Source organism: Caloenas nicobarica, chromosome 18 (genome assembly GCF_036013445.1).
Source record: "Caloenas nicobarica isolate bCalNic1 chromosome 18, bCalNic1.hap1, whole genome shotgun sequence".
Lineage (NCBI taxonomy): Eukaryota > Metazoa > Chordata > Aves > Columbiformes > Columbidae > Caloenas > Caloenas nicobarica.
Genome location: NC_088262.1, coordinates 4,781,211 through 4,841,408, shown reverse-complemented (window position 1 = coordinate 4,841,408; position 60,198 = coordinate 4,781,211). Strand labels below are relative to the sequence as shown.

Genomic DNA, 60,198 nt, shown 5'->3' with positions numbered 1-60,198 from the left:
TCAGGCAGTCCAAGAGGCAGAGGAACCACCTCTCACTTTGCTGGAGGTGATCCCAAAACGGGCACGGGGCATTGCCGAGGAAAGGTGGCACAGTCCTGCAGAGCTGGAGGAAGCCAGAATACAGTAAAGCACCTCTCAACACTAACAACACTTGTAGCCTCATAGGTGAAATTCAATTTGCCAGAGGAGCTGGGATTTATTACAATGATCAAAGGACTAGGAACAAATGCAAACACTGTCGGATGGAAGCTGCGAACACTTCAGCATTATAAGCACATATCCAGGACTCGAGTTAAGAGAAGCAGCCGAACCAGGCTGCAATCTACATCCAGGGTCAGGACCTTGATTAGACCCAGCAGGAGACGTGGATCCTTCTCTAATTCACAGCCACCTCCTTCACCACAGGCTGCCCACAGGGTTGCTCAGCAACACAAGGACTGATATTGCCAATTTATCCAGAGCAAGACCTCGGGCTCCCAAGAGGAGATGCTCTTACCTGACACTGTGCAAGTCGCATTTGCACTCAGCCATGGTGAGCTGCTGGGGAAAACCAGGAGCCCCCAGCACCCCCATCACTCAGAGGACTGGGACCCTGCCTGCATTGGATGCACCAAGCAAAAAGTAGCACACATACATTACATAAATATATACATATTTACATGGTGTAGCTGCCTGCAGCCCCCCACTAACACATCCCAGCAAACGGGACCCTGACACCAGCTCCAGTTGCTGAACTGAACGTTGCAATAGGGCTAGATCCATCCAATGTTGATGTTCTGTCTGTTTTTTCTCAGTAAATTCCTGACACGAGGCGGACCTTGCACACAAGCAGAGGAAGCACAAATCTGGGCCCATTTCTGCCAGCAGTTTCGCAAACACAGAAATGCAACAGGATCCTTCTCCAGGATGAAAATAGGTCACCACTGAAGTCCTGCAACCATTGCAGCCCACAACTGCATTGTGCTCCTTCCCTTTAACTCCAAAACACAGCTTTTTCAGCAGCAGCAGGCTCCCTGATGCACAGGACACTCTTGGAACAGGGTTTGCTGCATCCATGGCCCCTACACCAAAGCATCAGGATTTGTCCAGAGCCCAGTGGCACTGCCTGACATCATCTAGGATCTCAACTTCTTAACCCAAAGGGCCCTTTCCCAGCAAAAGCCCTAGCTGCAGCCCCTATCTACTTCCCAAGACTATATATAAAAAAAAAATATGGAAAGCCTAAGTTAATATTTATGACTACTGATTATTTGCATTATCAGGAAATTAGCAATGCTGCTAAAAAGAGCTGAGATAAACTGTTCCTCCAGCCCCCAGAGAGCCCCACAAGCCATGCCTGGAAGGACAGAAGGCAGCAGGAAAAAGAATTCATTCTTCACTAGGAAAGAAAAGTTTCCTGAGGAATGAAAAGCTGACAAAAGCTGCTTTGCTGTTGCAGAGCTCCCAGGGAAATGGGGCCAATTACAAAACCTGCCTGGGATTTAGCAGACAGCTGCTGGGAAACATGTCGATTTGAATGGAGAAAGAAATTAGGTTGGAGAATTACTAGCAGTACAAGAGAAGAGCTTTCCATGCTCTGCACCCTGAGTGTCTGTAGCACTTAATCCTTATCAACCTCTGGTTGCACAGCTGGAGCTGTGGGTCCATCAGCCTGGGGATGACAGCGATTGCCCAGGGCTCAAGCCCAACTCTCTGTCCTGCTCTGGGTAGTTTCAGCCTTATCTTGCAACAGTGGAGCCTTTGCCTCTTCCACCAGCGACTCCACCCAAGCTCCCTTGTTCTTTAACACCACAGGTAGTGGAGAAGTACATTTTGGTTTTCAGTTGTATGCATGTTTTGACATCTAGGATTGAGATGATCAGTCAACAGATCTTATTGTGTGCAACAGCAAAGGCGCAGCTCTGCTGCACCAGTAACCAGCACCTTCCAATGCTGAACCCATGAAGGGGCCCTGGTCCTGCAGCCCTGCCCCTGGACCCCCAACACCTCTCAGAGCTGTCTCCATTTGCCCCTAGGAAGTATTCAGTGTTTGGGCTGACACATCCGGTTTATTTACTTGTTTGCCTGTTAGATAGTTCCCCACAAAAAGCAAATAGTGATCTTTGGTGTCCCTAAGAAGCAAGGGCATCTCCAGGAGGTCTGGGTCTTCATTAGTCTCCAGACAGTTTTCCATCCACAGCAGAAGGGAGAGGTTTCATTAAGAACAAGGTGAGCCATTCCCCACGCAAGACAGCAGCTAACAAAGGAAATCACTCAAAGTCACCTCAGACACATACAACTTAACTAAACAAGGTTTCTTCCTCAAAGGCACCATCAGATTTCTGGAGCCATGGCAGAGCCGAGAGAAGAACCAAGCTGCCTGCAGCCCCCGGGGCTGTGTTAGCAGGTTACGTTTCCAGTGCCAGAGAAAGACACCTCATTTTCTTGCAAATAGAGCTCATCAAGAGCAACTCTTCCCTGAAGGTTTCCCATCCCTAAAGTGGTGCCATATCCCAATGCTACATCATCCTGTTTGCACCCCTAGATACAGGGCTCAGACCTGGACTCCCTCCAGCCTTAGGGCTCCCTGTGTCCTCCCTTGGAGACCCATTGACTCCTTGCAGCTTGCAACAGATCTGCTTGACCCACACAGCTTTCATCTCCAATTCATAAAAGAAAATAGAAAAAACCCCAAACTTATTTTGTCAGGTGCTCTAAACCCGGTGCTCCATTTCTCTCTACACCACCAGACAGACCCATTGGCAGGTTTTCAATCTGCAGATATGTCATTTAAATGGAATTATGCCAGTAGCAGGGATCATGCTGTTCCTGTTCTGTAGTCATGCTTTGGAAATGGATGCAAACTTATTTAATATCAAATTCTTACTTTCCTCAGATCTGTCAGTACAGCTCCCTTGGCTTCAGTGCAGCTGAAGTGCTGGGTGCAGCTGAAAGCAGGATCTAGCATACAGCACTCTGGAGTTATTAGCAGTGCATGAATAATTCGGATACAATGCCCTTTTAATGCCAACAGCAGTGATAAAAGTGCAAGAACAGAGCTAGTAGAAGCATTTTTTCTGCTCACGTATGAGTACAGTCTGGTTTCCACCTGCTGCCTCCAGCTAGCTCAGCACGGGGGAAGACCACGGCTGCCGCTGGTTCATCAAACACACTCTGGACACTGGAATTTGTGGATGCTGCAGCCAAGGCAGGACCGAGACCCCACCTCACCACACGGCTGGCTTGTCACAGCCAGTACCAAGAGGATTGCCAGATGTCCAGTGGTGACCAGGAGCCCCAGACGTCGGACTCTGCAGCATGGCAGTGCTGACAAGGGAGCTCACTGCCCACATCCCAGGGTGGGAAATACCTCCTCTTCCCATCTGAGCACTGAACGTCACCTGCTCAGCCAAGCAAAGTGCTTGGTTTAGTCAGGACACAAGATGAGCCTGGCCAATTCATGCCATTCCATCAGGAGACAAAATTCCCCCCTTAGGGTAGAAGTCATTAGCAGACTGTGCAGTATTTCTAGCTTCAATTGGCCTGTTTTTATCCTTCAGACACAAGGTCTCACTCTGCCTTTTTTTTCCCCCCCTCAAAATAAGCATTCTTTGCCATCTGGGAAAGCACTTACAGTGTAACCAAGTCACCCAGTCCTTCGTTTGATGAGGACTAAGCAGATTGGGCTCTCGCATTCACTCTCTCCAAGGGATTTCCTTCTACATGCCTTCCAAGCTTTCAGTATCCTTTTAAAAACCCTGATACCAAAGCCATATGGGCAATTTAAGAAGCTCTGGCCTTGCCACTGCCCAAAGGGGCAAGATGTCACCTCCCTGCCCTTGCCCCCCACCCTGTAGCCATTCCTCCTTCCTACCCAGCAGCAAGAACCAGTGAGACAACCTGCCCCATCCTCCACCCCCTTAGAGGCTCCTACATTTCACTCATTTGATAACTGTGCTGCACACCAGTAATACCAGCTGGCTGCAGGTGTCCTGTTCCAGCATCACACGGTGATAACAGAAGGGTTTCTATATCCAGGGTTACCTTGGGATGCGTAGGTATAGTCAGGGGACTATACCTTGCCTGTTCTCACCCCAGACCCCGCTAGGCTCGCAGGATTATTGCTAACCCACATTGCAGATGGTTTCCAACAAAGCTCATTCTCTCCTAATGCTGGCTTCTGCATGCAGGGCAGCTTGCTAGCAGGTATTTCAGAGACAGCTCAGGAAGAGGCATGAATTTCATCCCATTTCAGGAGTGCACCAAGGGTGGGGGGAAAAGGTAGTTCCTTTAGATGCATTAAGATAAAGTTACACCTGGCTCAGGTTGATTCTGTGCAGCCATTTCTGCTGGAAGAGCTTCTTGCTTAAATCTACACATCCCTACAGCTGCTGACAACTCTCAGCAACAGCTGGAACACTTGAAAGAAGCGAACCAGGCTTTCAGGAAAGAGAAGAACAAAAGCCACCTCACATTGCCTTTCACTTCCATGGCATTGTCCTCTCTTTTCCAAGTATCTTGTTCAGAGCACTATGCACAAAGATTACATCCCAGCCTGCCCCCCAAGTTCAGCCCAAGCACACCTTTTAGCTTTTAAAGCCTCATGGATGGACGGGGAAAGATTCATAATGCCAGCATTCCCAACTAAAATGAATGAAAGCATTAATGTAGCTGCACTCTGACGGAAACCATCCTGAAGCCACATCTGCGGCAGAGCACAGCCAGGGTGTCTGGAAGTTTGCAGCAAGAGGCACAGCCTTGGCATCACCTGGTGCTTTCTGATGCACAGCAGCACACAAGCAAGGAAGCAACTGCTGTAGGAGCCAAGAAGGAACTCCAGGATCGAATGAGGCTGCAGAGGGTCAATTCCCATTGTGTCCTCTATTCCCCATTGCAGATATACCCCAAACTCTTCACTCCAATTAAAGACAAATACATAGGTAACTTTTCCTCCTGTGAGATATCTTACAGCTGCACCTTTCATGCTGAACTCTCAGCTCTGGTGATTGAGGGGAGCTGAAGCACCTCTTACAAGAGGTTTGGTAGACTGCAATAAATAACCCCTGTGGAAAAATTGCTGCTCTTGCAGCTCAAATCACCAGGCAACTGCTATTTTGAAGTTCAGTGACCCCAAGATGACTGACAGCAGCAGCTTCAGGACGAACTACTGCCCCAAAGCAGGCAGGAGCTCCCCAGCTGCCCCCCTGGCAAGCAGAGGCAGTGTGGGAGCAGGCTACCAACTTATTTCAATTTTTAGCAACAAGTTTATGGGGGGGGAGAGTGGGACAGTAGCTTTGTTATTCAGAACAGATTTATGGGACAGTCTCTGCATGTGTGGCAGGAGCTGCCACATGCAATTCTCTTTGGGATGCCCCAGGGCTACTGCACACGCAGGGGGGTTCCACCTCCCCCAAGTGCTCCGTCTAGCACATCTGCTGCCAATGTGGTTTTAAGTGACTAAAAAACACCTTTGCTAAGATGAAAATTACTCTATCCTTCAGCATAAAACCTTGAAGAGTAAAAGCACGTAACTGGCTTTACAAGCTGGCCCCAGACTCATAAGTGCCTGTCAGAAAGATAACAGCCCTCAGGTACTGAGTGTTTTTCTACTTACGCAGCCCTTTAAGTGCAGAAATGTACCACTTCGAAAAATCTGCCTTTTTAGTGCAAATGGAATCCAATCACATAAAATACCACACGCACATTTGAAAGAAAGTTCTCAGGTTATAAGTCTGAAACAAAAGGGAGTTGCAACCTTGATGTGGGCTCTGAAAGTTGTGTACAACTTTGAATGCAAGAACCACTACTCAGTTGGGAAACGGCCTTAAGTCAAAGTCAGACCTGTGTGCAATACTGGTGAGAAGTCAGACCAAGTCTTTGACATCTGCTGAAGGTCCCCAAGGGACAGGGCTCATCCTGCAGGTTCCCACAAGCAGCAGCGCAGCTGAGATCAAAGACCCTCTGGGCATCCTGTCAACCCCTCCAGGCTCTCAGCTTGGCCCCTGAAGCCACACAATCAGGAAAGAGGGACCCTCAAAGGAGATAGATATTAAGGGGGGGGTCACAAGTGTCACACTGCTGCAAACCTCCTCCCGACACTCAGGAGATGCTCAGGAGTGAGAGCTGGGTACAGCAGCATGGAGCAGTGCAGAAACACAGGGGCTGGCAAGAAGATTGGCCTCAGACAAAGCAGTCAACGATGCAAAGAGGATGCTATTTGTTTGGAGACTCCTAGCACCTTCCTCCTCAAAACAGAGCATTCCAGCCTCTCCTACCCACCTCACAGGCGCTTTGCCAGCTGCCATGGGCCAGCTTTCAAGCAGCAGCCCAGTTTTCAAATAGCCCAAAGCATAATCACAACCAACCGTACTTCCCACTCCTCCCCTCAGTGCCTGCCTTGTGCCAGCTGCTGACTGGAGACTCATCCCTTCCCACCCCATCCTGTAACCGTATTGGCAATTAGCTTTCCTCAAGCTAAGAAGAAAGAAACATCCCTTTCAGCCTCGCATACAAAGAACAAACCACATACTGTAGTGCTGTAAGTGAAGGTGTCTCGACCTGTCGCCATCAAGGTGCTGTAGACAGGATTTAGTGTTCACAGGGCTGATTCGTTTGCGGAGCTGTTGAAATATCTTCATTATTTTTGTTTCTTGCTGCATCGCCTGAATCAAAATTAAGAGCCCAGAGCAGCACACATTGTTAATACTCCAACTAATCAACACAGACCTTCAAAATGCAAGCAGCAAGACAGAAAAAAAGCTTAGTGGTCTCGGGGTTGCTGGTGCAGACGCTGAGCAGCTCTTCATCTTTCCTTAGCACCTTAATCACCAAGCGCTCCCAGCCCCATTGCAGTTATGGACTCAGCCTCTCAAGCAACGCAGCACAAATGTTCACTCCATTTGGTTTAAAGCCTTGGGTGTGCAGAGCAGCTACAGAACAGTCTGGAGCTTCGTGAGCTAAAGAGACACTGTGGAGCAGACCATTCATCTCCCAGTTCCTTGCCTTAAACTGTATTTTCTCCTTTCCAGCCCCCAGCACAAGCCAAAGACACCCTGGGAGTCCTGACTCAGTCGCTTGTCTCTGACATGTCTCTACCAGCCATCTCCTTTCATGGGAAGCCCAGCAACAAGCAACAGGTTTTTGAGCACTTCTCCAGACCAAAGCCCAGGAAAGACGCTTCAAAGTACCCAGTGAGTGCAAACACATTGCAGGAAAAGTTATGCTACTTGCTCGAGTTCCATAATCTATAGCCTTGAACTCTAAACAGCGAGGCTCCTTTACCCTAAGCCAGGCGTCGCAGCATAAACCTTCAATCTGCTCAAGTGAACCGCGAGCAGGATGCCAAAGCAAATTGGGAAATGAGAAACGCTTCAGCCGTTCTCTCCAGACGGAAATAATTCAGCATTTCTCTCAGCCTAAAGCAGTGCATCATTGAGGTAAGAAAGGCTCCTGGCTACTTTAATCATTCTTGCTGGATTTAGTCCATGTTTCCTTGGCTTTTCACATGTAATTAACAATGTGCAGGTTCCAGTAAATGATCTCAGATAAATCCATATATGAGTAACAGACAGCAGCTCTAGAAATTCACATAGTGGCAACTGAAAGCCTGAATTCAGATCATTACTTGGGGGCTTAGCTAGCTCATTATGTACCACAAGCCTGCATTGCGATCATCAGTTTTCCTGCTGCTGAGCAAATCCCCAGGAATCATGCTGTAGTCTGTAGATGGTCACACCAAGGCGATTTCTACAACAAACTTATTGGAAGAGAGAATGCAAAACTTAAGCTTCTCCATTTCTCAGTCACCGGAAAGCAGCAGATGCCAATGAACCACAGCGTGCACACACACACAGGTTATGTGGAAGTATTAACTGCTTAATCCCCCAAATCCTGTTTTCAAGGACAGGGTTTTTTTCTTGAAAACCTTGTCCTTACACCTCGCAATGCCAGCCCTGACAAGTGATAAAGTTTTAGCCCAGAAACTTTCATGAGTAATCTCCTTTTTTAGCAAAAGTCTCTTCCTAATGCCCTGCCCAAACTCCCAGCTGTAACACGCTGCAGGATCACAGGCATCACAAGCATCCTACAGCAGCAAGGAATTTGCCAAAAACTCCCAGGTGAGGCTAGAAAACAGATGGGTCCCACACCTCCCAGACAAGCTGTAACACCTGACACCATTATCTGCTTTTCATCCAAAACCAAGCACTTCAGCACAAATTTAAGTTCTGCCAAACCTTGTTGAAATTAATTGCCAGATGTTCCTTTCTTATGCTCTACTGTAAGAAGTTGTCTATATGATGCTTGAGAAGCTCCGAGTTGAGGTATTTTCCACTAGAATATAATAATAATAATAATAATGCAATTGTATGCTGAACTACTGCTAGCCTGTGATAACAGGGTTGTTGCACAGTGATGATATGAGCATAGCTCAGAACTAAGCAATTGTCAGAACTTCACACATATTGTAACACACACAAGATTTTAAGCACTTGCCAGTCTTAGGTAGTTTGTAACATCCTTTTCTGTCCCAAATCACACAGAACATCCACACACAAAAGCTCTTGAAATCAGGACATGCTTCATGGGTTGCAACAAAGTCAAAGCAGATGGGCCATGTTACCCCTCTCAGACATTGTCTTCCAAGTGGTACCATTTGTTGGAAAATAGATAAAGTCAGAGCCACAAACAGCTGAGGCACAGCTGGTTTCTGCAGCTACTAAAATATTTCCAAACACCATGCCAGGAACTGCAGGAGCTGTTAACGCAGGCATTAAAGCAGGTAGCCGTACCTGGCAGAGCTGCTTAGCTCAAGCACAGGCTGTGCCTTGCATGCTACAAGAAACTAGAAAAACAATCTCAAGGCCACGCTTTCTCCTATTTTCTCAAAAAACGCTGTGAGTCCATTTACACCAAGTTCATCCAGGAGTTAACCACAAGGATCTTATGGTTACAGAGACCGCAAAAAACATTACTTGGATGCAACAGAAAAGGGCTGAAAGAGCTCAAACCTGTCCCCTTGCTCTGCTCCCTCTTGGAGTGCCAGGATCAGCAGCAGGAGGTCGAGCCAGGAGCAGGATGCCCCATTAGAAGAGGCAGCCAGCCCACATTTTCAATCCTGAGAGTCTTTTTACACTTTACCAATATTTTTCTATCGCCAACAGAAAAAAAAAAAAGGAAAAAAAAAAATAAAGAAGTGAGCAAAATCACTACGCTTATCTGCTGAGATCCCATGGTCCTGGTGCACAGCGCTAGTGCATGCAGTGCTGTTTCTCCAGTCACGTCGGTCCCGTTTTCCTTTGGGATGAGGGCAGTGTCCCACAGGAGAGCCGGGAGCAGCCGCAGCCTCCACCATCAGTTTCCTCCATAGCTTCTCATACCACCCAGATGAGAAGGGCTGGATTCTGCTCTTCTACTCATTGCCACACACTTGTACTCTTCTTCCCTGGCAGCCTCCTGGCTCACAGTCCCACATCCACCCTTATTTCAGCTCACAGGAGCCCCTGAGCAGATCGTTCACTTACAAAGCCATGTTCTGCCACCGCTCAGCTTGATGACCATTGTTTGAACTCCAAGAGAAACACCTTACAGCTGTCCACCTTCTCACAGCCCTGCCACAAAGTCTCACTGCAGAGAGCCCAGGACAGTCCCCATCAACTGCTTTTTAGGTTTCTTGCCACACACAGCTGCTCTGCCAGAGATGCACCAGAGTCCCACTCAGAGCAAAGGGAAAAAACACCCCAAACTTAAGAAAAAGACCTCACCAACATCACCATGAACAGCACAATAAAGGCCCCAAGGCAGCCACACAGAAACTTAATGCTAAAAAATCCTAACATAAACCTAGAAAAATATCTAAAAAGAAAAAACAAACTCACCCCACCCTCTATTTGTAAGCAGAGGAAAAGAAAGTGCAGCCCCGCAGGACCACCCACAGCCAGCTGATGAGACTCAGTTCGTTAGGGCTGATTAAGAGGCTTCAGCTGGGGAGAAGTGTGAGTCCCACCAGGGACAAGGCTCTGCTGGTGCCCCTGTGAGGAACAGGACCCTCCCCAACCTCTGTGACAGCTAAAATCCCAGGATTGAAAAGACGTGAACTGAGATTAGTCTTGACGTTTCTGGGTCTTGCAATCACAGTGGGTGACAAAAGCAAGTTCTGGATCAGAGCCTTTCCCGGAACAACTTAAACATGTCTATTTTAAGGAAAGAGTGAGTTAAACAAAAGGGTGACAGGCCAGAAGTTGAAAGCACAAGATGTGGTGTCCTGGGATTATGTTAAAATCGGGCCATCTGAGTAGCCTCCAAAATACATATTTTGTTGAAATTGGGGAGAAAAAGTGCTGCAACTGCACAGCCCACTGCCCTTCGTGCCATTTGCAAGTCCTCGTTCCCTTGCATGCTGTGGAGAGGCACTGCTGCCCAGAATCGCTTGGCCCCCTTGCAGGATGAAGGCTCAATTTAGAAGGAGGAAATAATCAGGCAGGAAGTGAAAATTAAACCATTCAGTGGAAAACGGAGTGGAATGGTTTTTTCATTCATCTGCCTATGCTGGCATCTTGTCAAAGGACTATTATTGGGAAACCGCAGTGGGAACCGGGGACTTTGGTAGGGGTAAAGCTGTATTTTTCCTACTTGAGGCTCAGTGACTCCTGCAAGCTATCCCACAGCAACAAGAGACGGGCTTGAGGTGAAACTTGAACTTTTGGTGCATTTCTCTGTCAGGTCCATTCGTGCCTCCCCCAGGCAGCAAATCCAGTGGTGTCAGCAGAGACACGAGGCTGTGGTGCAAGGAGGTTTAGTGTTTTCCAGCCCAGCCGGAACACTGCATGCTCTGCACAGCCCGACGTGCCTGAGCGTGCACAGCACCCGCCGTGGGGGCTGTGTGAGGAGGGGATGGGGCTGCCCTGTGCTGGATGCAGCCACTTCCAGATGGTTCTGGTGGGTTCCAGATGGCTCCAACAGCCCCAGCACAGGGCACAGCTGAGCCCATCAGCAATGCTGGTGGTGCTCTTGGGGAAATGTATTTAAGACACGGCAAAATGCAGTGTGGCAGTGGAGAGGAGAAAGTGTGGGAAATGGCATTGCAAGCGGTGTAGTCAGGGAAGAAGGGATGAAGAGGTGCTGCAGGTGTTCCCCAGAAGCCCCTGGAGGAGTCCTTGCTAGCAGAGATATCAATGCCTGAGACTAATATTAATTGACAGTAAATTAATTTTCACTGAGTTGAGTCTGTTTTATCTGTGATAGTAGCTGGCGAGTGATTTCTCTGTCTTTATCTCAACCTATGAGCTGTTTCACTTTACCTTCTGCCCAGTTCTTAGGAGGGGGAGTGAGAGCGGATGGGTGGGCAGCTGGCAGCAGCCAAGGCCAGCTCACCCTGATGGCTCTGGGACACAGACCTGAGCAAAACTCTGCGCACAGCCCTGGCACATGCTCTAGCGCACGTCCCCAGTGCATGGTCACAGTGCATAGCCTCAGTGCACGGCTCAATGCACGGCCCTGCTGCACGGCTGCAGTGCACCCCTCAATGCATGGCCCTGGTGCATGGCTGCAGTGCATAGCTCAATGCATGGCTCAATATATGGCCCTGGTGCACGGTCATAGCGCGTGGCCTCCATGCACGGCTCAATGCACGGCCCTGGTGCACGGCCACAGTACAGGGCTCAATGCACAGCCCTGGTGCACGGCTGCAGTGCACCCCTCAATGCACGGCCCTGGTGCATGGCTGCAGTGCACAGCTCAATGCATGGCCCCAGTGCACGGCTGCAGTGCACCCCTCAATGCACGGCCCTGGTGCATGGCTGCAGTGCACAGCTCAATGCATGGCCCCGGTGCACGGCTGCAGTGCACAGCTCAATGCACGGCCCCGGTGCATGGCTGCAGTGCACCCCTCAATGCACGGCCCTGGTGCATGGCTGCAGTGCACAGCTCAATGCATGGCCCCGGTGCACGGCTGCAGTGCACCCCTCAATGCACGGCCCCGGTGCATGGCTGCAGTGCACAGCTCAATGCATGGCCCCGGTGCATGGCTGCAGTGCACCCCTCAATGCACGGCTCTGGTGCATGGCTGCAGTGCACCCCTCAATGCACGGCTCCGGTGCATGGCTGCAGTGCACAGCTCAATGCACGGCATCAGTGCCCGGCGCAGCACGCAGCCCGATGTGCAGTTCCGCGCACAGCTGGATGCCCGGCCCGGTGCACGCCCGGCCGCCGTCTCGCTCCCGGTACACACTCCCTTGCCAGCCCCGGGCCGCTCCGGTCCCCGGTGCTCGGTCCCCGCCGCTCGCAGTCCTCCAAGCCCCCAGGGGGCGCGCTAGCGCCCGCCTCTCTGTGCCAGCGCCCAGGCCCGGCGGCGGAAGGAAGCGACTTCCGGCGACGCGCCCATGGAGGCCGGCGGGTCGCGCAGCCCCAGGTAGGGCCCGCCCGGGCGGGGAGGCTGCGGAGGGGCTGCCCGCCACATGGGGTCGGTGCTCGGGCTGTGCGGCTGCTGCTCTCCCCTCACTGTGCGCCCCTTCTCGCCCCGCAGCGCGGCGGAGGTGCTGGCGGCCCACGGCCGCAAGGCCCCTCCGCGTCCCCACGGCCAGAAGGATTTCATCCCCGACGGCTCGGCCGAGCAGGCGGAGAAGCTGCGCCGGTGCCGGGAGGAGCAGTGGCAGCTCCTCTCCGAGGAGCCTGTGGAGCGGCTGTAAGTGCCGGGGGTCGCAGGGCTGAGCTGAGCCCCCGAGCAGGGGGTTGTAAATTCCTTTTCCCCTGGGAGGGCTCATGTCGGGGGGCAGAGCGGAGCTGCGGGGTTATCACAGAATCACAGAATGTCAGGGGTTGGAAGGGACCTCGAAAGCTCATCCAGTCCAATCCCCCCACCGGAGCAGGAACACCCAGATGAGGTTACACAGAAGGTGTCCAGGCGGGTTGGAATGTCTGCAGAGAAGGAGACTCCACAACCTCCCTGGGCAGCCTGGGCCAGGCTCTGGCACCCTCACCAGAAAGAAGTTTCTTCTCAAATTTAAGTGGAACCTCCTGTGTTCCAGTTTGTACCCATTGTCCCTTGTCTTATCATTGGTTGTCACCGAGAAGAGCCTGGCTCCATCCTCCTGACACTCACCCTTTACATATTGATCACCATGAATGAGTCACCCCTCAGTCTCCTCCAGGCTCAAGAGCCACGGCTCCTCAGCCTTTCCTCATAAGGGAGATGTTTGGGTCTTACCATGAGTAGATCCGCGCTGATAGCAGCAGGTGGGTGTTAGCACAGCCAGGTCCCTTTATGTCCCCTCAGTTCAGCTGCTCACAGCTCCCAGGTTGGAGCTGCAGCAGACTCTCTGCTGTTCCCAGGGAAGCAGAGGGTCACACTGGTGACTCCAAGGTGAGTGTTCAGAAAGTCTCTTAAAAAGCCATTAGTTTCTCCGGCGTGTGTGTAAACCTGTAGCCTGTTTTCTTGGGCATGGTCCAGGTTACACAGCCCCTTGTTGATGCTCATGTATGGCCTTGTGCAGGCTTAGCTGACTCTCAGTGTCCCTGGCTTGTCAGTTTTGGTGGTTTCAACAGCGCTACCAGTCTCTGGAGTTTATAGTTTCTTGGGAGGTTTTCACATGCTGCCTCATGGCACACACTTTCCCTGTTTGGTGTGCGGTTTTCTGGTAACCGTTTCTCTGTCTGCAGTGAGGAGTAGCAGCAGAAACTGTTCACATAAAATCACACCACTGGGGACTTTAGAGAGAGAATGGTGACCTCCAGCAGACAGACAGGGTGGACAGTTATCTTCCCCTGTTACCACAGCTGGGTTTGTTCAAGTCCATCCTTAAACGTGTGTCTGGGGCAGCAGTGGAGACCCTCAGGCTGGGAGGGCAGCTGGGCAGGTTTAGCTTTCCTTTCAGATGGGGAAATTACGGTACTGACTAAAGATGCAGAGCAAGTCCATGGTGGACCCTGCAGGTTTTACTTTCTGTTTCCTTGAGCCAGCTGCTAAAAATGCGTGTTTACGTTCTTACAAAGTCACCCTCCACCTCTCAGCTGTTAATTTTTTTCCTGTGAGTCCCCGTGGGTGGGATACGGCGATTTGAGAGTGTCTTGGCAGCATCTAAACAATAGTGCGATATATCACGGCTTAGGCTGTGCATCTCCAGCAGATTGCCATAGCCTATGGGCAGACATCTGCAGTGCTGACTGAAGACACTCTTAACTAGTTTCTGATTGTAAAATCTTCAGCTGGTACTGCTAGATCCAGAGGATAACGTCTTTCTAAAGCTTTACCTTGTAAAAGTGCCACCTGGAAGTTTGCTGCTTTTTGACACCTCCTTGAGCTTGTTGTGTTGCTACAGTAGGAGTTGATTGTAGGATGTGCTTTTAATAACAAACTAATCTTTGACATTCTCAGGGGGAATCTGGTGAAAGCTGAGTGGAAGCCAGGACAGGGCATTGTGGAGCTGCAGTCCCCTGCGGTGAGTCTGCTGCAGAGCATGCTCAGTGTCATCATCTCCCGCTGGCCATTGCAGATTCCTTAATTTGCTGCTTCGAAGGGGAGAGAGCCTGGTTGTCAGCAGGGAACAGCCAGAGCCCCTCACGGATTTGTGCTTCTGTTCCAGGGGAAGTTCTGGCACACCATGGGGTTCTCAGAGCGTGGCAAACAGTGCCTGCTGCCCGAGGAGGCTCTGTACCTGCTGGAGTGTGTAAGTAGGATACTTGCGCAGGAATGGGGGCATCGGGTCCTTCCTGAATGATTGGAGGGTCTGCAGCAGCTTTGGACTGAAATCACTTGACTTGTGTTGGTCACTGTTGTACATTGAACAGCTGACATACACCTGCTTCTCAAGAAATTGTCCCTTTTAGCCTGTTTGCTGGTGGAGCTGTTTGTCTCCAGGCCATGGGTTCGTATGTTGTACTCCAAAGCAGCCTCTGTGTCCCTGACACCACATGTTAGTTGGATCGGCAGCCAGTTTATCCAGCTGGTGTTGCATTTAACCCACTCTTACATCAAATATGACAATAGAAACTAGGAAAGTTTTAGGCGATCTAAATTTCTGTTAATACAGCTAATAAGTCAGCTCTCTTATCGGAATGAGAGAAGCATGAGGAGCATGTTATGAAGTTTTCTCTTGAGATCTCTGTCTACTTTCTTGTGCAGGGGGTGATGAAACGCACATTTGTATATCAAATTACTTCTTTACCAAAATCTGTAGGTTTAGGAAGTTGAACTTCCACAGTTCAGGAAAACTTACTGTTCTAGGAATTTCTGGAAATAAGATCAAAGCATTATCTTCTGTTCCTTGCAGGAGTTAATTGGAATAAAAGGTTTGATACTGAGAAATCCTTTTCCTCAGAACTGGTGTACAGTTAATGAGGACATCTGAGACTGGTCAGTGCCTTCTCTGTCTTAGATTGACTTCCTGCCTATCCCCTGTGTATCTTAGACATTTTGCAATGACAGGGTTTGTAAGTTCATTAGCAGAGTTTTTCTGTGCTTCTTTAAGAAGCAGAAAGGAATTAGTGAAACTATGCAGCTTGCTAGGGCCACGTTTAGGCACTAAATCACAGCTTTCCGTGTGAGGTGTCTCTCCACCGAAGCCTGTTATCAGTAGAATGGGTGCACCAATCTAAAGGGGAGTTTCACCAGATTATGGGCATGTGATACCTTCAGTCATAACTGCATAGGTAGGACTTTTTTACCTCTGGCAGTCTGACAAACAATAGATTGTCAACATAATGATAAAAATAAAATTGTCTAGTCAGTTGTTGAGTACAAAATTGCTCCCCAGAAGCAGAAAAGACCTGTTAGATAACTTCAGCCCATCCCATGGGAGAGGTGTGGTTCTTAGTGTTTTGTTTTCTTTGTTTATGATTAAACCCATTTTTTAAAAAAAAAAAAAGGAGGAAAAATAGGCGTAGCCTAAAACTGCCTGCTGGCGCTTAGTTGTGATTGCCTGGGGAATCTACCTGCGGGATCACTGGGCCTGCAGTAAATGCTTCTGAGGAGCCACCAACTGATGGCATCTGAGGATACCATCAATTCCTCTGCTCCAGCTCACTCATTCATGCTGGTCCTAAATATTTTTGTAGTTGTACTTTGTCCCAAATCACTGAGATCATCAAAGTTAAAGAACGCTATCTCCCAAAGCAATGATTACTTTAACAGTTGAGCATCATACTCCCAGCTGCATCCTCCAAACAGATACAGCGCTGGAGTGGGAGCTGACAGCTGTGGGTGGGAACTTCTTGGCTGCTAAAGCCAGGGTGTGGGGGAACTGGGCATGGGAGAGGGGCTGTAACTAATCCAGGTGACACGTGGAGAGACATGGTTATCATGTCAAGAAGGGTGCTGGGTCCAACTGTCAGGACCAGTGGGAAGAGGCTGGTGTGATATTTGTTCCCTGTGATTGTCTAAACACCAAGCTTTTGCCCTGCAGGGCTATGTTCAGCTCTTCTACAGAGATCTGCCCTTGTCAGTCCAGGAAGCCTATGAGATCCTGCTCTCCCAGGAAGCAGTGAGCCTGCCACATTACCAGGTGTGTTGAGTACTGCAGGGACGATGAACCCCGGCCCCTGCCAGTCGACCTCTCCCGGTGGCAGAGAGCAGAGCAGGACAGTTAGGGTGGGAAGGGGAGTCATTCTCAGTTTTTCCCATTCACCTCCTTCCATATGATCAGTTCCTGTTTCCCCACCTTTGCTTTGGGTTCTAAGCCTGACGTTTTCTCCTCCACCAGTGCCACACTGTATTCACTCAGTTGTTGCAGATCGGAAGTAAATTGTTTGGTTTTAAGGTAGTCATTTAACACTCTTGCTTTCCTTTGCTCGAAGGTGTTCAGCCACTTGAAGCAACTGGGTTATATTGTACTGAGATTCGACCCCAGGTAACCAGCTCTTCCTTTCCACGCTGCTTTCTCCTTTCTGAAGACCCTGAGCAGCTCTGTGCCCACTGCACGGCCCCAGTGGAACAGCAGAGAAGAGGACTTAGACCGTGCGTTCCATCTCTTGGGAGGATAAAAGGCTAAAAGTGGCACTCTGCTTTTCCTTGCTCCTTGTTCTTGAGGAGGTGATTGGGAACATCAAATGGGGCATGAACTGAGGACCATCCTGGTCCTGCTTGTGGATTTTTTGTGCCTGAAAGAAAAGGTTTTTGTTGCTGTATTCTGGGGGCTGAGCAGAAGGGTAGTTCCACTGCCCCACTCTGCTCTCAGCCTCTCTGTTGGTGTCTCCTTACAGCACTGTCCCGTCTCCCTACGAGAGGCAACTGAACCTGGAAAGTCACTGCAAGAGCTCTGGGAAACACCATTGCAAAAGGAGGAGGAGTTCTAGCCCCCCGTAAGAATGTGGCCCAAAGCCTTTTTCCATCTTCTCTTGGGCTCTGCGGCTTGGGAACAGCATCCTTGGCCCTTTGTGCTGTGGGTGACCTGTCTGGCACAGCTACTCTTAGCTGTCCCCAAGCAGTGTGGTGCTTTTCCTGAACTTTTCGCAGTGTGGCCTTTTGTCACATCTGTACTTCCTGCAGGACTAATAGGGATAAAGTGCCTCTGAGCTTCCCAACTGTAGTGGCAAGATGCTACAAGAGAAGGGTGGAGAGGTCAGTGCAGAAGAAACACATGGCAGATGTCTCCTCTTGCTCTCTTTCAGAGGGATCACAGACACTGCGGTGCCCATCTTCCCCTTGTTCACCCGCTCGATGCAGCTTGCATGCTAGGACTGTACAGCAGAGAGTGGAGTTGCACAAGGCCTCTAGAAGTTGCCAAAATGCAAACAGAGGCTGACATAATTACTAATTTTGCTAATAATTATGACAGCTTCCAGTAGGTGGCATCATCCTTTAAGAAATAGGGGGGATGAGACTGGTCTGCAAGTCCTTTCCTGTTAACAAGCAAATCAGTGCCCGAGAAGTTATGAAATTTTAGGAACTGGGAGACAAAACTGTTGGTTTAAGAATTGCCCCATCTTCTCTGGCACCAGCCACTGAATCTCATACCAGTAAGAGGAAGGTTTCTGTCAGGCCTATGCTGGTTTGGCTGAAGTCCATCATATTTACGTGGAGATGTTTGGGTCAGTGTACATATGGGGCGTGTGGAGGCTGCGTGGCAGGTTGCGAACGTGTGTCTGTACAAATCATGGCTGGGATTCTCCTGGGTGTTGAAGTCAAGCCTCATGCAATACTGCTCAGAAATCTATTCTGCCTTTGGCATCCACTGCTTGGTTTTTAGCCTGCTTTTCTCCCTTCTGATTTTGTCACACAAGCAAACACCCTCTTTCCAGCCAAGAGGTTGTTGTCAAGGGTTTACAGACCTGTCCGAGGGTTTCTGCCACCTTTGCCATCCGTCCTTCAGGCTTGGCAGACAGTATTCTTCCTATTAACAGGGAGGAGGCAGGATTCAGAGGGAATAAAGTTTCACCACACACTCTCCCTGTCTTTTATGCTGCTGCTTCTGTCTTTAGGTCACATGAGAAGAAACCTAAGGTATCTGAGGACTTTGCAGAAGCTGAAGGGACCTCAAAAAAAGCTAAAGATGACTGTGGAGACTCCAGCTGCCTTCCCATCAATGAAAAGCCCTTGTCAGAGCAGCCAAAGGAATCAGATGCTAGCAGTGGAGAGAGGGAGTCAAGCCCAGCTCCTCTTCATACGGGACAAAAGGACACCTTGACCCCCTGTAGGAGCCAGGCTGGAGACCACAAGGGGAGCAGCACTGGCACCTGTGCACCCCACTGGGATTTTACGAGCATCATCTTCCCAAACGTGGCCCCAGACCAGCCATGCACACATCTCCCCATACCTGATGACAGGGTCCTGCCAAAGAACGTGCCAGGGAGGGAGGTTGATGCAGCTTGCTGGTGTGCGCGCATCAATCAGAAACGGGAGAAGATGTCGCAGAAGGAAAGGGAGCAGCGAGAGAGGGAGAGCAGGTACAAGAGCAGTGTCAATGCTGACCGGGAGGTGAGGCGCTGCTCCAGCTGGCAGGAGTACAAAGCCCTTTTGAAGCAGAGGAGCCAGCAGAAGGTTTGGAAACGGCCGCCACATCTCTGGGACCAAGCTGTCACTCCACTTTTGCGGCCAGATGAAGCTACCTCATCAGGTAGTGGCTCTGGGAACTTGACAGAGACCGCCTTCTCTCCCCCAGCTCTGTGAAACGTATGATATGCAACAGCAAAAGGATGACATGGAGAAACTGAACATCAGTTTAGGGGACAGTACCTTGAGAAGGGGAATCTAACTAGAAAGCCTGGGCAAAGCAGGCATAGAGAAGCCCAGTCACGGTTATAGGGAGAGAGAAGAAAGCTTGTCCTCTGCCTTTCCATCTCTTTCTATAGCCCACTCAAATGCCAGAATAAACCAGGCCTTGGGAGGTCTTCTAATCCATTCCCCATGCCCTACTGTATTGCAGTCCTTCCTGCTAGGCTGTTAGGCATGTGAAATCAGGACCAGCAAGATGCAAAGCAGTTGCAGGGTGTTCTGGGCTGTGCGCTGGGAGGAGATGAGGAAGTTGAGGTCTTTTGAAGTAGCCACTGGTGACTGTGGTGCTGCCAGCCATTGTCGGAGGAGGAAGGCTCGTGGGTGGCAGTGGAGTGCTTGGAGTGCCCTGGGAGAGAAATAGCTGGTCTGATCTTTTCCTGTTCCTTCTCCCTCCAGCTGCGCTCCTCCAGCAGATCAGCGTGCTGCAGCCCTCCCACATACTGGATGGAGCCTCCCGGTTAGTATCCAGCCAGCCAGCTCATAGCTCTTAGGGGGTGGGGGTGTCTTGTGACTGTCCCTGCTTGTGAGGTCTGTGAGATGCTCGCAGCAGCAGTTTGGGAGCTGCCCGGTATGCAGGATGCTGAGAGAATCCAACTCTGCTCCGTGATTCCATTGCTTCTGTAGCAAGGGGCTGACATTTCTCTGAAGTACCGGGTCCTGCAGCAACAGAGCTAGGGCATTGCAGGCCGGTTAAAACATCGGGGCTGCTCTCTTTTCCTGCTGTTCCCTCTGCACCCAAGCCAGGAAATCTCCCCCAGAGGTTCGATTTGGCTTCACCTGTGCCTCATCCCTGGAATGTGCTGCCATTCCTGCTGCAGTGATTATAAAACTTTGGTTTGGGGACTTTTGGTTCAGCTTCTGCCTTAAAGAGTCTGTGTGGTGGTTGTGTGCAGTCCCTGCAGGGCAGAGCAGTGCTTTGCTTCTGTTTCTCTTAGTGGTGCTTCTTGCAAGGGGGTCTGCAGAGAGGGGAGCCTGGCAGATGTGGGGCGGGAGCTTGCCCTGGTCTGACTCCAGGAAAGATCTGGAGAGTAATTAGAACAGTTGCAGGGTCAGTCCTTTGAGGAGTGACACCTTTCAAAGGGCTCAGACTGGCCTGGTTTTGAGAGGTTTTGCTGTATCTATACCCTACAGTGTTTCAATCACATACGTATACGGATGTGTTCTCTCTCGTGTAGGCTGCAGGAGGACCCAGAGGGCATGAAGATAGACTTCAATGTGTATCAAGCAGATGCTGTGGCCAAGTTTAAGAAGACAAACCCTGGGAAGCCATATGTCAGGATGTGTGTTCGGAGGTATCCGTGGGTCTTATGCTGTGTTCTCAAACACACCAGTTGTTGTTGCGGAAATGAAGTCCTAATGATCTGTAAATGACCCAGCATCTTGTGAGCTTTACAGATCATCAGAGTGCCTCCCTGGAGGGTGGTCCTGCCCACAATTTTTTTTTTCCTTTCAGTTCCTCCTTTGTTGGAGGCTGCGGCTGACAATTCCCCCAGCCCTGTGGCCCACACTATTTGGTCATCTGGTTTCTGCTCATGTTCTGAGTATTACTGGAGTCGGGAGTAAGAAGCCACAGCTGTATTTGTGCAATGCTGTGAAACTCACGTAGAGCTCAGTTTTCCAGGGAGCTGTACGATACCTGAATCCTCAGCCAGTGTAGTTCCCTATGGATTTCTGCAGAGATGTACCTCCCCAGAGCTCACTGCAGCTCAGGGCCATGGGTTTAGTATTTTGATCTTTGTCAAATGTAACTTTTAAGATCAGTATGAAGAGAGGATAGGTGTCTCCTCTCTTGCTGGATCCAGAATCTGATACTTCAACTCCATGGACAGGGGCAAAGTTCAGTCTCTGCCTTTTCTGATATGCTACAACTGTCCCTCCTCCCCTCTCTGCAGCTGTAGTAGCCAGAGCGAGGAAGGTGGTAATGCAGGTTTACAGAAGTCTGTCATGAGCAAGCAGAATGATCCTTGCCACATAAATATGTTCATTTATGAGCAAACAGACTCTGCAGAATTAAAAGGAGGGAAAAGCAAGTCAGATGTTGATCCCAGCAACCTAAACATCTTCCTAGCACAAAGGTATTAAGATTGCACTGGACTGACACTTTGCCCATACCTGTGTGAGCTACATCTAATAGGCACAGTGTGGAGCTGTGTGTGCAGTTGCCCTTGTTTTTGGCAAAGGATTTGACAGCTCCCAGTTCCCAGCACGCAGCGTGCTCTCTTGGGGCTGGCAGCCTCCTGCTTCAGCTGAAAGGGGTGGGCAGGGTCACTACCAGATCCCGAGACCGAAGTGAGCTGTTGTGATTGTTGGCCAGGACAGCTTTGTCTCTATATACTTCTTGCTTCGAGAACAACAGAATATTTTTCTCTCTGCAGCTTTGACGAGCAGATTCCATCTCTTCGGGCTTTGAAGCAGGTTACATATCAGAGTGGGGACATCCCGGTGGTCTTTGCACTGGTGGATCATGGAGAAATTGCCTTTTTTTCGCTAAAGGAATTCAAGCTGCCAGTTGATGTTAATCACTGAAGTTCCTGTCACTTGCAGAAATGGTACGGGATAAGAGGAAGAGCTTTACTCAGGATTTGTTTTCTTGATTAATGAAATATTTCAGAAAACAGAGCCTTTGATAACTGGAACCTTGGGTAGTTTACCACTTTGTTCACTGTTACAGACTTCACCCAACCAGATGACTCAGGCATTAATAGCAAAATTTACAGCAAACAAGTGTGTATGGCTTAGCTGGGCAGTTCTGGACTGGAATACATGCTGCTTTGTTCTTGAAGTCACTGTTTCTCCAGCTTTCTAATCTTGTGGACCACTAGTCTGCCTCTTCCCTGTCATCTTTGGCTGACCTGTAGACCATTAGAAAACACTTCACTGGTGATCCTCTTGTCACATGTTAAGAACCACTGTGCTACATCAGTCAAATGGTTGGAGAATCACTGAGGTCAAGCAGGGACAGAATAAGCTGATCAGATCAATGATGTCTTGAGCCTCTGTCATTCAGCTACACCAACAACTGTCAGATCAGATTCTGATCTGAAACAGGCACAGCCACAGGAAGCTGTGCCTTGAAAGCTATTTCATCAGTTGGAGGTCACAGAGAGTCACCAGAGCATTGTAGATGGCACCCCAGCCTCATGCTGTAGTGGCTGTGCTGAGATGCGTTTTGGCCACGCAGTATTATTAAACTTGGGCCACCAATAATTGGCACATTGTATCTGATAGTCTCACCAGGGCTGTACTGCAGCTCCTTCTGTTTCAGCCTGACATCCTCTTTCCTGGCTGTGGATCCTTGTCTTTGCTCTTGCAAGTGAGAGATCCCCGAGTAAAGAAAGCAGCTACAAATTCCTCATGAGCATTTCAGTTCCATGGCTGATGTGCTCCAAGCTGAGGACATAATTGCTTTCCAGGCCCTACTGTGGGAGCTTTCCACCAGGATATCCAGGTACTAAATTCGCTTTAGCCTCTGTGCAGAAGTGCTCCTGACAGGTGCCGGAAAATGCGCTCAGTGGATAGAAGCATGCTGAGCACGGCCGTGTTTCATAGCAAGGTTCTTCAGAACTGTAATAGCAACTGGCTTAGATGCATTTTATTTGATAATTTTTGAATTACTTTTGGAGATGGAGAGAAGGCTAAGCAATAAAAAAGCCATTTCTAACAGTGTGAGCTCCTCCGTGTGGTTCTTAATTTCCCCAGAAATGTTAATAAGTTACGCAGAGGAAGACACTCCTGAGGAGGCTACTGTGACCCCAGTAACACCAGCTGGTGAATGCCTGCTCATGGTCATACAACCCTGTGGCTGCGCAGCCCTGCTCCTACACCCGTCTGTTTGGATCCAACGGGCAGCGTGACTCAGAGCCTGGAAGAGTCCCTGCGTCAGTGTGCGGTCTCTGTCAACACAGGACACATGTTGCCTTCCTCCTGCGTGGTCAGAGGTATTGTAGCCCAAGGTGGCCAGGATCTGCTGCAAGCACATCGCCTGGTCCTGTTCCATGCACACACCCCTGCTATCAGATGCTGGAAGGTGAGGGTCTGACAGCTCCTCCCACACACCTTCCCCTTCCTCCTCCTCCTCCCAGCAGTGCTTTTGCTCGCATAGCCCTCTTCAAACACTGGAGTTGTTCACAACTCCAATGTGTTTCCTCAGCATTCTCCCAGACTGTTTTGCAGATTAAAGACAGTGGGAAGAGAGTTTCTAAGAACAGGCGCTGCCAGAAGAGCTCCAGTTTGACCCACAGGGCTCACGTTTGTCCCAGAATTAGGTCAAACTCACTCCCGCTGATTTCATTCTGTCTCATCTGCTTATGCCAAGGTGGAATTGTATCGATGAACTCTACAAGAGCCACCCAGTGAGTTTCGCTGGGGCAGAGACTCCCTGATTCAGCACGAAACAATTACAATTTAATAACCACTGAAGGGAGGATTGAGAAACTGTGGCTGCCTTGCTCAGCACCACAACATCTGACGGTGCCTTTACCAGGATGGGATTATGATGCAGACTGATACCACTGCTTCAATTTTGGCCTGCAATGAGGATTGGCTGGATGTTGCAAGAAGGTGACAGAAATTAATATTTTAATTGGAAAACATTGCTTTTGGAAGCTTGGCTGAAACGTCGACTGTTACTGGCCCCTTGTCAGAGGTAATTTCAAGCTTTTGCATGGATGCTGAGAGGTTGGCAGACCTCGGACTGCCATTGCACTCCACATAACTACTGATTCCTTGGCCAGCTGTTGTTCCCTGCAGTAGGATATAGACTGTCTGCTGTGTAGCAAGATAGCAGCCGTCATGTGGCTCTTTCCAGCTGAGGCTTCAACTTTCTGTTAAGCCTTTCCTTTCTTTTTTTTTTTTTTTTTTTTTTTTGCAACCGACGACCGGTTGGCACCTTCCCTGAGCTTGGTCCCTGCCCCTTGCGGGGCTGGCGGACGAACAGAGCCGGGAGTAGGGGGCCTGACACGGCCGGAGCCGGCTGTCCTGGCCCTGGCCGGTGCTCCGTGTCCCGGTCGCCCCGGGGCCAGGGCGGGCTGTGGCGCGCTCTGCCCGCGCCAAGCAGCGTGGCCGCCCATATGGCCGCCACTTTCTGATTGGCTGCGAGCGAGCCGAGTGCTGAGTTATTCATGACCGTGCCGGATGAAAGCGAGGCTCAACTTAATTTGCATGCGAGGCCCCGCCCCAGAAGGGTGATTTGCATAAGTGTGGCCCCGCCCCCGCGGGGCGGTTCCCATGCGAGGCCCCGCCCCGCCGCGCCCCTGCCGGAGGTGCCCGGGGAGCGAGGCCGCCGCGCAGGCGAGGGGGGAGCGGGCGCGGAGCGGAGCGAGGCCGGGGCGGCCCCGGCTCCAGGCCCCGCAGGTGAGCGCGGCTCGCTGGGGCTCCGCGGGGGTGCAGGGCTGGGGCCGGCCTGGCGGGATAGACTCCAGGAGAGGGTCCTCGCGGGGGGTCCGGCCAGAGCGGCCCCGGCAGGGCTGGCTGCGGCGGGCCGGGGCGGCACCCGCTCCTCCTGGGCTTTGCGGCGCCCCGCGGGCTTGCTCCCGGAATCCCTCCGGCGGGGCTCGCCAGTTCCCCCGCCTCCGGGGGGTCCGCTTCGCCGCGTTCGCGGGCCCTCTGCGCTGCCCCGCTCCGGCGAGCCCGGCTGCCGGCCCTGACCCGGGCGCACTGGGGCTGCCCACAGCTGGAGCCCCAGCGCACCCCGGGACACCGGCCGTGGCTCGCCCCTAAAACTTCAAGCGCTGACGTCGAGGGGTTGGGTTTGTTCGGGGTCTTTTGTTTGCTTTTTTTTTTTTTTTTTTTTTTTTTTTTGCTTACCGAGTTTGCCGTACTGTGTGTGCGCTGGCCGGAGCGGGGAGCCGAGGGTACCGCACGGCAGCTTCACATCCTGGGATTTCATGGAGGTCGCGGCGGTGGCCGCTTGTTCCGTGACTTCCTGCTTCACCCCTCGGCGCAGGGGATACGGGGCCGGGCCGGGGTCGTTGTGAGGGCCTGGGGGACCGGCCCCGGGACGGAAACTGCCCCGCTGGCTCCTGCGAGAGCCGCCCCGGAGCGGCCCCTTTCCCGGCTGCTGCCCCGTCCTGCCGTGGGGAACATCCCTGCCTGCAGCCCGGCCTCGGAGGTCTCCATCTGTTACGGCTGGCTCAAAGCAGATGTGATTAGTAAGGATTGCAGCGTCTGCTTTGGGACACTCTGTTAGCATTTCCTTTATTTTCTTTAAATCCTTGTTCGTATTAAGTATATCACATTACTGTTTTATTTTCCTCCCCAAAGTTGTAAGAGCTTGATGGGTGAGGAAGCGCGTTACTTCTAACAGGCAGCGAGCAGGTGAAACAAGAAGGTGAAACAAGTCGTTTAGCCTTTGCCTCAGGTTGCCCTGCAGTTGTGGCCTGGGAACAAGCTGGTTACTGACAGCTTGTCTCCTGGAGGTGAGGCTTAACCTTGACTTTGGAGAAAGTTTGGTGCGCTTATATTTAGCGTTGGTAATGGTGTAGAGCAGTTGAGGTATTCTTCTGGGTCTGTGTTTCTGCAGCATAGTGGCACAAATCTTTATGCTTGTGTGAGGATAGTGACAAGGTTGGAGGACAGATTCGCTGAGATACTAAAAGTTGTCCGTTGTAATGTTACTTGGTGGGGAGTGCTGCTCTTTGTAGTCATCTGAGAGAACTTCGGTCAACTGGAATATCTTGCTTTACCAAGTCCCAGGTGAAGCTGTGTGCCCCAAGCAGCTACCTGGTGATTTTAGCTTTCATTTGGGAAGCTGGTGCTCCTGGCAAGTGGAATGCAAAGCGGTGGTACATCCGAAGGCTTCTCTGTGCGTCTTGGCACGTTCCTTGTAAAGACGCGGAAGGGACAAGGATGATCCGTGTGGGTAGTGAGCAGCCCCTAATCCTGTGCTGCTTGTAGCCATGTGAGGGGCTCCCTTTAGTCTACGGTGTTGAAAAGGGAGCGGAGTTCTCAAACGTCTCCATAGAACGGTGCTGAGGAACATTTTTTTATTTGGTTTTGAACAAATTGCATCGGCTGTAACTGCCGACTGAAGAAAACTATTGGAGGAGTTAAAGCAGTTGAGAGTCCTATGTCTTCTAGTGGCTTTTTAGTTCAGTAATGTGATTATTAGTGGGAATTGCTTATGGATGAGGTGTGGGTTTTTTTCTTGGCTGACACAGAGACTTGAGAGATATCAAAGAGTAAAAGGTTTTAAGCATCTATAATGTAATGCAGTTAGTACATGGCCATAAAAGTATGTGATACTGCTAGTAGCTTGATCTATCTTTAAAATAGTTTATCGAAGGAGGGACTGGCAGTAGCTTAAAGTTTGATTTCTGTGCAGAAATTCTATGGGAACTCCAGTTCTCATCTAGAAGCTGCTTCTTGCTTGATCTCTTTGTGTCGCTTTAAGAAGCAAATGCTGTTGTGCTTTATTCCGTTGCCCCACTATGTTTGGTGTAAAATGCTATTCCAAAGTTACAAGCCACTCTTCCATTTGAATCATGCTTCTTGGTAGCACACAAAAAGTTTTGCATCATGTGCAATAATGTTGTTTGGTGCAAAGTCTTTGTTCTGCTGTCGCGTTTTGAAACTTCATGTTGTCATGCTCCCATGACAAGGCGAACACAATAGGAGTCATAATGACACACAAGGTTTGCACAATTAGTAAATTCATTGCAAGTGGGCAGTCCCTGGTAACTCCAAGCAAGAAACTGTGAAATAACATGAACTCGCCTGATTTGTATGATTGGTTCTCAATTATGTTTCAAGAGTTCTTGGGGAATCTGTCTCTGATCTTTTATGTAATATTTTCTGTGTTTTGGGAGGGCAGCCACCTGCGTGTAGTGTTGACACAGTCTGTTCAGTTGTTCATTTAACCATCTGGCTCTCCAGGTTCAGGAAAACTAATCCTGTTTTACAGGAGGATCTTTTGGTTTACCTCTCTTCCAGTGCGTGGCTACTGTAAGCAAGGTGCATCTGAACACTCTGCTGTTTGTAAAACTGCAAGTTTTCCATGTGCTGCAACTGTTCCTTCCCTTGCTCTAGCTGTTCTGCTTGGCTCGTGCTTTCTTCTTGAGTATCTGTCTTGACAGTGTGTTACAGCTGAGCATGATTGTAGAGATGAGCTTTACAGTGACAACCTAGGTAAAAGAATACCTAGGGCTTGTTTCATTGATTTCAAGCTAAAAGTGTTCTTAAACTTGTAACGTCACAGTGAATCATGTCTGATGGCTCCTGTAATCGATAAACTTGACAAGACTGGTATTTAAATGATGCTTTGAGAGATCATTGGTGCTAAGGAATAGCTTTTTCCTGTGCAATTGGTCCGGCCTCTGCTCTGTCGCTGCTGACTGTTGGTAAGAGGAGCAAGGCAAACGTCTGGGTGCGGGAGGAAACCTAGTTCAGACAAGGCTGTGGCGGTAACTGGTTGTTATAGGAGCACTAACTGCTTGTAGTTCAAACAAAGCTTGTTGATAAGGCCTCTTTTATTTTAGCAGGGTTGATAAAGTATTATCAGATGCATAGGGAGAAGTTCTTTCTTCAAGGACCTGTAAGCAGGAAGGGGTGATGAGGAAGGAATGAAAAGGAGCCCTAAAACAAGACAAGATTTAAGAGTTCTTGAGATACTTGATGGCATTTTTTAAAAGAAAGCTGTTGGACCTTATCCCATTGAAAACCTGTTCAAGTTGAGTAAAGGTTGCATAGGGAGCACACAGACGGTACCTTGCAACTCTTCTACATGAGCAAAATAAAGTCATTATAGGTATGTTTTTGTCGTGGGGTTAACTGGGGATTGTATCCACACAGTACTGTCTATGTAGTAAAAACTTCTGACCTGGGCTTCCTCATCTTGCAAGACTGGATTAACTCGTGTGGTTGGGACTTATAACATTGATTCTTTTATACTTTTTGCTGGAAATTCCTCTATAATGGAAGGACATAAGCAAAGATTGCAACAAATTTCTACAAAGGGTAATTCCCCCCAGCCCGTGCCTAGTTGACAGAGAAAATCCAGAGTGTCTCAGCAAGCTGTGTGTGGGCATCAAGACCCATTGCTGTGTGCAAAAGCAGTGAAGACAAAGCAAAATGTGGAACTCTGAGGGGATTGCTAACACACAGCAGCGAGGAACAATTAATGCTTCTCCTAGGAAGAAGCATTTGTCCTTCTATTGAATGTGGCTCTGTTGTGAGACGTGGCATATGTACTTGCCATAAATCTCAACATCTAAAATGAAGGGAGCTGAGCAAAGAAGCCAGAATGAAATCTGCTTTCAATGTTAACGGCTCCTTAGTCTGTGATTTGAAACAGGGTCATCTTGCAACTTGTGCTTTCATTGCATTTATAGATGAGTAATGAAGAGCTTTTGTTTGTGGCTGGATCTCATCAAATGACAAAGGGTACCTCCTCCTATTTAGCTAAGCATTCAGCTAATGAAGCGGCAGGAGCTTGATGTACAGGGCGCTCTGAGCTTTGCTGTCAGGTGTCCATGTACTGAATATGGGCAAAATAGGGACTGACTCAGCCTTGGGCTGTTGTTGCCTACAAACAGCTGACCTCAATGCATCTTAGAAGAAGAGAACGATGCACAGTTTCTGGTAAAAGGCTGATCTTTGAAAATCTAAAGAATTGTTTCCCTGGAAAATAAGAACATTAGATACATGCAGACCTGGCATGGCTTCAGAGGCTGCTGGAGGATTCCACTTTGGCTACTGGTAGCCACAACCGTTACCATATGGTTGTAAATGCTGGCTGGCAGATAGCTGCAGAGCACATGGGACTGGAGTTTTATGTAAGACACTGAAGGTGTGTGGGAGAGAAACTGGTTGGCTAATATGTAAATGTGCATCTGGAAGATAACGTTATACAGATTGTGGAATATTTTTTGGTTTTTCTAGAATTGGAAAAGGCACTTGCTTATTGTACTAAAAGGAAAATTATTCTCATTGACAAGAGCTTTGTAAACTTGTAATAATAATTCTGCTTGGATAACCTGTTCCACAGTGGATGCCATTCTCTTTGCTGTTCCTTCTTTGCCTTTGCTCAAAACTGCTTTTCCTCTTGTCTCCTCCCATACTGTGACACTCAGGAATTCTTTGATCGGGCAAGTCAATTGATACAAGTCAATGAGAGATGACTTTTGTAACGTGCCTTCTCTGATCATAATGGACACATCAGCTTGCCAGGATGATGTTTCTTCAAGTGAGCTACTGCTTGATTCTGAGCTACTATGCTCCTTAGCCAGTTGAGCAAGTTGTTGTGGGCTGGAGTGTGAATGCTAGATCTCTTGCATAAGCAGGTTAAAACAGCATGTTTCTAGATGCAATTAATATTTCAGGATAAAACATTCTAGGAGGGTGTTAAATATAAAGTTGTATCTCTCTCAAATCAAGCCCGATCTGCTTACTTTGCTCGTAACAATGAGTTTGTCTCTGCTGTCACAGCTGAGGAAGTCTCTTTTCTAAAGTGGGAGGATAATTAGGAGAGTTTCTCTGTGGGTTTGCCTAGTTTAACAGGTCCAGGATATTGACTGACAGTGGGAAAGGGTGCGTCTTTTTGGCACTTTCCTTTCCTTGGCTGGCTAAGGGCAAACTGTGTGTTATACATGGGTGTGATATGCTCTCCCTGCATAGCACAGCAGCTTGTCACTGCTCTGTAGCTTTTGCTAACTTAGAGTAAATATAGCCTTGTGTAAATATGTCCCTCTTTCTCTCAGGAATGTCTGGTGAAAGAAACTTATGATGTGATAGAATTTTTGAAATTTCAGTTGAGGTACCTAAATCATTGTAGGATATACTTTCCAAGTGAACTACACTTTTATTTTTCCTCTCTTTTTTTGGGGACCCCTGCTATATGTGTGTTTGTACATATTCTTCACCCCTGCACGTGCTGATGGCACAGTTCACATACACAGGTGCCTGTAGCTGCCTGCTCAGAGCCGCTTTTCTCTGTGGTGAGTGGGGATGCTGGTGACACTAGGTGGGGACTAGGTGACTCAGGCTCTTGGTGCTGATGTGATCTTCTGGTCCTCTGAACCAGGACTGCATTGCAGTCCTTCTTAGTGAGCTCCGGACAGTACTGCATAGGTGGCTGGAGATTTTGGAGTGTGAGCAGGAAAGGTAAAAGGGTACAACAAAGAGGTACAAGTTCTAACTAGAGGAGTTTCTGAAGGGACTCCTCAAAAATAAGGCTGTGGAGCATCCTGTTTATAGTACTATTTCCTCTTTTTAGTCTTTCACAGCTGGTAAGGCCTTGCTAGAAAGCATTTGAAAAACAATTCAAGCTCCTCAGGATTGGCTGGCTGATTTAAGTCACTAACGAGAGACCATCGTTATTGGCAGAAGCACGGGCAGCCACCTTGTTTGCCATGGTACCTTGCAACTCTTCTACATGAGCAAAATAAAGTCATTATAGGTATGTTTTTGTCGTGGGGTTAACTGGGGATTGTATCCATATGGTACTGTCTATGTAGTAAAAACTTCTGACCTGGGCTTCTTCATCTTGCAAGACTGGATTAACTCGTGTGGTTGGGACTTACAACATTGATTCTTTTATACTTTTGGCTGGAAATTCCTCTATAATGGAAGGACATAAGCAAAGATTGCAACAAATTTCTACAAAGGGTAATTCCCCCCAGCCCATGCCTAGTTGACGGAGAAAATCCAGAAAATCTGCTGCTCCCATCTATCCAGACAGGTGGTGAGAGCTCTCTTCCCTCCGTCACCCTCCAGCCCCACGCTGTGACCGAGGGCCCAAGGCCCTCTGTTTGCTTCACAGTCCCTTTGGCAGTCCTGGCCCCTCTCTTCCACTGGAGACAGTAGCCTTCCCCACCTTGCTGTGCATGTTCGTGCCTCTTGTGATGACGGGCTACTGTAGAATATCTATACTGGTTCCTCATTGCACTGCAGAAGTTTTGGCCCTCACTGTGCATGTGTGTTATGTACAGAGTAGCTGGTAAATGGCTGTAATCTCCTGTCCAACAGATGAAAATAAAATACTGACAGGAGTGTCCAGTAGCTGCTTCATGAGCAGCTGAGCTGTCTGTACACTAGAAACTGGAGCTTGTCAAAGATTGCCAGGGCGGGCAGGAGCACTTATGCCCAGGTAAGTTGCCAGGATGCGAGTCAAACCTTTGCTCTTGAATTGGCAGAGTTTTACTTGCCATTTAGCACCTCTGCAGAGGGGAGGCATGACAAAGAATCTCTTGAGCTGTACAGAATATGAAGCTGTAGCCTGCGATCCCCAGTGTGGTTGGTAGATTGAAAGTCGGGTCTAATTAGTCCTGCTGGGATCCTCCTGGTGCTACGAGAGACACAAAGCAGTGGGATATACTGAAAGACTTGTGCTTCTAGTTGCACATTGAACTGCAGGTGCAAGATTTCCTTCCCCTACCCCCACCTTGAGCAGGGAGTTAGGCTTGATATTTTACAAAAGCAAGTTAATAATTAATGCAGTTACCCTGCAGGCAGCACAGCGCCCTTTCTGCCGTACCCATGGAGTGAGCTGAAAATGTGCTTCTTTCTCTTTTTAGCTCAATAGCTGGAGGGTTACCTGGGGTGAAAACTGATACTAGTCAATAATGCCTGTGAGCCTGGGGGTTAGCCTTTAGACTGGGTTTGTCTAAATGTTTATGTAAATGCTGCAGTTTTGCTTGGCTTTTCTTTGAATAAGGTCAACCAAAGTGGTCGCAAAATGGCCAAGTGTAAAAACTCTTCTAAAATCTTCGTGGCATATCTGTACTGGTTTGCTTTAGCGATGCGAATATGGTATTGTGCAAGTCCTGCACCAGAGGTGCCGCTCTGTGGTGGTATCGGGTTTTGGTTACTCGATAGCAATGTTGTCTCATCGTGCTCTGGCTGATTTGGGTTACCTGCTAAACCAAAATAACTAACCTACTTCTGCTTGCTTCTCTTCTCAGGCTGCTTTTGTTTATATGGCTTTGTTTTTTTGTTGTTAGGATTTTTGGTGCCAAGATACAACAGCAAGGAAGATGAGAAGGTTCTTAAGACCAGGACATGATCCAGTGAGAGAGAGGCTTAAACGCGACCTGTTCCAGTTTAACAAGGTACAGTGCTTTCCTCAGAGTTCAAGGCGTATGTGTGCAAGGCAAATCCATCCCGAGCCATTGCACGGTGTAAAGGGAAGGAAAAACTACTTGAGTGTGGATGGAAAAGTTAAATTTAGGAGAGGTGGTTTGTTCTCTTTTTCAGTTCTGTCCTTTTTTTTTTTTTTTTTTTTCTTTTCCTCCCCAATGTGCCTGACTAGTTTTCTTTAAGCTCACAAGCATGTTCTCAGTTCTGGCTTTTCTTTTTGAGAAAAGTGATGTTGTCATGCTGTTGGGTGGCACTTGCTGAGAGAAGAGATCTTCACAGCAGCTTTTATATACTCTGAGTCTTCTGCAGTTTGTTATAGGTATGTTATAGGTAGTCTTTGTGGTACCACTATGGAAGCAAACGTTTTTTCTAAAGATACACGAGCCACAGCTTGTGATGCAGCTGAAGCCTGAGTTCTTTGTTCATGATTGGACTTTGGGTTTATAAGTATACTTCTGTTTTTAAATGTGAATTTAAAAGTTTGTGGTGGAAACATGGTAGCACCTACACAGTACAGTGGCCATTAATAATTAATTTGCTATTATCTTAGTCTGGATCTGTGTCTAGTTTTTTTCCTTCCCTCTGTGCTATCTGTCCAACACTCTGGGCATTTTTCTTTTGAGCCCTGTCCAGGAACATAGTGCTTTCATCTTTGTAAATGCCTAGTATTAATTTATTGCTAGGCTGATGGCTACTTACATCTTCATTTGCTATCAGAAATATGTTTGTAGGTTTTGTATATCCAAGGTTTAAATGGAATTTTGCTGAAAAGTATAATGGGTAAGTGAAGTCAGCCTAGGAAATAACCTCCTTGATTCATTAAAGTTCTAGTGTAGATATATACTTTGGATATCTGAGATGAATGATTTAATGTAATTTGGTACTAGACCACACTATTCCCTTGCATATCCCCTTCCCGTTGGGGAGACAAAAGGGATTCAGGAGTGCTTCAGGCCTATTTTCTGCTTGCTGCCATGAGGAGATGCTTGTGCAGATGCAGTAAAAATTTCAGTAAATGAAGACCAGGACTGAGTTGCTTGCTTTTAGCTGGGTGGAATGTCAGCGTCAGAAGAGATGTCCCAGGGATGGGTGAGAATTGCTTGTAAGTGTATAAAATTATATATGCCTTGGAAAAACCTTTGCTATTTCAGGGATGTCTCTTCCTTAAATATGCCTTTCTCTTATGAGAATGTTTGGCTAAACTTTACCTGTGAGAGACAGACTAATTTGGATAATGCAAATCAGGGCTGAAAGAACTAGATTTTGCTACAGAAGGAAACTTCCAAATATGTTAGAAGTTGGCATCAGCATTTGTGACTCCATTTGATTCAGTTCTGAGGGTAAATATTGCATTTTGTTTCTGGGGAGGCGACTACTTTGGACACTTCCTAATGGTTTACTCTCATTAACAACTTGGTAATTAAAGGCCTTGCCAAATGCATTTGCACTTTAAGCCACAATACTTGTTCATTTCCAACAAGAACTGGAAAAGGAATGAACATTAGACCATTACATTATACCAGAATCTTTGACATTATACTTTTTTCTTGCATAAAGTGTTGTTTTTTTTTTTTCCAAGTCTTTTGTGTCCCATTCCAGTATTTCCAGAGATAATGGATAATTTGAAAGCCTCTACCCTTTGATACAATAAACATGTACTCACAGCCAGGTAGACTGAGAAGATCTGGGAAAGTCTGACCTTAGTTGTGACCTGTTGAAGGTTGTGGCTTCAAGGAGCCAAGAAACAGAAATACTTTCAGTGCCAGACTGTCCTTGTCTAACGTGCTAGTAAAGCAAGCACATTAGTGCTGGTGAGCAAGTTTTTAAACTTGTTATTTGAGGTCTTTGAAACACTTCTGGTTAAGAACCTGCTTGGGAAATATTTTGTGGGACCATAAAGTTGCTGATCAGAGAAATTGTGTGGTGTCCTTGCACCTCTTTGGTGTGTGATGCTGGTGGTGACTAAATGGAAAGTTTGTACCTTAAAAGTGCTGAGGATTCCTGCCCTCATTTTGTTGTTTACACTGAAGTTGAATATGGATGCCTGGTACCACGTAAGTTTAGTGTTAATATAGGGGAATGTGTTTGGCCATGCTGACCTAGTAATGGACTTCAATTTAAAAAGTCTTTTTAATTGGTGGTGGTGGATTTTGTCTGTTTGTTTACTCCCTCAAGTATAAATATTTTGCAATCTTTTTACTGCTTTTTCTCTTGCGTTTCTGTTCCAGAGAAGAGGTGGTCCAGATTATTTTAAAGGACTGATTGACCACTTGACTATCCCTTGAAACTGTCCTCAAGCTTGTGTTTGTTTCAAGAAACACCTTCCTAAGTTCTGGTAGTCACTTAGCTTTGCATATCTGTTTCTCTGTATGAGTAAGAACTTCTCACACTTGTGTGTACCTGTTGCAAGAATCTGTTTTTAGCTCAGTGGATTGGATGGAGGAGAAGGTATGTGGACTTGGCAGCCTACTTCTTCGAGTTTATCCTGCTTTTGGAAGTAGTATTTGGATGCCTTTGGCTCAGTCCAAGCCCTGCAGAGCAAACATGTTCAGGCTGGCATTGTCAGACTAGATGATGGGTAACACACAGGTGAACCAGCCTGTCCTACAGCTGAATGTTACCAAACTGGGAACATTGCATTTAATTTATGACTTAGTGGTTTTTTTCCCTTCTTTTCAGTCTTCCTAACCCTTTGCTAATGGGTGTGATGGATAACTTACCTTAAATCCGAATTAGTGTCTATGCAAAGTAGGTTTAATGCATACGGGCTTCATCGTTTCTTCAAAAGACATATTAGCAAAGGTACAAGGTTTGATTGCCTGTGACTGAGTTTGTCTCCGCTTTGTCATAAAACAATCTGAGAGGAGAAGTGGAGAGAAATGAAAGGAGACAGCACTGAATTTCATCTGCATAGCTTTAGTGTGGGCTGGGAGCAACTGTTAAGTTTGGCTGCATTTTTCCTGCAGTATGATGACTGACATGAAGCATTTCTGCTCGTTAATGCTGCTGCCATCAGGCTTGCTTGTGCGGAGTCTGACAAATCTGTGGTCTGAGGAAAATGAAAACGAAAGCTCCTACCTTTCTTCAAAGGAACAAAGGCCCTTTTGAGAAGGAGGGCACATTGTGGGCACTCCAGTTTCCGATTTCAGCTCCGCTGAAAGGCTCCATTGTAACCTCTCCTGCCCGCCTTGCTCCCCTGTGCTGGGTTTACCTGCTGAGCAGGTGGAAGGGTTGGCTGATGAAAGCTGCTCAAGAGGGGAGGAGAAGAGAGCAGCCGAAAAGCTGACTCGATGTGATTTAACAACTGGGTGTAAATAAGTAAAAAAAGATCTGGGTAATCAGTACAGTGAATGTGAACGCCTGGTCGTGTCAAATACAGCCAAAAAGCCACCTTGCTGCCTGTCTTGCCTGGCTGTGCAAACAAATGAACGACAGAGGAGGGAGTTACCTTCGTTATGTCTTATGGGCTTCTTGGCTGGAGATTCAAAGCTGTCGGAAACCATTAGTACATTTACTTTACACTGCAGTTGTTACTGATACTCTCTTCTTACGCTTCTGCATGTGATACTGTAGCTACTGTAGCTTTTGCAAATTTGTCTATGAGATGGGGAGTGGTACTTCAAGTTTTCTATTGAAGGAGGGAACCTGGAGGAAAAATTACCCTCCTATTATTATTATTGAGTTGCTACGTGCTCAGTTATGCAGTTAATAGGTCTCATACTTGAAAATTAAAGCTTCTATTGATCTGTCTAATATGTTTACAAATTAACACATCAAAACCAAGATATAATTAGGCCAAAATTAAGGCTAGTATTGACAGCTTCCTAACAGGCAGTACAGGATTGTGTAAGTCATGGTTTTCTATTATGAGAGTCCTGGCTAAAGCCTTATCTTCTGGGCTGGAAGAAATCTCAGAATAAACATAGTTTCTAATTGATGTTTTATTGAAAATGGCACTTAGTTGTGCTGACGACATGACAGTGCAGTGACTGTGAACAAGTTGAAACTAAAACTAACAGTGGAATTACACTGGTGTCTCACAAACGAGTTCCTCACTCTGTTTTGGGGGAGAATGGAATGGTGTCTATTGCCTGTGCTACACCTGATTCAAGTAAAAGTCTGATTTGCTGTTAAGATAACATGACACCTTGGATCATCTTCCCAGAATTGTATGTCATGGCTTCGTACTCCCATAAATTTGACAACTAGCAAGCTTGTCTGTGTTGTCTCGGTAGCTATCATGTCACAGAGAAATTCCTCTTTGCCTGTGCTGGATTAGAAAACTGCCCTGTTTCAATTCCGAGTCTGCAGAAAAGTTCCTGATTTCATACAGTCTCCTCTAGGAAGTTTTACATGTGTAGCTAAGCAAAGCTTGGTTGGCAACGACTGAAAGGGTGATGTTAAAAAGATTGACTTCTCAAAATTTGTTTTTAATAATACAGCCTTAACACTTAAGTTACCTTCTCAGATTATAAATAAATAAGGCTGGAGATTAAGTTATCATAAAGGGAAATAAACTCAGTGGTCTTCAAGCCAGTAATACTAATCTTAATTTACTACATGTAAGACATGAAAAATTAGTAGCTGCTCCTCTGCCCAGTCTTATGAGTTGGCAAGCAGAAAATTAGGAAATGCTCCAATATTTCCGATTTTATGTCTTTTAAAATGGCTTGTCTTCCCCTAATAGGACCTCAAAGTGGAGTAACTGATGATTTAGAGGAAAGAGGTCTATTTTTAGAGTGTATGAATTGTGATCATATGGCTAAAACTGCAGGAATCTGGCAGACTATGGAGTGAGCCATATCCTCCTATGCTGAGTCTTTGAGCAGGAACAGTGAAAGGGCATTAAAGTGCTTTGTAGCAGCTGGGAGCACCTCAGGCTAATGGCATGGCCACAGAAGTGAAACTGGCTTGATTTGTTTCTTCTGTGAGGGATTAACTTGGGAAATCACTATGCAGGAAATAAAGTCCAGGTGTTACTTTTAGGTTGAATCTGTAAATCAGAGGGTTCTCCACTTATTCTTTTTATTTTTTTTTTTCTGCGAGTGGTCCTGGGGCTGTTTTGTAACAAATTCCTATTCTGTAACTGGCCAGCTTGACTTAGAATAACATATTTTCCAGAAGCTGGGACTGTAAGGATAATAATGTGTTCCAGGAAGTAGCCTTATTAATCTTTAGGCACACAAATTCCTCTTTACATGGCTGTATGTTGTTGAACACTCATGCATACATGTTTTGTCTAAACAATGATAATGGCTGTACATTAATACTTCTAAAAACTTGACTGAGCTATTTTGCAAGCACTTAGTTGCATCCTGTAAGTATGGCAGAATTAATTCCGTAGTGTGTAAATGCATCGGCCATGCTAAGTGTGGTGTGTACAACATGCTCCAAATCTTCCTCTTGGTGCAGTGCAAATTGGACTTTAGGGAAGCCACTAAAGCCAAGCAACTTACTGCTCCTCATGAGAGTGACTTATATCTTTTTATTAATAAACGGCTTTGCACTAGTCTGAGGTGGCTTAGCAAGATTCGGCTCTCATTAAATGCCAGTGTTGCTTGTGCTACCTCTGGAAAATGGATATCAGTTACATTAGTTTTCCTGGCTGCCACGTAGGAAATCTGTTTAGTTTTCTCGATGATGTTCTGTCAGTAGTTCTCCACAGCTTTGCACCATTTCTCGACGTCAATCAACACGAGGAGGTCACGAAGGCTGACCTGTGTGGAATTTGGCAGATAAAGCTGACCTTACCATATGCAGTAATTGTGTCAGACTTTGAAATTGTGCTGAGCAGTTGGTTCACAGAAGTAGAGTTGATGTGGAGTGATGGAGTGTATTGTGCCTGAGTAAGCTGTGCTTATGCAGAGTTATTTATAATCTTAACATAAAGAGCTGCAGAGCCAGGGATTCTTGGAATAGATTCAGCAAATCTAACCTGTGTTTGAACACTTTTCAACAGAAGAAGCTGCTAAGTGCTGTACTTCAGACTGACGTGCCATACTTAACTTCTGTTTTTTACCTGTGTACAATAATGCCCATGAAACATGCTGTTGATCGTGATTTTTCTTTCTCTTTACCAGACTGTGGAACATGGATTTCCCCATCAACCCAGTGCACTGGGCTATAGCCCATTTCTCCGCCTTATGGCCATCGGAACGCGATCGGGAGCCATCAAACTGTATGCTTTCCAACAACTTTGCCTAGATTTCTCTGACCACATCAGAATGTGCAACTTTAAGATACTGTAAAAAGTTAGACTGAGTATAAATCTGCAAGCAAGGGTTTCTGGAACACTGGAGCAGTTTGCCTGGGTTTGATTTTGGTCTGATCAGAATGAGATTATCTTGCCAAGAGCTGAACTATAGCTCAAACAGAAGCTGAGCTGAAGCAGATATTTGACAAGATTCTTTGCTCTTGCTATGCAGAAGGTCAGGCTAGAGCTGGCTTAAGTTTAGCAATCCTTCATGTCGTAAATTCCAGGGTTGTTTAAATATTTGGGGCAGATTTTGTTTTGTTTTGTTTTTTAAAAAGCAATTCTCTTTCAAAGGTTAAAACAAGTCAGAAATGCTTTCAGCTTCCTGAGCTTTTGACCATCCAGGCATTAAAGACCTAAATATTGAAGGTGGTGACTTTTTTTTAACTAACCATGTTCAGATTGATTTTTATGTATATGCAAGACACTGAGGTGATTCCCATGGCACAGTACCAGCTAGACAAGCTGTAAAACAGGCCAGAAAGGAAAAGTTGATGTGCTCTTTGCCTGCTTAATCATTCATTCCTGGTGGTGTTTGTGTTCGGAGGCTAGACTCCACATGCAGGCAGTAGCCATCTGTCTCTTGGTTACAAATTAGTTAAGCAGGATTGTAGTGTCTGGGAAACCACTAAACATCTCTGAGAAAAAACAGGGTCCAGGCACCTCTTCTGCATATACACAGAGGATGAAGTAAACTTCCATGTTCTCCTGTAGCGTGCAAAACATGCCACAAGCATATGAAATCAAAGTAGACTTGCATTAGTTCTTTTCAGTCTCCATCACTAAAAGTACAACATGGTTTCAAACTAATCTCTTTTCATCTTGCTTGCTAGCAAGCTTCTTGTCAATTAATTGTAGCTGTGGGTCATCTTAAATACTGTAGATCCTCAACAAACTCTTCAGATATGGTGCTCCTGGGGTGGAGTTCATGGGCTTACATGAAGAAAACAATACTGTAATGCAGATTCACTTTATACCTGACCAGGTAGGTATATTTTCAGTGCTTCTGTGACTTATGTAGACCTCTCTTAAACAGGTGTTGAGTTAGTTCCAGGCAACTGGGCTCCTATTACAAAGTATATTCAAAATCTGCTTGGCCAGGAATGCTTATCCCAGTGTTTTTTGTGTTCTCAGCAGCACTGTTGCTGTGGAGATGCTCAGTAAAATTCAAGAGTAGCTTTATTGTTTGTAACTGTTAGTCATTATCTCAAGCAACATATTGGGAATGGTAATAAGGCCAGAATAGTTCAGGCAATCCACTGCAGAAGAGAGAACTTAGTTTTCCTTTTGTAGCCCCTATTTTTGCAGTAGGGCTGGGTGGTCAATCTTCTGCAGAACAGACAGAACACTAGCTGCTGCTGAACTAATTTAATTATTTTTGGGAGTTCAAAGCAGTACTGCTAACCTCACCTGCTGTTAAGCTTGTTGCCTTTGTGTGTTTTGGGGTATTGAATCTTGCTCCTGGAGACTGCTGAACAGTTATTACCACAAACTAAAAATAGGAAGGCAGAATTTTCCAAATGTCTGGTGGCTGTTTAACCACTCTCCCTTCCTTTGACTGGCAGACTGGTGTCTTGGGCATACACTTTGTTGCCCGATGCCCCCAGTATAGCACAAGTGGCCTCTTTGTGAGAGAGATTTAGTTCTTGAGGTGGTTTTGGTTGTCTGTTTGTTTAACTAGTGGTATAAGCTGAAACTCCCATGGGGAGTGTTGCACCAGGTGTGGCTTCAGCAGGTAAAATGCTTCAATTTGAACATACAGCCAGCAGGGCTGGGCTCATAAAAGGGCTCTGACACAACCCTCCAGGATGAGGTTGGACATGAAGAATGCAAGGAGTGTGGTGTAGCAGACTGGAGCAGCCCCACCCAAAGCTGGGGTGTGTTGCAGCAAACCCTGGTGAACTGACAGCCTGCAGCTGCCTGGCTCAGCTTTACAGCATAGGCTGAGCTTTTTCAAGAGCCTAAATCCTTGTCATCCCCCTCAGTGATAACCTGTGCCTTTGTCCTGTGTAAGAGGGTTTTCAGCCTTTTGGCCACTACTTGTCCCCCTCTAGCCCCCAAATCCCGTGCTGTCAGCTAACAGCATTGCTGCAGTATATACCCCCCACTATGAAGAATTGTGGCTGGCTCCTCAGTCCCGTTTTACCAGAGAATTATGAACAGCAGCAACTTTATTGCTAGGTTTACTGTGTTATTTTTAATATTGTGATTCTGAAAAAGGCATATTGTGTGGTTTTGTAGTGCCAGCTGGTGACGTTGCTGGATGATAACAGCTTGCATCTCTGGAGCCTGAAGCAGCACAGCGGAGCTTCGGAGCTGCGGGAGGAGCACCGCTTCACCTTGAAAGGGCCACCTGGGTAAGCCGCAAGAGTGTTTTTGAGCTAGTTTGGGGATAAGCAAGTAAGAAAATTCTGCTATGGTTCCTAGTTAGAGCTTGTCCTGTTCTTACCGACTCCCACTCTTGTGAATCCATTAAAGGGGCATCCATGGAAACCAAACAGGAGTTGGCTAGGGCCTGGGAGACCACCTTTTGAGAGTGTTGTAAAGGGTGACATTTTTTTTAATACTGTGCATCTACTCCTGTGTGTACAGGAGCTGTAAATCTTAAGGTTAAGTAAATCTAAGCATCCCTTAAGTCAGAGTTTAAAATACTGCTATGGTTTTAGTTTTACTTGATCTTGCCAGTTTTGGGTGACCTATTTTTAGCTCCTTTGGGGACACTTAATAAGAGAGGCTTCTGTAAAATGGCATCTGGGTCTTTGTCCACATGCTTATCAACAGTCTTTTGACATAATTTATCTTCAAGCTAGTGTTTTCTTCCTTCAGAAAATCATGCCTGGCTCAAAATTTCTGCCTATAAAGCAAATGACACTTGTAAATACCGCTGTCGAGTTGTTAGTTCTCTCAAGTTCAGTAACGATAGTCTTTTTCCGTGCAGTAGATGAGAGTCTCTTTGCATGCCCAGGTCTCCACCAAGTGCCACGCAGATAACGGCCGTCCTTCCCCATTCCTCACGGGAAGTCCTGTATCTTGGCACGGAGAGCGGCAACATCTTTGTAGTGGAGCTTCCGTCATTCCGAGTGCTGGAGGACAGGACCATAACCTCTGAGGCCGTGCTGCAGCGGTGAGTGAGCAAACAGGCAGCGCTGCATAGAGCTGGAATCCCATGAGCTGACATCTCCTTTGTTAAAATGTCACCCTAGATTACGTATTGGGGCCTCGCTGTTGTGTTAAGCATTGTGCAAATCTGCATGACTCCTGTGAAAGTAACTTTTGGTCCTGGTATGTGTTAAGTAACAGTTTCTGTCCTGGTCAAGCCATTAGTGTCACAGTGGAGCTATGGCATATAGGCAGAACTATACAGGAGGAAATCTGTAAACCTTGTGCTTGGTCCCTTGTGTTTACTTTTGAAAAAAATGTTATGTTATAATTACCCATTTATTTTTTGACCATTGGCAGAACTTCTGATGCTGCTGTGTCCAAATGGGGATTTTGTCACTCTGGTGATTCAAGTGCTGCTGAAAACTGTCCTACTTTATAATCATTGATTCCTACTGACATTTCCATGTTACCTTTATTCTGTAAGGGTCACAAGAGAATAGGGTGCGTGGTTCAGACTGTCTTTACACTCCTGGGATCCAGTCTTGGAATTCGTTGTAAACCTTGTGTTTTCCCTGAAGAAAAATGTGACTGGATGCATGTTCATGTGGCAGGCCTGGTGTGATGTCCTACATAAGATTTTTCTGCTGCTTGAAGGATTTGTGGAAAGATCGTACTTCTCGTCATCAGTTTGAACTTTTTATTCCTTAATTTCTCATTCTTATACCTTAACTGTTATTATAGTCATATTGGGTTATATCTGGAGTAAATTTTTCTTGGTTTTCTCTTCTGCTTCTTTAGGGTACCAGAAGACTACTGTAACAGGCGATCATGTGAATTGGTGGAAGCCCTTCGGGAGCATCCGAAGAACCCTGACCAGATCCTGATTGGATACAGCAGGGGCTTGATTGTCCTCTGGGACCTGCAGAATAACAAAGTGACACACCAGTTCCTGGGCAGCCAGGTATGAATTCATTCCGAAGTCAGTTCAGCAGGGGAGGAAGGGCTCTCTCTGCTCAGAGCACTCCAAAGACAAGTAGGTGTAGGGAGAGCCTGACAAAGCTGCTTTTTTTTAGTAAGAATGTATTTGTTTTGGGGGCATTAACAGCCGTCTGGAGCGCAGTCATTGTATCTCTTCCTCTTCAGCAACTGGAGAATCTCTACTGGCAGAGGGACGGCAGTAAATTCATTAGTTGTCACTATGATGGAAGTTACACCCAGTGGCCAGTATCCAGTGACAACAGGCAGCCTGAGCCTCTGGAAAACCTTGTGCCTTACGGTCAGTAAGTGAGGTTTAATTCTTGCATATTCACCTAAATGCAAACTAATTTTGAGCTTGTGTGGGATGTTTTAAGTCATGTTCTCCCCAGTGTTTAATCCTAACGACAAAATGCACAGCTGCCTTTTGAATGGGTGGTGAGCTTAGGCTAAGGATTTTCAGTCCATTTTTTTTTCTTGGATTTTTAAACTCCTTTGTGATGTTGAGGTCTGTCTTGAACATGGAGAGCAAATGTGCTGAAGAAATTAGTGTCCCTTATGAAGAAGGGTGTTGGTGATTCAGCTCTTTGTTATAGCTTAAGTGTCCTGTTCAGCAGGAGTTGCTTGGATCTTCTGTAATTAATAGTGAGCTAAGTGTACTTTTTGTTGACCTGAGCAGTGATGAAATGATGCCTCTGATTTGCTGAAACCCATCAAATGTGGATGACCTCATCTTTCAAGCATATAGAAGCTTCTAAAACTCTATCCCCTTTACATTAGCTTCAGGAATGCCTGTGCTTTTAAGAACCCTTTCTAGTTAATCAGCTTCTACAACAGCACTTCCACTCCCTGTAGCCATCAGCAATGTGGTTCAAAACTTCCCCTGAACCTAAGACTTGTTTTGCTGAGTGCTGTGGTCAGTGTGTTCTAGAAGGCTTGTCTGTTGTGGCTTGGTCTGAAGAGGTGCTGCCTACTAATTCAGGTGGCTCCCCTTGACTTGGAGGGTGAGGTGACCTAGGTGAGGCAGAGTAAGAAACTTCTTAATGTAAAGGTGCGCTTATTGAATTATGGCAAATAACTCTGTTCTTTTAGGTCCTTTTCCTTGCAAGGCCATCTCCAAGATCTACTGGCAGACAACAAAAAATGGGTAAGTTTGTGATGTATCCCTTCACACTGTTCTGTTTAAAGGCACTTACAGGGTCCATACTGTAAGAGCCCTTCTTTAGAGTAACATTATAAGAATTTTTTGTCAAAGTTTGACTTGCTTCATGTCTTTGAGATTTTGATTACTCCTCACTTCAGCATACACCACTCTAACTCTATCTTTCTCTTAAGGCTTCCTTACATTATATTCCAAGGAGGGATGCCCCGGGCCAGCTATGGTGACCGGCACAGCATCTCTGTGGTCCATGGCAGTCAGCAAACAGCCTTTGACTTCACGTCACGGGTGATAGACTTCTTTATAATCTTCAGTTCAGAGCCTACTGCAGGTATGTGATGAAAGGGCATTACTGAGGAATTAGAATAGCTGTACGCATGTGGAAATCTGCCTGGTATAAATAGCATGAAATGAGATAAGGAGGTCAGCTGTTTTGAGGTTTTCTGAGGCTTTAACAGAGAATCATAGAATAATTTCATTTGGAAAAGACCCTTAAGAATGAGTCCAACCATAAAAGAGATTTGCCATTTAAAAGTGAAATGTAAAATACTGGTATAAAGAATGGGCTCGTTAGAAATGCCATACATTCCTCAAAAATTTAAGCTACTCCATTAGTGAGAAAAAATCTCTGAGGCTCATGTCTGTATAAGCTGGACACTGGACATAACCAGGTCATGAAATGAAGATCTGAACATTGCTGTTTGGAAATTGCACTTCAAAGGAGGCAATAATTAAAACCAGAATTTACTCCCACTGAGACACTGTTTCTTTTAATTACTACCTGGATTTATGACTAGGACTCTGGGTAATAAATCAGCAAAAGGTGCAAGGGTCAGTATATAGAGAACTCAATTTACTTACTGCTAGTGAACATGAATGTAAACAGTTCTAAAACTGAACAGCGCTCATTCCATGGCTTGCTTGGAGCTTGTCAGATTTTTGCTTCAGTTGACGAGATTTGTTGCCCTTACTTACACAGTAGCCATAATATTATTTCTTTTCATGAAATTGTAAAGCATTTTCCCCAAGAACTGTTCATCTACAGTGGGTGTAGTTCTTTTGTCTAGTTAACTTGAAGTAACAGTATAAAATGCTATTTCAAGCTCCATGAATGTACAGTATTGGAAGTTGGGTCAGACCAAATTGCAGAAGTTTAGATGCTTTTTAGGAATCTGTAGGCAAATCTTCTGCTACAGAATCTTCTCAGGCTTTCTAGTTTCTGGTTTGCCTAGCAGACTAGTTTCTAAACCTATCTGTGTGTACTGCTGGTGGTGACAGCTCCCAGCTACACACCGTGCAGGCATGGACATCCAAATATATAGGGGCAGGTTGGCAGACCAGACCACACAGCCAGGGGGGGAACACTTGGGAAAGCAGGAATAAAGCAACGGCTTTTGGATTCCACCCCATCTCTCTCCCTGGACCTTAACAGACCCTCTCATGTCACTGAAAAACCAGTAAAGAAATAGGCAGAACGTAACTGAGATGAAGTGCCTGCATATATGTCTGTTATCATAGATTTTCCCTACACAATACTGTCTTTTATAAGCATCTTCTACATGTGCAGAACCTACAGGTCTAAACCTTCAAGTTTATCTTGAGGTACTGTTTAGCTTTTATCATCAAAGAAACTAAACCCTTTTAATTTCTATGAAATTGTTGGAGCTGAGATTCTAAATGAAAGAACAAAAGCATTAAAGATGAAAGAAATACTGAGTTTTTTAGGTAAGAGATTGACTACTTGAAATTCAATTTCTGAATATAATTAGAAGTCCTTTAGGAGGAAGTAACTGAACTTAACAGGCTTTTTATAATACTTCCCAAGGATTGAACTATCTGGTTAACACGACTTCTAGTGGGTACAGAGAGGAGCTGCTACAGGAAGCTGAAGCTATTGCACTTCGACAAGGAAGTTTTTTTACACTAAAATGAGGTTTCTGTGGTTGATGAGCTTCCTTGTGGCTGATTGCCTAAGCTTAGTGGATCTACGCAGCTTGCCTTGTTTGCCCTTAAGCAGTCTTCCCTGCAATGGCAATACGAAGGTATTAATTGTACACCAAAGCCACTTAATTTAATAAGCACAAAGCTTATGTGTTACAGCATGGTAGTAGCTGGTGACTTTCCACTACCCTGAATATACTGTGGAAACAATTTTTAAATGGCTAGCCCTTCTTGGTTTTTTGGGTTTTTGGGGTTTTTTTGTTTGTTTGTATTTTAATTAGCAGGTGGATGAGTGTATGGCAGTCATGACAAATTCTAGTATGCTTGCTACTTCAGCAACTTAAAATAGATTTTTGCCCTAAGGATTGAGCTCAGATGTGTGCCTTTGCAGGGAAAAAAGAATGTTAAAACAGAGTATATTTGTTTAATATTGACAGCAGTGGCCAGAGTGCCTAATGTAGTACAGGTATGATATTATTTGTTCTATTCAGAAGTCCTTTAGGCAACTGCAAACGATGGCACGTAAGAAAACAAAGTAAAACTGACTATAAAACATTTTTTCATGAAGAAACAGAACTGATTAGTGGTGTGTTTATGGCTGTGGCCAGTCAGAGGTGAAACTTGGGGTGTCTAACTAGAGTGGTGCCAAGTACTAATTACCTGAAGTTAATTTTGCTGAGTGAACAGCGTTGGTATGTGCTTGCTTATAGACGTGCCTTCTTGCAAGTATATTCCAGGTAATCAAACAACTAGAGAAGGGAAGTAGGACTACAGGTTAGAAGGGAAGGTCAGTGAAAAGCTGCTACTTTGCTTACGGCTCCCTGTTTATCACACCACCCCCATGGGCCATGTTACAGCTATGCATTCACTTATATTTCTGTAGGTGTGTGAATCGTTGGTGTGAACTGATTTGTGGCTTTGGTTTTCCCCACCAGTTGCTTTTGTGGCTGTCTCACGAACTTTACTGACATAATGTCTTTGTAGACAACTTTTTTTTTTTTTCACTTTAATTCTAGTTACAATGAAAAATTTTTAAATTCGATGATTGTGTCGAGTGTCATCTGTAAAGTTATATTAACAGACTTGTTTGTAATATTGTCTAATATACGTGTGAATATATATTAGGTGATGTGCGCACTCTTTATTGAAGTCCAGAGGATGTGTCTCAACATATGAGAAGCAGGGAAAATGAAAAGTAAGAGAGCTGAATTGTAAATACTTGTCAGTTGAAGCAGAGAAGCATTCTGCAGAACCCGAGGCATTACTGTGTTTAAGCAGCTTAGCCTAAATGGGCTGTGGCCTAACACAGCACTAAATGGGTCACTGCTGGGGTGTTTGTGTGTCTGTCCACCCCATGCTGTTAATTAGCTGTAGGTAAAGTCCTTTGAATTCTGGCTGTTCCAATGGTGAATATGAACTTGGGTTATTTAGCCATGTATGTTGTTAATTAATTTTGCAGTGGAATCCATAAAAAAGTCACTCTGACAGTCCCAGGAGTGGTGTAAACAAACATAAATTTGCAGTAAATCTGTTAGTATCTTGAAATCTATTAATATTAGTGCCTCAATAGGCCCAGTTAACAGAGAAGTATTTAGAGGTTTTGCCAACAAAAATGTTTGCGTAGAGCTCTGTGATAACAGTTTTCAAATAAGCCTTACAGGAAGCTTGTATCTATTAACCTTGGATGGTCATTTTGTCAGCCTCAATTAATCTTCTTCCTGCAGAGTTTGATGACCCTTCTGCTATGGTGGTGTTGGCAGAAGAAGAGCTGGTAGTTATAGACTTGAAAACTGCGGGCTGGCCAGCAGTGCATCCTCCATACCTGGCTTCTCTCCATTGCTCAGCCATCACCTGCTCACACCATGTCTCCAACATCCCACTGAAACTGTGGGAGAGGATTATCAGTGCTGGGAGCAAGCAGAACATTCACTACTCAAACATGGTATGGCAGCTTTAAATGTATATGTGTTCCCATGCATTTAAGAGCAGCAAGACTGCTTGGAATGTGGGTGGTCTGTGCTGCTGACTGCATGTGGAGGGATGAGTCCCAACAGACGTTGTTCTGCCTCTTAATAGGGTCGAGAGAGGCTTTTTCCCAGAGCACTACCAGTACAGTTACTCACACTGGGGGATTACAATGTGATATTTTTTTCAGGCTTTGACAAGCTAGAAGGAAAGTCTTGAGTGTTCCCAGCTGTCAGTGGTAACAAACTTCTTGTTTAGAAGCATGAAGCTTTCAGCACAGCTTCTTGAGGAAATGTGTAGAATATCTTCTAAAAAGCACAGCTGGTGTCGAAACAGGAACATCTAATCCAAACAAAAACTAACAGCATGGACTGTTTCACTGCCACTTGCACTGAAGTTCATGCTCTCCTGCTGACTGCATATTCTCTTCACACTGTCACTGCCTAGGAAATCACAGTCTTCCCTTAATGTATTTGTAGCCGTGGCCGATTGATGGTGGCACCAACATAGCTCCAGATCCTCCGCAGAGGGACTTGCTGCTGACAGGGTATGTACTTAACTGATAACAATCAAGGGGCCCTTTGCAGTTTCTCTTCTTCTGTTTTGAATTAACTGAAGCTTTCCCGTGAGATTCAAGTCTGCTCATCTTGTAGGGAGAAGGCTGCAACTGTACAATACAACTTCGCAAAGCTGGGCTGCTGGCTTTGGAAAGATGACTGATTCTACTACTTCTGAGCCAACAGATCCTGATGTCCACAGATAACCTATAAAGTTGGCTTATTTGTAGTTCTGATGCATTATCTGTTCCCCCCACAAGCATCAGTGTAGAAGTGCAGGCAGTAATCCAGGTTGGTTCTAAACGGAGCAATGAAAAGTGGAGCTTAATCTTGCAGGTTTTGAAGTGTTTTTCTCCCTGCCTTACAGTATCTAAGGAGAACCTTGGACTCCTGTCTGCTTTGATCAGCATGAACAGATCTGGCTAAGTGATGGAAGTAGCTAGCAAGAGATTGTCTCATCACATAAAAATGTATCATTTTCTTTTCAAAGTACTTTTAAGAATTTCTGTGGGCTATTCTTCAGACTTCATTCTTGATGCAGCAAGTTGTTTGAAGTCCTTACCCTTATGTTGGAAGAATGTTGGCAATTTTCACCTGGAGAACTAGGATTAAAGCTTGATTTCTTTCCTTCCCTCCCAGTAACAGCTTTTTTGTGAGGATGAGTTGTTCCTTCTATATGCTTAGCTTTTTTTCCTTTTCAGTGCTTTCTGGCGTAATCTTAAATTGTATGCTGGTGTCAGATTGTTGAGAACAAACTGGATTACAAAAAAAGAAAACAAAACCAACACAAACACCACCACCACCACCAAACAAACAAACAAAAACTGAACAGCCAAAAAAACCCAAACAAACCATCCTAAACCAAATCAAACACAAACAAATAAAAAATCTCTGTCTCTCTTGAAGCTCTAAGTTGCCACAGCTCAGGTCTTTGTAAACAGTGTGGTTTAAGTGTTGGTTGTGTTTGTTCCCTGTCTGTTTTATCATCCTTATCTGGGTGATTTACTCTTCTCCTGTTACAGTGTGTTTCTGTAACCCTTCTCCATACAGGCATGAAGATGGCACTGTGCGGTTTTGGGATGCATCGGGTGTCTGCTTACATCTCCTGTATAAGCTAAGCACAGTGAGAGTGTTTCTCACAGATGCTGATCCCAATGACAATATGAACACCGTGGGTGAGGACGAGTGGCCTCCACTTCGCAAGGTAAGATAGCTATTGCTTGTGGAAGCTTTCTGGAAACCTGAGGAGTTTTGATTCTTGCCCTAGTTAATGCATGTGCAAAGACCAGCCACTGTGTATTCTCTTGCCTAGGTTGGTACCTTCGACCCTTATAGTGATGATCCTAGACTTGGGATCCAGAAGATCTACCTGTGTAAATACAGCGGATACTTGGCTGTAGCTGGTACAGCAGGACAGGTATGGAAATATAAACAGTTATCAGAAACCTTGCTTTTAGTGCAGGTTGTCACAGTGCAACTAGGATATGTGTTAAAATCAGAAATACTTGTTTCTATAGTGGTCAATTGACTCAGTTGCTGGAAATGTTGTTTCATGGTCCTCTGCTTTCTCTAGTCTGTATTTTAGACTTTATCTAATGCTGTTTATCAGCCCTGAGAGATGCTGTAGTTTTGCAGCTGCTGGGAAGGCCTGCAGCTTGGAGAACTGCTTGAATTGCAAAAGCCGTAGCAAAGTTTGTCCTCTTCCTCGCAGGTACTGGTGATGGAACTGAATGATGAAGATGCAGAGCATGTTGTGGATCATGCTGAAGCAGATCTCCTGCAGGACCAAGAGGGCTATCGATGGAAAGGTCATGAGAAACTAAAGACTCGAGATGGACCTGTTCGATTTGAAGCTGGTTTTCAGCCATTTGTCCTTGTCCAATGTCAGCCACCAGCTGTGGTCACCTCCTTGGCCCTTCACTCTGAATGGAAGCTTGTAGCCTTTGGTACTAGTCATGGTTTTGGGCTGTTTGACCACCAGCAGAAACGACTGGTCTTTGTCAAGTAAGTATCCCCTTTCCAGGAGGTCTGTGATAATCCTCTGTTAAGGATGGCCTGGAATTGCTAACAAAGCAAGTCATGATATGCAGTTTCTCAAGAGCAGTCAGTGTAGTGAGAAGCCCTGCCTCATTGGACTCTGTCCTTGAAGATCTTCAAAAATATATAAGCATGTTCCGACATTTGTGTGTGTCCTGTTGGACTCTTGAGAGTGATTGTCACCCAGTAGGAGGTGACCACATGCTTACTGTCTCCCTCTTTCAGGTGTACGCTGCATCCCAGTGACCAATTGGCTTTAGAAGGCCCACTTTCTCGGGTGAAATCCTTGAAGAAGTCCCTCCGTCAGTCGTTCAGGCGGATCAGAAGGAGCCGGGTGTCCAGTAGGAAGCGACGAGGAGGTAGTGGAAATGCCTTAGAGGTGAGGGGTCCACCTTTTTGGGGTCCCGTCTATGGCTTGGATCATGCAGAGCCCTGATTAGATTGCCTAGCACAGGAGGTGGTCTGCAGTTCTGCTATGGTATCAGTAGTTACTGGTGTAGGGGGAAAAATGGCAACTTCTGATGCTGCTGTTAGATAAAATAGTCACATTTTTAGAGAAAATGTACTGTCTGTAGTTGAACGTATGATGCGGAATATACCCGTTCACTGGCATGATGGTGCTTTCCCTTTCAATTGCTGCCACTTTTATTGTGTCTCTCTCTCCTCTCTCTTTGCCTGACTGACAAAATGTCTCCTTGTCTTTGAAGGTGCAAGAAGCAAATGCCAAATTTGACCAAGACGCATTGCAGGAAATGGAACTGGCTCCAGTCCAGCGGAAGATTGAAGCCCGATCTGCAGAAGACTCTTTCACTGGCTTTGTGCGCACCTTATATTTTGCTGATACCTTCTTGAGAGACAGTGAGTAGAAAATGCATCTCTTCCTTTCTTCCAAATGTTTTTTTCCCCTCTCTGCCAAGGAATGTATTAGGATTGACTGCCAGGAAAATTCGGCACCTCCTGTGTCCTACTTTGTGCTATGCTGAAAAACTAATGTAGAGCAAGAGCATATGTTGTCACACAGAACTGTTATTTAGCCATTCTGGCTGCTGACTAATCTGTGTCAAGTAGTAGCTCATCTTTGAATGCAGCCTTTATGTATGGTTTTCAAATGGGCTAGAATGACATCTGACTTTTTAGTATAAGTTTTTCCTTGTTTCATTACTCTAAAGTTCACCCCTGCCCCCCGCAGAGCCTTTTCATTCTGGTAAGTGGTGGCTGGCTGTGCATCAGAGCCCAAACTGATACTATGCATGAGTTTAGTCTGCTCATATGTGATACAAATATGTGGAAAATGGATGCAGCAATTGTGGTGTCTGATAGAAACTGCAGTCTGGTCCCTTTACTTATTTGCCATGTCCTTTGTCAGGGCTGCTGATGGACATGCATTGGGAAAAGAAGTGCAAAGAACCTGTAGTTTCTCTGGCAAGTCAGCGCTAATATAAAGATATTTAGGATGTAACAAAGGGAGGATGTGTAGAGCTGGTGGAAAGCAGTTATCCAAGGATGTCACAGATGGTGCTTTGCTCACGAACCTTCTTGTTGCTCCAGGCTCTCGCCACTGCCCGTCCTTGTGGGCAGGCACCAACGGAGGCACAGTCTATGCCTTCTGTTTGCGTGTTCCTCCAGCAGAGAGGAGGATGGATGAACCTGTCAGGGCAGAGCAGGGTGAGTATGCCTTGTGAGAGCACGGTCCTGATGAGATGAGCTATCACCCATATAACCAAGAGTTACATACAGAAAAGCAAGGTAGCTCAATTACTGCTGTTCATCAGTGAGAGCGGAGCTAATTGTAGCGGAGTCTGAGCTAAGCAACACTCACTGCAGCAACTGAACTGAAGAGTGAGCTCCAGCACTGCCTGACATGCCTCGGCCTCATTTCCTACTGACTTCAAAAATTAAAATTTGCGTCAGCTGTCACTGAAGTTTACAATCAAGCCTCTGTGCACATTGTAGCTTATTCTGACAGCTGGACTTGCTATCTTTAAGTAACAATAGCTACTGTTTAACATGAACCAGTTCAGTCCAAATACACTTTAACTACTAAATCTTTTTAGGCAGGGTTTCTGTAGCTACATTGTATAGGTTTCCAGCTTTGAGAGGATGTTTGTGAGATTCTAACACAGCATCTCTGACCAGACTCCTCTGTGGTTTTTCTGTTTATTTTCTTCCTTATCTTGCTCATCTAGCCAAAGAGATTCAGCTGATGCACAGGGCTCCTGTTGTGGGTATACTTGTCTTGGATGGACGCAGCACTCCCCTCCCAGAACCTCTAGAAGTAGCACATGACCTCTCCAAGAGTCCTGATATGCAAGGCAGCCATCAGCTGCTGGTGGTTTCTGAAGAGCAATTTAAGGTAAGTATCACCCGGGAGGTGCGTATGGACCGCACGTAAAATCTGCTGGAGCACTGAGCAGTGCTCAGTGGAAAGATAACTCTTGAGTGCTTATTCTTCTGTAGCTGAATAACACCCCTGGGACAGTGTTTCTGTTTGGCACAGTCCATAAATCAGTTTGTGCTGAAAAACTGGATATTCAGCATAGTGATGCACATGCTGAACATAGAAACTTTATTGCTATATTACATTATATTCTTTGGGCAAGGCTGCTTCTGCTTTTGCGAAAAAGCTTTTGCTGTGGTTAGTACAGAAACAGGAGTTGGTAGACATTTCTGTGAAGCAACTAAAAAGCTTATTGATTTGCACACTAACTAGTCAGCAAGACTTGAGGCAGCTTGATGTAGGCTGGTCCTGGCTTTTTAACGTGGAAGAGCACACAGTGTAAACTCTCTTCTATTTCTGTAATAATTTGTGGCTAAATACAGCAGGCTTTTGAAAGAACTAAGGGAGAAATGCAGTTTGCAGCCTGAAGGGTAAAACTGCTTGATGTCAGAACAGAAACAGATTCTAACACTGACTGTGGCTGATTGCTTCTTGGCCCCTGAGCAGGGAGCCAGGTTGACTCAGATTACACCTGTGTGTGTTCACTGTGAATGAAAACATTGTTAAAGGAGGGAGCAGCAGATGTCCTGGGGTGCAGCTGCTGCCGTTGTGCAGGAAAGAAATGTCAGTGTCTTGTTTCTATTGACAGGTATTCACATTACCCAAGGTTAGCTCCAAACTGAAGCTCAAGCTGACGGCCCTGGAAGGCTGTAGGGTACGAAAGGTGACGGTTGCAAACTTTGGCAGCTGCAAGACTGACGATTACAGCGAAAATGACCTGACTGTCCTGACTAACCTGGGAGATATTCAGATCATCTCGCTGCCCTTCCTCAAGTTACAGATCCGCTACCCTTGTATCCGCAAAGAGGATGTGAGCGGCATTGCGTCCTGCGTCTTCACCAAGTATGGCCAAGGTAAGGTGCGCTTCTTCCAAATCATCTGACTTGTGTGTTTGAGACAATGGGAAAAGTGTTAGAGAGCTTCATATTTAGAACTGGCCTTGTATACATGTGCATATTATGTAAATACATCTATTATGTGTTTCTACCTGGTACCAGTTGCCAACAGGTGCTGACACATGAATTGGCAGAGGCAGAAGCGAGTTTATTCCATTATCGTTAATGAATACACTGGTTGTCAGCTAAAAGGTTGGGTGTGCCCCATAGGTAACCATAGGTAGCTTCTGTTTGGCCACCCTCCTCTTGTATGGAGTGAAGAGAACCGCTGTCCAAGCAGTGAGCACTGGAGAAATAGCTGCATTGTGCCTGTGGCTCAACACTCAAATTGCAAAACTGGGATCCAACATCCTATGGCGGCTGAAAGTCGATCGCTGCAGTGCAGTTTTTACACCTTTCTATGCTGCTTTTCTAAAGTGTCAGCACAAGACTAAAATTTATCTTTCAACATAATTGTCAATGGCCCAGTGTCTAGGCTAACTAATCCTTGGGACACTGGGGTAGTATCTTGCTCAATGATTCCTCATGATTTAGATAGGAGGAAACACAAGCCCTTTCTGCTAAACACAGAGGATGCTTAGGTCTCTTCTTTTTTGGGATCACCTGTAGTTCTGGAACTGCGTTTTTGGACTTGAGGATTGCTTATAAATTCCCAATTGTCTGTAGGTTTCTATCTGATCTCACCATCGGAGTTTGAGAGGTTTTCCCTTTCTACCAAATGGTTAGTGGAGCCTCGGTGTGTTGTGGACATGCTAGAAGTTACAAGCAACAATCATGTGCACACCAAGTCTGGCATGGAGAATGCTGCAAGAAAATCCAGGTAAAGTCTGTAAAATCCTTGCACACTGACTGTCTGAATAGTGAGATCTACCTGACTGTTTCCAACAAAGTTTTGTATTTTATAGAGAATGTCATCTTTCAAAAACAAACAAACAAAAAAACCCCGGACTTTGGAGTCTTTGTTAACACCATTCCTAGATGGATTGGCATGAGGAAATGTAACATTTACAGAGATCCTATAGGAATTTTAGTCCACAAGCTTAGAAATGTTCTCTGGTGCTTCCAGACTTATGCATCACCAACATGTAATGAAGTCCTTCCTACATTCTTGCTCAACAAACCATTTAGTCAGCATGCACTGGAGTGTCTTGTAGCTGTCAACAGTATGTAAGAATTCTCTTCACCCCCATGCCTCAGAGTCAGTGTTTGGTTTTTGTCTCCTTTCCTTTTCTAGGGGGTCAGGAAGGAGTTCGGGTGACCATGGAGAAGATGGTAAGCAAAAAAAATAACTGTACTAAATGTAGCATGGTGACATGTAAACCCTGAAACATCTTTCCTGTTGCTACAGTTGATATTCCACCACCACCACCCCCCCCCCCACCCCCCCCAAATAAAGGGGAAAGTAAGGAGGGACATGAGGAAAACATTGTGACCTGCCTGGACACAGTAGTTGCTAGCTCTAAAGTAAGTTGCATGTGGCAAGATTGCCTTGAAAGGATAGAATGAAGTTGCTGCTGGAAAGAAAAGGCTGTGGGAAGATAAGGCCTGAAATTACAGATGAGACCTTCTATTAGCCAAGCGGCTATTGCTGGAAAATACAGTTCAATGTGTGAGGGGCTTTAAGAATTAGCTGTGAAGCATTCAGTAAAGTCAAAAGGTACTTATCAGGGGAAAAAAAAAATCCAGTTGTGGGTATCTAAAACTGCACATATGTCATGAAAAGGGGAAAATATTGTTAGGTAAAAGCTTTTTTCCTACTCTTTTTTTAGAAAGGAAGTCTGGGAGGCTGATGGAACATGCCTTACTCAATGATGAAAGTGAGTGAGATGAAATCTTGCTACTGACAAGGCAGGTGCCTTTTTGGGTGGAAAAAGAAGAAAGCTGCTGGGAATTTTGTGGGTTCCAGTACTCGGTTCCAAGGGATCTGCAATTACACAAGACTGGTAGAAATACTGGGTTTTCATGAATAGGTAGAAGTGAGGGGTTGGACAGATAGTCATGCCCTCAGGCAGAGGTTGTTCCACATAGCTGCATTCACTGTTGTGATAGAGAAGGATCTTTACTTTCCAATATGATTGTCTAAAATAACAGCTGGAACATACTGTTCCTTTGGGGCTCTGCTATGCTGGGACTGGTAACATCTCTTCTGGCAAATGACCGTCACAGTCCTTTGTGCCAGCCTATTCAGTAAAATCCTAGTACTGTTGAAGAGGCAACGATGATAAAAGGTCTGACCTCTGTGTGGTGGGAGGCAGGTTTTAAAGGCTGTTCAGTGGGAGGTGGAATGTGGCTGGGCTGCCTTGGAAGCAGATCTGCACTGGTTTGGCTCACTGCTTTAACCCTCTGCTTTCCAGAAGTCCTGAAGGAGATCCAGAGTACTCTGGAGGGGGGCAGAGGGTGAGTATCAAACAATTTCTATTCCTAATGGGTGGGGCTGGCAAGGGAGGGCATTTCTAGTGGAAAGCCGAGGGATGCCCGACATGACGGCAGGGGATCCTTCTGCTGGAATCTAATCATGTATGTGTCCCACAAACTACCAAAGGGCGATAGTAAGAGAGAGGCAGGTTCTCTTTCACGTGTTGTCCCTTGACATTTTTTATGAATAATGCTTTGTCTCTTTCTCTCCGAAAAGCAGGAGAGATCACATTCCCACATCCCAAAGGAACAGGACTCTGAGTATTCGCATACAGGTTTCTATTTGTGTCAACCCATACTGATCTAAGGGCAGGCCACACGGGCTCAGTTGGCCGAGGATGGGACTCTGGAGTTTTAATCCGGGCTTGACACTGTCACTTGGATGTGTTCAGTATCTCTGCTCCCATTCTGTCTATACAATAGAGCTAAGCTACCACCATGGGTGCGGGGCTTTACCTTGTCTCCCTGGAATACTGATGTTCAGGTGACAGGGGCTACGGAAGTGTAGACAAAGGACTCCTGTTTGCCACGGATGCAGGAAGCTTGGTGGGACTGGTAACTGCTGGTGTGTAAGGATAAGTGACTGCCTGACATGCTCTGCTCTGTGCACTTCTCTGGACAGTACCTAACCCTGGTTTTCTGTCAGCAGCTGGGAGTGGATGGGATGATACTGCATTGCAATAATGAATCTTTTCTTGTGTCATTGCAGGAGCTATGCAGAAAGAAATTTGGCAAGAAGTCCGTTAGGACATGGACTAAGTAATGGAGGAGGTAGGTGAGGCTAAGGGTATTTCAGGCCCAGTGAAGTAGCCAAAGGAAGCAGAAAGTGGAATGAAGTTTCTTTATGAAATTCAGCTTATTTAAATGGTTTGTGATACTGCAGAGCACTGGTCTGAATTTTCAGGCTGGGAATCTGCTGGCTGTGTGAGGTACTAGCACAGTTCAGCGTCTTGCACCACATGAGTAAATATGCTGCATTGGTTTTAAAGGAAGAGATAAAAATCCTTTGAAGGCTCCTGGCTGGCTCTTAACCTTACCCTAAAGCAACCTGGAGAGGCAGCCAGAGCTCGTAGCAATAATCTGTTAAGTATATCAACTTATTAGCTTTCAACTGTTTTCTAAAATGGCTTTTGCATTCTTTTATCCCAAAGCAGATTGACCAGAATTCATCACTGACTTTCTGGCATTGGATTGAGTGCCATAACACTACTGATTGGGCAAACCGTCCCCGGGGAGAGGGCACCAGTGCTCCCTGCATCGCAGGCTAGTGAGTGAGCTGCAGCTTGCATGTGTGTGCATGCCTGCCTCTGCCTCTCCAATTAGTGCCTCATTAGAGACATCTCCTCTTGGAGCCCGCCTTGCATTAGGACAGAAGTGGATCGCCAGGTCTGATGCACCACAAGCCTCTGAGTACATCTAACTTTTAAATGTTTGCACATTTCTCTTTTCTACTGGGCTGGGTTTTAAATTATAAATGTTACTGCCTTGGCGCAGGATTTTAATAAACGCACACTGTTACCTCCAACTGGTTTAAAATTATTTTTTGTACAATTTTTTAAAATCGTATGGGTATTTCAGTTTTAATGGAAACATTTTAGAAATTTACTTTTTAAAAGAAAGCATTGAATAATATATGCTAGATTCCTGTGACTGCTGTATGTGGTATCTGAATGAGTAATTTTGGGGTTTGTTTGTTATGGTACTGTTAACTGGCTTTATGGATTTGGGTAGAATCTATTTTTGTAGCCATTCGAATCAGAGGACAATTAATTGAACTTGATTTTTGTTTCAACATTACGTTGCTCTTTTTTGGAAATAAAACTCTGAATTCCCTTTTGTGATCCTTGTCTGCTCTCATATCTATTTTTTCCATCAGCATCTTCTTTCACATTGGCAACAGGCTCATGCCCACTTACCCCTTGAAGAAGGTGCTGTCCCTCTCTGATCTGTAGAGGCAAAGAGGACTCCTGGAGATTTAGTGGCCTCCTTGAGCAAGGTGGTGGTTTGGAGGAGACACATGTGGCAAGCAAGTTGATTGTATCACTGTCCTGCAATTCATGCATTGTATTGCCAGAAAAGGGCACTGGTTCAGATTATAGTCCTCGGAAGGTTGTCCTGAAATAACTTGGGTGATAATACACTGAAGGGAGAAACAGTCGATCTGGCAATGCTGCTGTACTAGTCAGTAGATGGATTTTTTTAATTATCATTATTTTTTAAATTGAAACTCGTGAAACTCTGTGGAGCAGCTTGTTGCTCTTTAATATTTTTGGTTACTTTGTCCCTGACCTAACACCTTTTCCAGCGAAGAAAAAGGGGAGAGTATTGTCCTGTTTCTCTCCTGCAACTTGTGTGTAGCACTATGAGAGTCAGTGAGAAAGAACTAAATCTTGCCAGGCTGGGTGCTGAGCTGTCATCCTTGACATGCTTTGGAAACCTCTCCTTGGCAGCCCTCTTCTTTTGGGCTCTGTCTTTATCTTCCCGAGCAAAGCAGAGGGATCTTTTATTTCCTAGGATACTAGGGTGACCCTTTCTGTTCTGCAGGGGAATGTGACTGCAGAGTTGCTGTTGCTCAGGTGATGTTTCAGGCACCCTTCCTTCTAGAAGTATTAGTAGCTCCTTTGAGGCCTAATTTATTGCTAATGAGGTTTTAGAGAGCCTTCTCTCCTTCTCAGTGTGGTCTGACAAAACAGGTTTCCATTTCCTTATTTCTACTAGCTTCATTATTTCATTTTTTTCTATTGCTGCAGGATTGAGGCTAACAGAAAGGTGGCCTGCTGTTTTCCACCTCTTGCGCCAGGCACTGATGCTGGAAATTTGCAGAAAGTTATGGTTTAATCAGCAGCTTCTGAGCTGGTGTGATCCTGTGCGTGTGCATCATCCTGGTGCACCCAGCTGCTCCTTTCTGCTCCTCGCAGATGGGATGATTTTAATGTCTTTTCTGAGCATTTCATTTACTGGCAGGCTTGGGGTAAGTAATATGGCCACCCTGCTCAGAAAGGGCAAAAGCACTTCATAACTTTCCTCCCCATAACTTGAAAAATCTGCTATGTCTGCTGAGTTAGACAAGTCACAAAAATGTTATCATAATTTGTGTGCATTTAAGTGAATTTATATTTAAAATCAAGCAACTAAAATAACTTTATCCAGGCTTTTTGTTGTTTTCCTGAAAGCACAAGCTAGACTCCTAAGGGGATAGAGTAGTTCAGGATGTGTGCTGATATATGGCAGTTTTTTTCCTAGTAATGCCTATTTGAAGCCTACAGCTGAAGGATTCACTGAAATAAAACTGCTTGGCTTATTGTTATGAGGCATAAAGAATCCTTTTAGAGCTGCCATACCTAAAATACAGGAGAAATAGCAAAGGGGCAAAGCTGGGGAAGACTGGAATGAATATGTTGTGCTTTCGATCACATTATGAACTGAGCAGGAGAGGATAGAAAGGCTCGTAACGTTCAGTACTAGGGTGTATCTTTTGTGCTGTCAGAAAACCAGTAGCAAGTAAAATCAGTGATGGGATCAGGTGTTCATGAAGGGTGCAGTCTTCAGTGAATGTCTGTAAGCAGCTTTTGAATGTAATGGGAAAAAATCCCTCTGCATTTTTCCCTTTCGGGAATTGCTTTCTGAGCCTGCTGTTACCCTGAGCTTACCCGTCAGCCCACAGTAATAATAACAGCCTGTTTCTGATCAGAGGATTCAGCTGCTGCCAAACTCCTTGAGTTTTGTGCCTACCTCTACTTTTCACTTGAACTCCCCTTGTCTGGGATCTGATAGAAGCTTGCTGTCTCCAAGAAGCTAATGCTTAACGCTTGGAAGCACTCTGAGGGCTCATTGGCCCTGATTAATGTTATTGCCAGGCAGGCTTTGGCAGTGCTGTCCGTTTCTTCTGCTTTATATGATCTTGCTGGGGTCTGGCACCATAAAGTGCCTCTTCGCTGCAGGAGCTGAGCTGCTGTTAACACCGGCTGCCAATGCTTGAAAAAATCCTTTCTTGCAGCCGTGCTGGCAGCATGTTCCCTAACCATTGCAGACCTGTTCTGTTTTCTTTTTGCAAAGGGGAAAGCCTTGGATCACAACTAAAGAACCACTCAAATTTTCCACATCTGAATACGCATATTGGGTACCTAATATGGGACGCTGTTTTATAGTG

The 60,198-nt window shown here is 46.0% G+C and overlaps 2 protein-coding genes across 8 annotated transcripts; both read left to right on the top strand.

Annotated features, from left to right (window-relative positions):
* The first annotated feature begins 12,322 nt into the window (after positions 1-12,322).
* TSEN54 (tRNA splicing endonuclease subunit 54) lies at positions 12,323-22,843 on the top strand. The gene is made up of 11 exons (XM_065647679.1): positions 12,323-12,385; positions 12,500-12,658; positions 14,348-14,411; positions 14,556-14,639; positions 16,374-16,472; positions 16,765-16,817; positions 17,170-17,268; positions 18,388-19,022; positions 19,577-19,637; positions 20,356-20,472; positions 21,556-22,843. The coding sequence occupies exons 1-11, from the start codon at positions 12,357-12,359 to the stop codon at positions 21,704-21,706; spliced, it is 1,551 nt and encodes a 516-aa protein (XP_065503751.1). The 5' UTR covers positions 12,323-12,356; the 3' UTR covers positions 21,707-22,843.
* A 900-nt stretch (positions 22,844-23,743) lies between these two features.
* Positions 23,744-57,889, top strand: LLGL2 (LLGL scribble cell polarity complex component 2). 7 transcript variants are annotated; one of them, XM_065647672.1, is made up of 27 exons: positions 24,446-24,532; positions 27,081-27,130; positions 32,116-32,223; positions 38,332-38,429; positions 39,408-39,489; positions 40,746-40,861; positions 41,470-41,628; positions 42,405-42,567; positions 42,750-42,882; positions 43,674-43,728; positions 43,917-44,071; positions 47,406-47,623; positions 48,126-48,193; positions 49,254-49,407; positions 49,516-49,620; positions 49,915-50,207; positions 50,466-50,619; positions 50,948-51,098; positions 51,789-51,905; positions 52,427-52,593; positions 53,327-53,591; positions 54,300-54,453; positions 54,868-54,905; positions 55,403-55,450; positions 55,988-56,030; positions 56,758-56,819; positions 57,200-57,889. In XM_065647672.1, exons 3-27 carry the CDS (start codon positions 32,149-32,151, stop codon positions 57,205-57,207), a joined length of 3,081 nt encoding a protein of 1,026 aa, XP_065503744.1. In that variant the 5' UTR covers positions 24,446-24,532; positions 27,081-27,130; positions 32,116-32,148; the 3' UTR covers positions 57,208-57,889. The 7 variants fall into 7 exon arrangements, with proteins under 7 accessions (XP_065503746.1, XP_065503744.1, XP_065503747.1 ...); XM_065647674.1 differs by lacking the exons at positions 24,446-24,532; positions 27,081-27,130 and adding an exon at positions 23,744-23,825; XM_065647675.1 differs by lacking the exon at positions 27,081-27,130 and having other exon boundaries at positions 57,203-57,889.
* The last annotated feature ends 2,309 nt before the right edge of the window (positions 57,890-60,198 follow it).

Bases quoted from the DNA above. Each gene is read 5' to 3' on its own strand.
- LLGL2 (XM_065647678.1), top strand. From the start codon at position 32,149: ATGAGAAGGTTCTTAAGACCAGGACATGATCCAGTGAGAGAGAGGCTT. The intron at 38,430-39,407 runs GTATGCTTTCCA...CAAACTCTTCAG, and splicing joins CGATCGGGAGCCATCAAACT to ATATGGTGCTCCTGGGGTGG. The intron at 42,568-42,749 runs GTATGAATTCAT...CTTCCTCTTCAG, and splicing joins ACCAGTTCCTGGGCAGCCAG to CAACTGGAGAATCTCTACTG.
- TSEN54 (XM_065647679.1), top strand. From the start codon at position 12,357: ATGGAGGCCGGCGGGTCGCGCAGCCCCAG. The intron at 14,640-16,373 runs GTAAGTAGGATA...TTTGCCCTGCAG, and splicing joins CTCTGTACCTGCTGGAGTGT to GGCTATGTTCAGCTCTTCTA. The intron at 16,818-17,169 runs GTAACCAGCTCT...GTCTCCTTACAG, and splicing joins GTACTGAGATTCGACCCCAG to CACTGTCCCGTCTCCCTACG.